The sequence below is a fragment of the Cervus elaphus genome, chromosome X (assembly GCF_910594005.1).
Source record: "Cervus elaphus chromosome X, mCerEla1.1, whole genome shotgun sequence".
Lineage (NCBI taxonomy): Eukaryota > Metazoa > Chordata > Mammalia > Artiodactyla > Cervidae > Cervus > Cervus elaphus.
Genome location: NC_057848.1, coordinates 1524838 through 1596768, shown reverse-complemented (window position 1 = coordinate 1596768; position 71931 = coordinate 1524838).

Here is a 71931-nt window from a genome sequence, read left to right as displayed (position 1 = left end):
CACGTGTGTGGAATGGCCATCCCCGTCGTAACTCGAGAATATACCGCAGGTTCCCGCCGCAACTCGAGAAAAACCATGAGACTTCCCCCTCGCCGCGAGATGAGGCCCGATTCCCCTGCACTGCGTGCAGAGTAATTCCGTGTTGCACATCACACATGAAAGGAGCCTTGATTTCCTTGATGGCACTCCAGAGAAACCCCAAGAACACTGTTTCAAGGCTAGAGGGATCCTGAGGTCACTGTAGCAACACGAAAGAGCTCCGTGGGCCAAAAATCAACTCGAGATGAGAGGTTAGTCCCTGGCTTCGACTCCAGAGGAATACCACCTTACCACAAGCACCTCAAGAGGAGACTTCTCTCAGCTCTAGGTATGTGAGAGGGACCCTGAGTTTGCGGCCTCAAGTGGAATGGACACCGCGATGCCCTGACGCGAAATAAGGCTGGATATCCCTGCAGTGACTTGAATGCAGGCTCGTCTTGCATCTCCCAAGATGAAAGGATGTCTGAATCCCCTGTGGAGACCACAGAGAAAGACCTAGTTCCCCACCTCATCGCGACCGGAGGCCTCACATCCTTTGAAAACTCCAGAGGTACGCAGAGATCAGTGCCTCCAAAGGAGACGATGCCTGACTCCTCGTGAAACTTGATAGGAGTCCCAGGATTCCTGTGGCACGTGGAAAGGGACACTTGGTCTCCCGCCTCATCTGGAGAGGCGTCCCAATTGCCTTGCCAAGCCTCGAGGAGAATCCCGAGTTGTGTCTCGCAACTAGGCAAGAGTCCTGACGTGGCTGAACAAACACGTGTGTGGAAGGGCCATCCCCGTCGTAACTCGAGAATATACCCCAGGTTCCCGCCGCAACTCGAGAAAAACCATGAGACTTCCCCCTCGCCGCGAGATGAGGCCCGATTCCCCTGCACTGCGTGCAGAGCAATTCTGTGTTGCACATCACACATGAAAGGAGCCTTGATTTCCTTCATGGCACTCCAGAGAAACCCCAAGAACACTGTTTCAAGGCTAGTGGGATCCTGAGGTCACTGTAGCAACAAGAAAGAGCTCCGTGGACCAAGAATCAACACGAGATGAGAGGTTAGTCCCTGGCTTCGACTCCAGAGGAATACCACCTTACCACAAGCACCTCAAGAGGAGGCTTCTCTCAGCTCTAGGTATGTGAGAGGGACCCTGAGTTTGCGGCCTCAAGTGGAATGGACACCGCGATGCCCTGACGCGAAATAAGGCTGGATATCCCTGCAGTGACTTGAATGCAGGCTCGTCTTGCATCTCCCAAGAAGAAAGGATGTCTGAATCCCCTGTGGAGACCACAGAGAAAGACCTAGTTCCCCACCTCATCGCGACCGCAGGCCTCACATCCTTTGAAAACTCCAGAGGTACGCGGAGATCAGTGCCTCCAAAGGAGATGATGCCTGACTCCTCGTGAAACTTGATAGGAGTCCCAGGATTCTTGTGGCACGTGGAAAGGGACCCTTGGTCTCCCGCCTCAGCTGGAGAGGCGTCCCAATTGCCCTGCCAAGCCTCGAGGAGAATCCCGAGTTGTCCCTCGCAACTAGGCAGGAGTCCTGACGTGGCTGAACAAACACGTGGGTGGAAGGGCCATCCCCGTCGTAACTCGAGAATATACCCCAGGTTCCCGCCGCAACTCGAGAAAAACCATGAGACTTCCCCCTCGATGCGAGATGAGGCCCGATTCCCCTGTACTGCGTGCAGAGCAATTCCGTGTTGCACATCACACATGAAAGGAGCCTTGATTTCCTTGATGGCACTCCAGAGAAACCCCAAGAACACTGTTTCAAGGATAGAGGGATCCTGAGGTCACTGTAGCAACACGAAAGAACTCTGTGGACCAAAAATCAACTCGAAAAGAGAGGTTAGTCCCTGGATTCGTCTCCAGAGGAATACCACCTTACCACAAGCACCTCAAGAGGAGGCTTCTCTCAGCTCTAGGTATGTGAGAGGGACCCTGAGTTTGCGGCCTCAAGTGGAATGGACACCGCGATGCCCTGACTCGAAATAAGGCCGGATATCCCTGCAGTGATTTCAATGCAGGCTCGTCCTGCATCTCCCAGGACGAAAGGATGTCTGAATCCCCTGTGGAAAGCACAGAGAAAGACTTAGTTCCCCACCTCATCGCGACCGATAGCCTCACATCCTTTGAAAACTCCATTGGTACGTGGAGATCAGTGCCTCCAAAGGAGACGATGCCTGACTCCTCGTGAAACTTGATAGGAGTCCCAGGATACCTGTGGCACTTGGAAAGGGACACTTGCTCTCCCGCCTCAGCTGGAGAGGCGTCCCAATTGCCCTGCCAAGCCTCGAGGAGAATCCAGAGTTGTCCCTCGCAACTAGGCAGGAGTCCTGACGTCGCTGAAGAAACACGTGTATGGAAGGGCCATCCCCGTCGTAACTCGAGAATATACCCCAGGTTACCGCCGCAACTCGAGAAAAACCATGAGACTTCCCCCTCGCCGCGAGATGAGGCCCGATTCCCCTGCACTGCGTGCAGAGCAATTCCGTGTTGCACATCACAAATGAAAGGAGCCTCGATTTCCTTGATGGCACTCCAGAGAAACCCCAAGAACACTGTTTCAAGGCTAGAGGGATCCTGAGGTCACTGTAGCAACACGAAAGAGCTCCGTGGGCCAAAAATCATCTCGAGATGAGAGGTTAGTCCCTGGCTTCGACTCCAGAGGAATACCACCTTACCACAAGCACCTCAAGAGGAGGCTTCTCTCAGCTCTAGGTATGTGAGAGGGACACTGAGTTTGCGGCCTCAAGTGGAATGGACACCGCGATGCCCTGACGCGAAATAAGGCTGGATATCCCTGCAGTGACTTGAATGCAGGCTCGTCTTGCATCTCCCAAGAAGAAAGGATGTCTGAATCCCCTGTGGAGACCACAGAGAAAGACCTAGTTCCCCACCTCATCGTGACCGGAGGCCTCACATCCTTTGAAAACTCCAGAGGTACGCGGAGATCAGTGCCTCCAAAGGAGACGATGCCTGACTCCTCGTGAAACTTGATAGGAGTCCCCGGATTCCTGTGGCACGTGGAAAGGGACCCTTGGTCTCCCGCCTCAGCTGGAGAGGCGTCCCAATTGCCTTGCCAAGCCTCGAGGAGAATCCCGAGTTGTGTCTCGCAACTAGGCAAGAGTCCTGAACTGGCTGAACAAACACGTGTGTGGAAGGGCCATCCCCGTCGTAACTCGAGAATATACCCCAGGTTCCCGCCGCAACTCGAGAAAAACCATGAGACTTCCCCCTCGCCGCGAGATGAGGCCCGATTCCCCTGCACTGCGTGCAGAGCAATTCTGTGTTGCACATCACACATGAAACGAGCCTTGATTTCCTTCATGGCACTCCAGAGAAACCCCAAGAACACTGTTTCAAGGCTAGAGGGATCCTGAGGTCACTGTAGCAACACGAAAGAGCTCCGTGGACCAAAAATCAACTCGAGATGAGAGGTTAGTCCCTGGCTTCGACTCCAGAGGAATACCACCTTACCACAAGCACCTCAAGAGGAGGCTTCTCTCAGCTCTAGGTATGTGAGAGGGACCCTGAGTTTGCGGCCTCAAGTGGAATGGACACCGCGATGCCCTGACTCGAAATAAGGCCGGATATCCCTGCAGTGACTGGAATGCAGGCTCGTCTTGCATCTCCCAAGACGAAAGGGTGTCTGAATCCCCTGTGGAGACCACAGAGAAAGACCTAGTTCCCCACCTCATCGCGACAGGAGGCCTCAAATCCTTTGAAAATGCCAGAGGTATGCGGAGATCAGTGCCTCCAAAGGAGACGATGCCTGACTCCTCGTGAAACTTGATAGGAGACCCAGGATTCCTGTGGCACGTGGAAAGGGACCCTTGGTCTCCCGTCTCAGCTGGAGAGGCGTCCCAATTGCCCTGCAAAGCCTCGAGGAGAACACCGAGTTGTCCCTCGCAACTAGGCAGGAGTCCTGACATGGCTGAACACACACGTGTGTGGAAGGGCCATCCCCGTCGTAACTTGAGAATATACCCCAGGTTCCCGCCGCAACTCGAGAAAAACCATGAGACTTCCCCCTCGCCGCGAGATGAGGCCCGATTCCCCTGCACTGCGTGCAGAGCAATTCCGTGTTGCACATCACACATGAAAGGAGCCTTGATTTCCTTGATGGCACTCCAGAGAAACCCCAAGAACACTGTTTCAAGGCTAGAGGGATCCTGAGGTCACTGTAGCAACACGAAAGAGCTCCGTGGACCAAGAATCAACACGAGATGAGAGGTTAGTCCCTGGCTTCGACTCCTGAGGAATACCACCTTACCACAAGCACCTCAAGAGGAGGCTTCTCTCAGCTCTAGGTATGTGAGAGGGATCCTGAGTTTGCGGCCTCAAGTGGAATGGACACCGCGATGCCCTGACTCGAAATAAGGCCGGATATCCCTGCAGTGACTTGAATGCAGGCTCGTCTTGCATCTCCCAAGAAGAAAGGATGTCTGAATCCCCTGTGGAGACCACAGAGAAAGACCTAGTTCCCCACCTCATCGCGACCGGAGGCCTCACATCCTTTGAAAACTCCAGAGGTACGCGGAGATCAGTGCCTCCAAAGGAGACGATGCCTGACTCCTCGTGAAACTTGATAGGAGTCCCAGGATTCTTGTGGCACGTGGAAAGGGACCCTTGGTCTCCCGCCTCAGCTGGAGAGGCGTTCCAATTGCCCTGCCAAGCCTCGAGGAGAATCCCAAGTTGTCCCTCGCAACTAGGCAGGAGTCCTGACGTGGCTGAACAAACACGTGGGTGGAAGGGCCATCCCCGTCGTAACTCGAGAATATACCCCAGGTTCCCGCCGCAACTCGAGAAAAACCATGAGACTTGCCCCTCGATGCGAGATGAGGCCCGATTCCCCTGTACTGCGTGCAGAGCAATTCCGTCTTTCACATCACACATGAAAGGAGCCTTGATTTCCTTGATGGCACTCCAGAGAAACCCCAAGAACACTGTTTCAAGGCTAGAGGGATCCTGAGGTCACTGTAGCAACACGAAAGAACTCTTTGGACCAAAAATCAACTCGAAAAGAGAGGTTAGTCCCTGGATTCGTCTCCAGAGGAATACCACCTTACCACAAGCACCTCAAGAGGAGGCTTCTCTCAGCTCTAGGTATGTGAGAGGGACCCTGAGTTTGCGGCCTCAAGTGGAATGGACACCGCAATGCCCTGACTCGAAATAAGGCCGGATATCCCTGCAGTGACTTCAATGCAGGCTCGTCTTGCATCTCCCAGGACGAAAGGATGTCTGAATCCCCTGTGGAAAGCACAGAGAAAGACTTAGTTCCCCACCTCATCGCGACCGATAGCCTCACATCCTTTGAAAACTCCAGAGGTACGCGGAGATCAGTGCCTCCAAAGGAGATGATGCCTGACTCCTCGTGAAACTTGATAGGAGTCCCAGGATTCCTGTGGCACTTGGAAAGGGACACTTGGTCTCCCGCCTCAGCTGGAGAGGCGTCCCAATTGCCCTGCCAAGCCTCGAGGAGCATCCAGAGTTGTCCCTCGCATCTAGGCAGGAGTCCTGACGTCGCTGAAGAAACACGTGGGTGGAAGGGCCATCCCCGTCGTAACTCGAGAATATACCGCAGGTTCCCGCCGCAACTCGAGAAAAACCATGAGACTTCCCCCTCGCCGCGAGATGAGGCCCGATTCCCCTGCACTGCGTGCAGAGTAATTCCGTGTTGCACATCACACATGATAGGAGCCTTGATTTCCTTGATGGCACTCCAGAGAAACCCCAAGAACACTGTTTCAAGGCTAGAGGGATCCTGAGGTCACTGTAGCAACACGAAAGAGCTCCGTGGGCCAAAAATCAACTCGAGATGAGAGGTTAGTCCCTGGCTTCGACTCCAGAGGAATACCACCTTACCACAAGCACCTCAAGAGGAGACTTCTCTCAGCTCTAGGTATGTGAGAGGGACCCTGAGTTTGCGGCCTCAAGTGGAATGGACACCGCGATGCCCTGACGCGAAATAAGGCTGGATATCCCTGCAGTGACTTGAATGCAGGCTCGTCTTGCATCTCCCAAGATGAAAGGATGTCTGAATCCCCTGTGGAGACCACAGAGAAAGACCTAGTTCCCCACCTCATCGCGACCGGAGGCCTCACATCCTTTGAAAACTCCAGAGGTACGCAGAGATCAGTGCCTCCAAAGGAGACGATGCCTGACTCCTCGTGAAACTTGATAGGAGTCCCAGGATTCCTGTGGCACGTGGAAAGGGACCCTTGGTCTCCCGCCTCATCTGGAGAGGCGTCCCAATTGCCTTGCCAAGCCTCGAGGAGAATCCCGAGTTGTCCCTCGCAACTAGGCAAGAGTCCTGAACTGGCTGAACAAACACGTGTGTGGAAGGGCCATCCCCGTCGTAACTCGAGAATATACCCCAGGTTCCCGCCGCAACTCGAGAAAAACCATGAGACTTCCCCCTCGCCGCGAGATGAGGCCCGATTCCCCTGTACTGCGTGCAGAGCAATTCCGTCTTGCACATCACACATGAATGGAGCCTTGATTTCCTTGATGGCACTCCAGAGAAACCCCAAGAACACTGTTTCAAGGATAGAGGGATCCTGAGGTCACTGTAGCAACACGAAAGAACTCTGTGGACCAAAAATCAACTCGAAAAGAGAGGTTAGTCCCTGGATTCGTCTCCAGAGGAATACCACCTTACCACAAGCACCTCAAGAGGAGGCTTCTCTCAGCTCTAGGTATGTGAGAGGGACCCTGAGTTTGCGGCCTCAAGTGGAATGGACACCGCGATGCCCTGACTCGAAATAAGGCCGGATATCCCTGCAGTGATTTCAATGCAGGCTCGTCCTGCATCTCCCAGGACGAAAGGATGTCTGAATCCCCTGTGGAAAGCACAGAGAAAGACTTAGTTCCCCACCTCATCGCGACCGATAGCCTCACATCCTTTGAAAACTCCATTGGTACGTGGAGATCAGTGCCTCCAAAGGAGACGATGCCTGACTCCTCGTGAAACTTGATAGGAGTCCCAGGATACCTGTGGCACTTGGAAAGGGACCCTTGCTCTCCCGCCTCAGCTGGAGAGGCGTCCCAATTGCCCTGCCAAGGCTCGAGGAGAATCCAGAGTTGTCCCTCGCAACTAGGCAGGAGTCCTGACGTCGCTGAAGAAACACGTGTATGGAAGGGCCATCCCCGTCGTAACTCGAGAATATACCCCAGGTTACCGCCGCAACTCGAGAAAAACCATGAGACTTCCCCCTCGCCGCGAGATGAGGCCCGATTCCCCTGCACTGCGTTCAGAGCAATTCCGTGTTGCACATCACAAATGAAAGGAGCCTCGATTTCCTTGATGGCACTCCAGAGAAACCCCAAGAACACTGTTTCAAGGCTAGAGGGATCCTGAGGTCACTGTAGCAACACGAAAGAGCTCCGTGGGCCAAAAATCATCTCGAGATGAGAGGTTAGTCCCTGGCTTCGACTCCAGAGGAATACCACCTTACCACAAGCACCTCAAGAGGAGGCTTCTCTCAGCTCTAGGTATGTGAGAGGGACACTGAGTTTGCGGCCTCAAGTGGAATGGACACCGCGATGCCCTGACGCGAAATAAGGCTGGATATCCCTGCAGTGACTTGAATGCAGGCTCGTCTTGCATCTCCCAAGAAGAAAGGATGTCTGAATCCCCTGTGGAGACCACAGAGAAAGACCTAGTTCCCCACCTCATCGCGACCGGAGGCCTCACATCCTTTGAAAACTCCAGAGGTACGCGGAGATCAGTGCCTCCAAAGGAGACGATGCCTGACTCCTCGTGAAACTTGATAGGAGTCCCCGGATTCCTGTGGCACGTGGAAAGGGACCCTTGGTCTCCCGCCTCAGCTGGAGAGGCGTCCCAATTGCCTTGCCAAGCCTCGAGGAGAATCCCGAGTTGTGTCTCGCAACTAGGCAAGAGTCCTGAACTGGCTGAACAAACACGTGTGTGGAAGGGCCATCCCCGTCGTAACTCGAGAATATACCCCAGGTTCCCGCCGCAACTCGAGAAAAACCATGAGACTTCCCCCTCGCCGCGAGATGAGGCCCGATTCCCCTGCACTGCGTGCAGAGCAATTCTGTGTTGCACATCACACATGAAACGAGCCTTGATTTCCTTCATGGCACTCCAGAGAAACCCCAAGAACACTGTTTCAAGGATAGAGGGATCCTGAGGTCACTGTAGCAACACGAAAGAGCTCCGTGGACCAAAAATCAACTCGAGATGAGAGGTTAGTCCCTGGCTTCGACTCCAGAGGAATACCACCTTACCACAAGCACCTCAAGAGGAGGCTTCTCTCAGCTCTAGGTATGTGAGAGGGACCCTGAGTTTGCGGCCTCAAGTGGAATGGACACCGCGATGCCCTGACTCGAAATAAGGCCGGATATCCCTGCAGTGACTGGAATGCAGGCTCGTCTTGCATCTCCCAAGACGAAAGGGTGTCTGAATCCACTGTGGAGACCACAGAGAAAGACCAAGTTCCCCACCTCATCGCGACAGGAGGCCTCAAATCCTTTGAAAACTCCAGAGGTATGCGGAGATCAGTGCCTCCAAAGGAGACGATGCCTGACTCCTCGTGAAACTTGATAGGAGACCCAGGATCCGTGTGGCACGTGGAAAGGGACCCTTGGTCTCCCGTCTCAGCTGGAGAGGCGTCCCAATTGCCCTGCCAAGCCTCGAGGAGAATCCCGAGTTGTCACTCGCAACTAGGCAGGAGTCCTGACGTGGCTGAAGAAACACGTGGGTGGAAGGGCCATCCCCGTCGTAACTCGAGAATATACCCCAGGTTCCCGCCGCAACTCGAGAAAAACCATGAGACTTCCCCCTCGCCGCGAGATGAGGCCCGATTCCCCTGCACTGCGTGCAGAGCAATTCCGTGTTGCACATCACACATGAAAGGAGCCTTGATTTCCTTGATGGCACTCCAGAGAAACCCCAAGAACACTGTTTCAAGGCTAGAGGGATCCTGAGGTCACTGTAGCAACACGAAAGAGCTCCGTGGACCAAGAATCAACACGAGATGAGAGGTTAGTCCCTGGCTTCGACTCCTGAGGAATACGACCTTACCACAGGCACCTCAAGAGGAGGCTTCTCTCAACTCTAGGTATGTGAGAGGGATCCTGAGTTTGCGGCCTCAAGTGGAATGGACACCGCGATGCCCTGACTCGAAATAAGGCCGGATATCCCTGCAGTGACTTCAATGCAGGCTCGTCTTGCATCTCCCAGGACGAAAGGATGTCTGAATCCCCTGTGGAAAGCACAGAGAAAGACTTAGTTCCCCACCTCATCGCGACCGATAGCCTCACATCCTTTGAAAACTCCAGAGGTACGCGGAGATCAGTGCCTCCAAAGGAGACGATGCCTGACTCCTCGTGAAACTTGATAGGAGTCCCAGGATTCCTGTGGCACTTGGAAAGGGACACTTGGTCTCCCGCCTCAGCTGGAGAGGCGTCCCAATTGCCCTGCCAAGCCTCGAGGAGAATCCCGAGGTGTGTCTCGCAACTAGGCAGGAGTCCTGACGTGGCTGAACAAACACGTGTGTGGAAGGGCCATCCCCGTCGTAACTCGAGAATATACCCCAGGTTCCCGCCGCAACTCGAGAAAAACCATGAGACTTCCCCCTCGCCGCGAGATGAGGCCCGATTCCCCTGCACTGCGTGCAGAGCAATTCTGTGTTGCACATCACACATGAAAGGAGCCTTGATTTCCTTCATGGCACTCCAGAGAAACCCCAAGAACACTGTTTCAAGGCTAGAGGGATCCTGAGGTCACTGTAGCAACACGAAAGAGCTCCGTGGGCCAAAAATCAACTCGAGATGAGAGGTTAGTCCCTGGCTTCGACTCCAGAGGAATACCACCTTACCACAAGCACCTCAAGAGGAGGCTTCTCTCAGCTCTAGGTATGTGAGAGGGACCCTGAGTTTGCGGCCTCAAGTGGAATGGACACCGTGATGCCCTGACTCGAAATAAGGCCGGATATCCCTGCAGTGACTGGAATGCAGGCTCGTCTTGCATCTCCCAAGACGAAACGGTGTCTGAATCCCCTGTGGAGACCACAGAGAAAGACGTAGTTCCCCACCTCATCGCGACAGGAGGCCTCAAATCCTTTGAAAACTCCAGAGGTATGCGGAGATCAGTGCCTCCAAAGGAGACGATGCCTGACTCCTCGTGAATCTTGATAGGAGACCCAGGATTCCTGTGGCACGTGGAAAGGGACCCTTGGTCTTCCGTCTCAGCTGGAGAGGCGTCCCAATTGCCCTGCAAAGCCTCGAGGAGAATCCCGAGTTGTTCCTCGCAACTAGGCAGGAGTCCTGACATGGCTGAACGCACACGTGTGTGGAAGGGCCATCCCCGTCGTAACTCGAGAATATACCCCAGGTTCCCGCCGCAACTCGAGAAAAACCATGAGACTTCCCCCTCGCCGCGAGATGAGGCCCGATTCCCCTGCACTGCGTGCAGAGCAATTCCGTGTTGCACATCACACATGAAAGGAGCCTTGATTTCCTTGATGGCACTCCAGAGAAACCCCAAGAACACTGTTTCAAGGCTAGAGGGATCCTGAGGTCACTGTAGCAACACGAAAGAGCTCCGTGGACCAAGAATCAACACGAGATGAGAGGTTAGTCCCTGGCTTCGACTCCTGAGGAATACCACCTTACCACAAGCACCTCAAGAGGAGGCTTCTCTCAGCTCTAGGTATGTGAGAGGGATCCTGAGTTTGCGGCCTCAAGTGGAATGGACACCGCGATGCCCTGACTCGAAATAAGGCCGGATATCCCTGCAGTGACTTCAATGCAGGCTCGTCTTGCATCTCCCAGGATGAAAGGATGTCTGAATCCCCTGTGGAAAGCACAGAGAAAGACTTAGTTCCCCACCTCATCGCGACCGATTGCCTCACATCCTTTGAAAACTCCAGAGGTACGCGGAGATCAGTGCCTCCAAAGGAGACGATGCCTGACTCCTCGTGAAACTTGATAGGAGTCCCAGGATTCCTGTGGCACTTGGAAAGGGACACTTGGTCTCCCGCCTCAGCTGGAGAGGCGTCCCAATTGCCCTGCCAAGCCTCGAGGAGAATCCAGAGTTGTCCCTCGCAACTAGGCAGGAGTCCTGACGTGGCTGAACAAACACGTGGGTGGAAGGGCCATCCCCGTCGTAACTCGAGAATATACCCCAGGTTCCCGCCGCAACTCGAGAAAAACCATGAGACTTCCCCCTCGCCGCGAGATGAGGCCCGATTCCCCTGCACTGCGTGCAGAGCAATTCCGTGTTGCACATCACACATGAAAGGAGCCTTGATTTCCTTGATGGCACTCCAGAGAAACCCCAAGAACACTGTTTCAAGGCTAGAGGGATCCTGAGGTCACTGTAGCAACACGAAAGAGCTCCGTGGGCCAAAAATCAACTCGAGATGAGAGGTTAGTCCCTGGCTTCGACTCCAGAGGAATACCACCTTACCACAAGCACCTCAAGAGGAGGCTTCTCTCAACTCTAGGTATGTGAGAGGGACCCTGAGTTTGCGGCCTCAAGTGGAATGGACACCGCGATGCCCTGACGCGAAATAAGGCTGGATATCCCTGCAGTGACTTGAATGCAGGCTCGTCTTGCATCTCCCAAGATGAAAGGATGTCTGAATCCCCTGTGGAGACCACAGAGAAAGACCTAGTTCCCCACCTCATCGCGACCGGAGGCCTCACATCCTTTGAAAACTCCAGAGGTACGCGGAGATCAGTGCCTCCAAAGGAGACGATGCCTGACTCCTCGTGAAACTTGATAGGAGACCCAGGATTCCTGTGGCACTTGGAAAGGGACCTTTGGTCTCCCGCCTCAGCTGGAGAGGCGTCCCAATTGCCTTGCCAAGCCTCGAGGAGAATCCCGAGTTGTGTCTCGCAACTAGGCAGGAGTCCTGACGGGGCTGAACAAACACGTGGGTGGAAGGGCCATCCCCGTCGTAACTCGAGAATATACCCCAGGTTCCCGCCGCAACTTGAGAAAAACCATGAGACTTCCCCCTCGATGCGAGATGAGGCCCGATTCCCCTGTACTGCGTGCAGAGCAATTCCGTCTTGCACTCACACATGAAAGGAGCCTTGATTTCCTTGATGGCACTCCAGAGAAACCCCAAGAACACTGTTTCAAGGATAGAGGGATCCTGAGGTCACTGTAGCAACACGAAAGAACTCTGTGGACCAAAAATCAACTCGAAAAGAGAGGTTAGTCCCTGGATTCGTCTCCAGAGGAATACCACCTTACCACAAGCACCTCAAGAGGAGGCTTCTCTCAGCTCTAGGTATGTGAGAGGGACCCTGAGTTTGCGGCCTCAAGTGGAATGGACACCGCGATGCCCTGACTCGAAATAAGGCCGGATATCCCTGCAGTGACTTCAATGCAGGCTCGTCTTGCATCTCCCAGGACGAAAGGATGTCTGAATCCCCTGTGGAAAGCACAGAGAAAGACCTAGTTCCCCACCTCATCGCGACCGATAGCCTCACATCCTTTGAAAACTCCAGAGGTACGCGGAGATCAGTGCCTCCAAAGGAGACGATGCCTGACTCCTCCTGAAACTTGATAGGAGTCCCAGGATTCCTGTGGCACGTGGAAAGGGACACTTGGTCTCCCGCCTCAGCTGGAGAGGCGTCCCAATTGCCCTGCCAAGCCTCGAGGAGAATCCCGAGTTGTCCCTCGCAACTAGGCAGGAGTCCTGACGTCGCTGAAGAAACACGTGGGTGGAAGGGCCATCCCCGTCGTAACTCGAGAATATACCCCAGGTTCCCGCCGCAACTCGAGAAAAACCATGAGACTTCCCCCTCGCCGCGAGATGAGGCCCGATTCCCCTGCACTGCGTGCAGAGCAATTCCGTGTTGCACATCACACATGAAAGGAGCCTTGATTTCCTTGATGGCACTCCAGAGAAACCCCAAGAACACTGTTTCAAGGCTAGAGGGATCCTGAGGTCACTGTAGCAACACGAAAGAGCTCCGTGGGCCAAAAATCAACTCGAGATGAGAGGTTAGTCCCTGGCTTCGACTCCAGAGGAATACCACCTTACCACAAGCACCTCAAGAGGAGGCTTCTCTCAGCTCTAGGTATGTGAGAGGGACCCTGAGTTTGCGGCCTCAAGTGGAATGGACACCGCGATGCCCTGACGCGAAATAAGGCTGGATATCCCTGCAGTGACTTGAATGCAGGCTCGTCTTGCATCTCCCAAGATGAAAGGATGTCTGAATCCCCTGTGGAGACCACAGAGAAAGACCTAGTTCCCCACCTCATCGCGACCGGAGGCCTCACATCCTTTGAAAACTCCAGAGGTACGCGGAGATCAGTGCCTCCAAAGGAGACGATGCCTGACTCCTCGTGAAACTTGATAGGAGACCCAGGATTCCTGTGGCACGTGGAAAGGGACCCTTGGTCTCCCGTCTCAGCTGGAGAGGCGTCCCAATTGCCCTGCAAAGCCTCGAGGAGAATCCCGAGTTGTCCCTCGCAACTAGGCAGGAGTCCTGACGTCGCTGAAGAAACACGTGGGTGGAAGGGCCATCCCCGTCGTAACTCGAGAATATACCCCAGGTTCCCGCCGCAACTCGAGAAAAACCATGAGACTTCCCCTTCACCGCGAGATGAGGCCCGATTCCCCTGTACTGCGTGCAGAGCAATTCCGTGTTGCACATCACACTTGAAAGGAGCCTTGATTTCATTGATGGCATTCCAGAGAAACCCCAAGAACACTGTTTCAAGGCTAGAGGGATCCTGAGGTCACTGTAGCAACACGAAAGAGCTCCGTGGGCCAAAAATCAACTCGAGATGAGAGGTTAGTCCCTGGCTTCGACTCCAGAGGAATACCACCTTACCACAAGCACCTCAAGAGGAGGCTTCTCTCAGCTCTAGGTATGTGAAAGGGACCCTGAGTTTGCGGCCTCAAGTGGAATGGACACCGCGATGCCCTGACTCGAAATAAGGCCGGATATCCCTGCAGTGACTGGAATGCAGGCTCGTCTTGCATCTCCAAAGACGAAAGGGTGTCTGAATCCCCAGTGGAGACCACAGAGAAAAACCTAGTTCCCCACCTCATCGCGACAGGAGGCCTCAAATCCTTTGAAAACTCCAGAGGTATGCGGAGATCAGTGCCTCCAAAGGAGACGATGCCTGACTCCTCGTGAAACTTGATAGGAGACCCAGGATTCCTGTGGCACGTGGAAAGGGACCCTTGGTCTCCCGTCTCAGCTGGAGAGGCGTCCCAATTGCCCTGCAAAGCCTCGAGGAGAATCCCGAGTTGTCACTCGCAACTAGGCAGGAGTCCTGACATGGCTGAAAACACACGTGTGTGGAGGGGCCATCCCTGTCGTAACTCGAGAATATACCCCAGGTTCCCGCCGCAACTCGAGAAAAACCATGAGACTTCCCCCTCGCCGCGAGATGAGGCCCGATTCCCCTGCACTGCGTGCAGAGCAATTCCGTGTTGCACATCACCCATGAAAGGAGCCTTGATTTCCTTGATGGCACTCCAGATAAAACCCAAGAACACTGTTTCAAGGCTAGAGGGATCCTGAGGTCACTGTAGCAAGACGAAAGAGCTCCGTGGGCCAAAAATCAACTCGAGATGAGAGGTTAGTCCCTGGCTTCGACTCCAGAGGAATACCACCTTACCACAAGTACCTCAAGAGGAGGCTTCTCTCAGCTCTAGGTATGTGAGAGGGACCCTGAGTTTGCGGCCTCAGGTGGAATGGACACCGCGATGCCCTGACGCGAAATAAGGCTGGACATCCCTGCAGTGACTTGAATGCAGGCTCGTCTTGCATCTCCCAAGAAGAAAGGATGTCTGAATCCCCTGTGGAGACGACAGAGAAACACCTAGTTCCCCACCTCATCGCGACCGGAGGCCTCACATCCTTTGAAAACTCCAGAGGTACGCGGAGATCAGTGCCTCCAAAGGAGACGATGCCTGACTCCTCGTGAAACTTGATAGGAGTCCCAGGATTCTTGTGGCACGTGGAAAGGGACCCTTGGTCTCCCGCCTCAGCTGGAGAGGCGTCCCAATTGCCTTGCCAAGCCTCGAGGAGAATCCCGAGTTGAGTCTCGCAACTAGGCAAGAGTCCTGACGTGGTTGAACAAACACGTGTGTGGAAGGGCCATCCCCGTCGTAACTCGAGAATATACCCCAGGTTCCCGCCGCAACTCGAGAAAAACCATGAGACTTCCCCCTCGCCGCGAGATGAGGCCCGATTCCCCTGCACTGCGTGCAGAGCAATTCTGTGTTGCACATCACACATGAAAGGAGCCTTGATTTCCTTCATGGCACTCCAGAGAAACCCCAAGAACACTGTTTCAAGGCTAGAGGGATCCTGAGGTCACTGTAGCAACACGAAAGAGCTCCGTGGACCAAAAATCAACTCGAGATGAGAGGTTAGTCCCTGGCTTCGACTCCAGAGGAATACCACCTTACCACAAGCACCTCAAGAGGAGGCTTCTCTCAGCTCTAGGTATGTGAGAGGGACCCTGAGTTTGCGGCCTCAAGTGGAATGGACACCGCGATGCCCTGACTCGAAATAAGGCCGGATATCCCTGCAGTGACTGGAATGCAGGCTCGTCTTGCATCTCCCAAGACGAAAGGGTGTCTGAATCCCCTGTGGAGACCACAGAGAAAGACCAAGTTCCCCACCTCATCGCGACAGGAGGCCTCAAATCCTTTGAAAACTCCAGAGGTATGCGGAGATCAGTGCCTCCAAAGGAGACGATGCCTGACTCCTCGTGAAACTTGATAGGAGACCCAGGATCCGTGTGGCACGTGGAAAGGGACCCTTGGTCTCCCGTCTCAGCTGGAGAGGCGTCCCAATTGCCCTGCCAAGCCTCGAGGAGAATCCCGAGTTGTCACTCGCAACTAGGCAGGAGTCCTGACGTCGCTGAAGAAACACGTGGGTGGAAGGGTCATCCCCGACGTAACTCGAGATTATACCCCAGGTTCCCGCCGCAACTCAAGAAAAACCATGAGACTTCCCCCTCGCCGCGAGATGAGGCCCGATTCCCCTGCACTGCGTGCAGAGCAATTCCGTGTTGCACATCACACATGAAAGGAGCCTTGATTTCCTTGATGGCACTCCAGAGAAACCCCAAGAACACTGTTTCAAGGCTAGAGGGATCCTGAGGTCACTGTAGCAACACGAAAGAGCTCCGTGGACCAAGAATCAACACGAGATGAGAGGTTAGTCCCTGGCTTCGACTCCTGAGGAATACCACCTTACCACAAGCACCTCAAGAGGAGGCTTCTCTCAGCTCTAGGTATGTGAGAGGGATCCTGAGTTTGCGGCCTCAAGTGGAATGGACAACGCGATGCCCTGACTCGAAATAAGGCCGGATATCCCTGCAGTGACTGGAATGCAGGCTCGTCTTGAATCTCCCAAGAAGAAAGGATGTCTGAATCCCCTGTGGAGACCACAGAGAAACACCTAGCTTCCCACCTCATCGCGACCGGAGGCCTCACATCCTTTGAAAACTCCAGAGGTACGCGGAGATCAGTGCCTCCAAAGGAGACGATGCCTGACTCCTCGTGAAACTTGATAGGAGTCCCAGGATTCCTGTGGCACGTGGAAAGGGACCCTTGGTCTCCCGCCTCAGCTGGAGAGGCGTTCCAATTGCCCTGCCAAGCCTCGAGGAGAATCCCGAGTTGTCCCTCGCAACTAGGCAGGAGTCCTGACGTGGCTGAACAAACACGTGGGTGGAAGGGCCATCCCCGTCGTAACTCGAGAATACACCCCAGGTTCCCGCCGCAACTCGAGAAAAACCATGAGACTTCCCCCTCGCCGCGAGATGAGGCCCGATTCCCCTGCACTGCATGCAGAGCAATTCTGTGTTGCACATCACACATGAAAGGAGCCTTGATTTCCTTCATGGTACTCCAGAGAAACCCCAAGAACACTGTTTCAAGGCTAGAGGGATCCTGAGGTCACTGTAGCAACAGGAAAGAGCTCCGTGGGCCAAAAATCAACTCGAGATGAGAGGTTAGTCCCTGGCTTCGACTCCAGAGGAATACCACCTTACCACAAGCACCTCAAGAGGAGGCTTCTCTCAGCTCTAGGTATGTGAGAGGGACCCTGAGTTTGCGGCCTCAAGTGGAATGGACACTGCGATGCCCTGACTCGAAATAAGGCCGGATATCCCTGCAGTGACTTGAATGCAGGCTCGTCTTGCATCTCCCAAGAAGAAAGGATGTCTGAATCCCCTGTGGAGACCACAGAGAAAGACCTAGTTCCCCACCTCATCACGACCGGAGGCCTCACATCCTTGGAAAACTCCAGAGGTACGCGGAGATCAGTGCCTCCAAAGGAGACGATGCCTGACTCCTCGTGAAACTTGATAGGAGTCCCAGGATTCCTGTGGCACGTGGAAAGGGACCCTTGGTCTCCCGCCTCAGCTGGAGAGGCGTCCCAATTGCCTTGTCAAGCCTCGAGGAGGATCCCGAGTTGTCCCTCGCAACTAGGCAAGAGTCCTGACGTGGCTGAACAAACACGTGTGTGGAAGGGCCATCCCCGTCGTAACTCGAGAATATACCCCAGGTTCCCGCCGCAACTCGAGAAAAACCATGAGACTTCCCCCTCGCCGCGAGATGAGGCCCGATTCCCCTGCACTGCGTGCAGAGCAATTCTGTGTTGCACATCACACATGAAAGGAGCCTTGATTTCCTTGATGGCACTCCAGAGAAACCCCAAGAACACTGTTTCAAGGCTAGAGGGATCCTGAGGTCACTGTAGCAACACGAAAAATTCCGTGGACCAAAAATCAACTCGAGATGAGAGGTTAGTCCCTGGCTTCGACTACAGAGGAATACCACCTTACCACAAGCACCTCAAGAGGAGGCTTCTCTCAGCTCTAGGTATGTGAGAGGGACCCTGAGTTTGCGGCCTCAAGTGGAATGGACACCGCGATGCCCTGACTCGAAATAAGGCCGGATATCCCTGCAGTGACTGGAATGCAGGCTCGTCTTGCATCTCCCAGGATGAAAGGGTGTCTGAATCCCCTGTGGAGACCACAGAGAAAGACCTAGTTCCCCACCTCATCGCGACAGGAGGCCTCAAATCCTTTGAATACTCCAGAGGTATGCGGAGATCAGTGCCTCCAAAGGAGACGATGCCTGACTCCTCGTGAAACTTGATAGGAGACCCAGGATTCCTGTGGCACGTGGAAAGGGACCCTTGGTCTCCCGTCTCAGCTGGAGAGGCGTCCCAATTGCCCTGCAAAGCCTCGAGGAGAATCCCGAGTTGTCCCTCGCAACTAGGCAGGAGTCCTGACGTTGCTGAAGAAACACGTGGGTGGAAGGGCCATCCCCGTCGTAACTCGAGAATATACCCCAGGTTCCCGCCGCAACTTGAGAAAAACCATGAGACTTCCCCCTCGCCGCGAGATGAGGCCCGATTCCCCTGCACTGCGTGCAGAGCAATTCCGTGTTGCACATCACACATGAAAGGAGCCTTGATTTCCTTGATGGCACTCCAGAGAAACCCCAAGAACACTGTTTCAAGGCTAGAGGGATCCTGAGGTCACTGTAGCAACACGAAAGAGCTCCGTGGACCAAGAATCAACACGAGATGAGAGGTTAGTCCCTGGCTTCGACTCCTGAGGAATACGACCTTACCACAGGCACCTCAAGAGGAGGCTTCTCTCAGCTCTAGGTATGTGAGAGGGATCCTGAGTTTGCGGCCTCAAGTGGAATGGACACCGCGATGCCCTGACTCGAAATAAGGCCGGATATCCCTGCAGTGACTTCAATGCAGGCTCGTCTTGCATCTCCCAGGACGAAAGGATGTCTGAATCCCCTGTGGAAAGCACAGAGAAAGACTTAGTTCCCCACCTCATCGCGACCGATAGCCTCACATCCTTTGAAAACTCCAGAGGTACGCGGAGATCAGTGCCTCCAAAGGAGACGATGCCTGACTCCTCGTGAAACTTGATAGGAGTCCCAGGATTCCTGTGGCACGTGGAAAGGGACACTTGGTCTCCCGCCTCAGCTGGAGAGGCGTCCCAATTGCCCTGCCAAGCCTCGAGGAGAATCCCGAGGTGTGTCTCGCAACTAGGCAAGAGTCCTGACGTGGCTGAACAAACACGTGTGTGGAAGGGCCATCCCCGTCGTAACTCGAGAATATACCCCAGGTTCCCGCCGCAACTCGAGAAAAACCATGAGACTTCCCCCTCGCCGCGAGATGAGGCCCGATTCCCCTGCACTGCGTGCAGAGCAATTCTGTGTTGCACATCACACATGAAAGGAGCCTTGATTTCCTTCATGGCACTCCAGAGAAACCCCAAGAACACTGTTTCAAGGCTAGAGGGATCCTGAGGTCACTGTAGCAACACGAAAGAGCTCCGTGGGCCAAAAATCAACTCGAGATGAGAGGTTAGTCCCTGGCTTCGACTCCAGAGGAATACCACCTTACCACAAGCACCTCAAGAGGAGGCTTCTCTCAGCTCTAGGTATGTGAAAGGGACCCTGAGTTTGCGGCCTCAAGTGGAATGGACACCGCGATGCCCTGACGTGAAATAAGGCTGCATATCCCTGCAGTGACTTGAAGGCAGGCTCGTCTTGCATCTCCCAAGATGAAAGGATGTCTGAATCCACTGTGGAGACCACAGAGAAAGACCTAGTTCCCCACCTCATCGCGACCGGAGGCCTCACATCCTTTGAAAACTCCAGAGGTACGCGGAGATCAGTGCCTCCAAAGGAGACGATGCCTGACTCCTCGTGAAACTTGATAGGAGTCCCAGGATTCCTGTGGCACTTGGAAAGGGACCTTTGGTCTCCCGCCTCAGCTGGAGAGGCGTCCCAATTGCCTTGCCAAGCCTCGAGGAGAATCCCGAGTTGTGTCTCGCAACTAGGCAGGAGTCCTGACGGGGCTGAACAAACACGTGGGTGGAAGGGCCATCCCCGTCGTAACTCGAGAATATACCCCAGGTTCCCGCCGCAACTCGAGAAAAACCATGAGACTTCCCCCTCGATGCGAGATGAGGCCCGATTCCCCTGTACTGCGTGCAGAGCAATTCCGTCTTGCACTCACACATGAAAGGAGCCTTGATTTCCTTGATGGCACTCCAGAGAAACCCCAAGAACACTGTTTCAAGGCTAGAGGGATCCTGAGGTCACTGTAGCAACACGAAAGAGCTCCGTGGACCAAGAATCAACACGAGATGAGAGGTTAGTCCCTGGATTCGTCTCCAGAGGAATACCACCTTACCACAAGCACCTCAAGAGGAGGCTTCTCTCAGCTCTAGGTATGTGAGAGGGACCCTGAGTTTGCGGCCTCAAGTGGAATGGACACCGCGATGCCCTGACTCGAAATAAGGCCGGATATCCCTGCAGTGACTTCAATGCAGGCTCGTCTTGCATCTCCCAGGACGAAAGGATGTCTGAATCCCCTGTGGAAAGCACAGAGAAAGACCTAGTTCCCCACCTCATCGCGACCGATAGCCTCACATCCTTTGAAAACTCCAGAGGTACGCGGAGATCAGTGCCTCCAAAGGAGACGATGCCTGACTCCTCCTGAAACTTGATAGGAGTCCCAGGATTCCTGTGGCACGTGGAAAGGGACACTTGGTCTCCCGCCTCAGCTGGAGAGGCGTCCCAATTGCCCTGCCAAGCCTCGAGGAGAATCCAGAGTTGTCCCTCGCAACTAGGCAGGAGTCCTGACGTCGCTGAAGAAACACGTGGGTGGAAGGGCCATCCCCGTCGTAACTCGAGAATATACCCCAGTTTCCCGCCGCAACTCGAGAAAAACCATGAGACTTCCCCCTCGCCGCGAGATGAGGCCCAATTCCCCTGCACTGCGTGCAGAGCAATTCTGTGTTGCACATCACACATGAAAGGAGCCTTGATTTCCTTGATGGCACTCCAGAGAAACCCCAAGAACACTGTTTCAAGGCTAGAGGGATCCTGAGGTCACTGTAGCAACACGAAAGAGCTCCGTGGGCCAAAAATCAACTCGAGATGAGAGGTTAGTCCCTGGCTTCGACTCCAGAGGAATACCACCTTACCACAAGCACCTCAAGAGGAGGCTTCTCTCAGCTCTAGGTATGTGAGAGGGACCCTGAGTTTGCGGCCTCAAGTGGAATGGACACCGCGATGCCCTGACGCGAAATAAGGCTGGATATCCCTGCAGTGACTTGAATGCAGGCTCGTCTTGCATCTCCCAAGATGAAAGGATGTCTGAATCCCCTGTGGAGACCACAGAGAAAGACCTAGTTCCCCACCTCATCGCGACCGGAGGCCTCACATCCTTTGAAAACTCCAGAGGTACGCGGAGATCAGTGCCTCCAAAGGAGACGATGCCTGACTCCTCGTGAAACTTGATAGGAGACCCAGGATTCCTGTGGCACGTGGAAAGGGACCCTTGGTCTCCCGTCTCAGCTGGAGAGGCGTCCCAATTGCCCTGCAAAGCCTCGAGGAGAATCCCGAGTTGTCCCTCGCAACTAGGCAGGAGTCCTGACGTCGCTGAAGAAACACGTGGGTGGAAGGGCCATCCCCGTCGTAACTCGAGAATATACCCCAGGTTCCCGCCGCAACTCGAGAAAAACCATGAGACTTCCCCTTCACCGCGAGATGAGGCCCGATTCCCCTGTACTGCGTGCAGAGCAATTCCGTGTTGCACATCACACTTGAAAGGAGCCTTGATTTCATTGATGGCACTCCAGAGAAACCCCAAGAACACTGTTTCAAGGCTAGAGGGATCCTGAGGTCACTGTAGCAACACGAAAGAGCTCCGTGGGCCAAAAATCAACTCGAGATGAGAGGTTAGTCCCTGGCTTCGACTCCTGAGGAATACGACCTTACCACAGGCACCTCAAGAGGAGGCTTCTCTCAGCTCTAGGTATGTGAGAGGGATCCTGAGTTTGCGGCCTCAAGTGGAATGGACACCGCGATGCCCTGACTCGAAATAAGGCCGGATATCCCTGCAGTGACTTGAATGCAGGCTCGTCTTGCATCTCCCAGGACGAAAGGATGTCTGAATCCCCTGTGGAAAGCACAGAGAAAGACTTAGTTCCCCACCTCATCGCGACCGATAGCCTCACATCCTTTGAAAACTCCAGAGGTACGCGGAGATCAGTGCCTATAAAGGAGACGATGCCTGACTCCTCGTGAAACTTGATAGGAGTCCCAGGATTCCTGTGGCACTTGGAAAGGGACACTTGGTCTCCCGCCTCAGCTGGAGAGGCGTCCCAATTGCCCTGCCAAGCCTCGAGGAGAATCCCGAGGTGTGTCTCGCAACTAGGCAAGAGTCCTGACGTGGCTGAACAAACACGTGTGTGGAAGGGCCATCCCCGTCGTAACTCGAGAATATACCCCAGGTTCCCGCCGCAACTCGAGAAAAACCATGAGACTTCCCCCTCGCCGCGAGATGAGGCCCGATTCCCCTGCACTGCGTGCAGAGCAATTCTGTGTTGCACATCACACATGAAAGGAGCCTTGATTTCCTTCATGGCACTCCAGAGAAACCCCAAGAACACTGTTTCAAGGCTAGAGGGATCCTGAGGTCACTGTAGCAACACGAAAGAGCTCCGTGGGCCAAAAATCAACTCGAGATGAGAGGTTAGTCCCTGGCTTCGACTCCAGAGGAATACCACCTTACCACAAGCACCTCAAGAGGAGGCTTCTCTCAGCTCTAGGTATGTGAGAGGGACCCTGAGTTTGCGGCCTCAAGTGGAATGGACACCGTGATGCCCTGACTCGAAATAAGGCCGGATATCCCTGCAGTGACTGGAATGCAGGCTCGTCTTGCATCTCCCAAGACGAAACGGTGTCTGAATCCCCTGTGGAGACCACAGAGAAAGACGTAGTTCCCCACCTCATCGCGACAGGAGGCCTCAAATCCTTTGAAAACTCCAGAGGTATGCGGAGATCAGTGCCTCCAAAGGAGACGATGCCTGACTCCTCGTGAAACTTGATAGGAGACCCAGGATTCCTGTGGCACGTGGAAAGGGACCCTTGGTCTTCCGTCTCAGCTGGAGAGGCGTCCCAATTGCCCTGCAAAGCCTCGAGGAGAATCCCGAGTTGTTCCTCGCAACTAGGCAGGAGTCCTGACATGGCTGAACACACACGTGTGTGGAAGGGCCATCCCCGTCGTAACTCGAGAATATACCCCAGGTTCCCGCCGCAATTCGAGAAAAACCATGAGACTTCCCCCTCGCCGCGAGATGAGGCCCGATTCCCCTGCACTGCGTGCAGAGCAATTCCGTGTTGCACATCACACATGAAAGGAGCCTTGATTTCCTTGATGGCACTCCAGAGAAACCCCAAGAACACTGTTTCAAGGCTAGAGGGATCCTGAGGTCACTGTAGCAACACGAAAGAGCTCCGTGGACCAAGAATCAACACGAGATGAGAGGTTAGTCCCTGGCTTCGACTCCTGAGGAATACCACCTTACCACAAGCACCTCAAGAGGAGGCTTCTCTCAGCTCTAGGTATGTGAGAGGGATCCTGAGTTTGCGGCCTCAAGTGGAATGGACACCGCGATGCCCTGACTCGAAATAAGGCCGGATATCCCTGCAGTGACTTCAATGCAGGCTCGTCTTGCATCTCCCAGGACGAAAGGATGTCTGAATCCCCTGTGGAAAGCACAGAGAAAGACTTAGTTCCCCACCTCATCGCGACCGATTGCCTCACATCCTTTGAAAACTCCAGAGGTACGCGGAGATCAGTGCCTCCAAAGGAGACGATGCCTGACTCCTCGTGAAACTTGATAGGAGTCCCAGGATTCCTGTGGCACTTGGAAAGGGACACTTGGTCTCCCGCCTCAGCTGGAGAGGCGTCCCAATTGCCCTGCCAAGCCTCGAGGAGAATCCAGAGTTGTCCCTCGCAACTAGGCAGGAGTCCTGACGTCGCTGAAGAAACACGTGGGTGGAAGGGCCATCCCCGTCGTAACTCGAGAATATACCCCAGGTTCCCGCCGCAACTCGAGAAAAACCATGAGACTTCCCCCTCGCCGCGAGATGAGGCCCGATTCCCCTGCACTGCGTGCAGAGCAATTCCGTGTTGCACATCACACATGAAAGGAGCCTTGATTTCCTTGATGGCACTCCAGAGAAACCCCAAGAACACTGTTTCAAGGCTAGAGGGATCCTGAGGTCACTGTAGCAACACGAAAGAGCTCCGTGGGCCAAAAATCAACTCGAGATGAGAGGTTAGTCCCTGGCTTCGACTCCAGAGGAATACCACCTTACCACAAGCACCTCAAGAGGAGGCTTCTCTCAACTCTAGGTATGTGAGAGGGACCCTGAGTTTGCGGCCTCAAGTGGAATGGACACCGCGATGCCCTGACGCGAAATAAGGCTGGATATCCCTGCAGTGACTTGAATGCAGGCTCGTCTTGCATCTCCCAAGAAGAAAGGATGTCTGAATCCCCTGTGGAGACCACAGAGAAAGACCTAGTTCCCCACCTCATCGCGACCGGAGGCCTCACATCCTTGGAAAACTCCAGAGGTACGCGGAGATCAGTGCCTCCAAAGGAGACGATGCCTGACTCCTCGTGAAACTTGATAGGAGTCCCAGGATTCCTGTGGCAGGTGGAAAGGGACCCTTGGTCTCCCGCCTCAGCTGGAGAGGCGTCCCAATTGCCTTGTCAAGCCTCGAGGAGGATCCCGAGTTGTGTCTCGCAACTAGGCAAGAGTCCTGACGTGGCTGAACAAACACGTGTGTGGAAGGGCCATCCCCATCGTAACTCGAGAATATACCCCAGGTTCCCGCCGCAACTCGAGAAAAACCATGAGACTTCCCCCTCGCCGCGAGATGAGGCCCGATTCCCCTGCACTGCGTGCAGAGCAATTCCGTGTTGCACATCACACATGAAAGGAGCCTTGATTTCCTTGATGGCACTCCAGAGAAACCCCAAGAACACTGTTTCAAGGCTAGAGGGATCCTGAGGTCACTGTAGCAACACGAAAAATTCCGTGGACCAAAAATCAACTCGAGATGAGAGGTTAGTCCCTGGCTTCGACTACAGAGGAATACCACCTTACCACAAGCACCTCAAGAGGAGGCTTCTCTCAGCTCTAGGTATGTGAGAGGGACCCTGAGTTTGCGGCCTCAAGTGGAATGGACACCGCGATGCCCTGACTCGAAATAAGGCCGGATATCCCTGCAGTGACTGGAATGCAGGCTCGTCTTGCATCTCCCAGGATGAAAGGGTGTCTGAATCCCCTGTGGAGACCACAGAGAAAGACCTAGTTCCCCACCTCATCGCGACAGGAGGCCTCAAATCCTTTGAATACTCCAGAGGTATGCGGAGATCAGTGCCTCCAAAGGAGACGATGCCTGACTCCTCGTGAAACTTGATAGGAGACCCAGGATTCCTGTGGCACGTGGAAAGGGACCCTTGGTCTCCCGTCTCAGCTGGAGAGGCGTCCCAATTGCCCTGCAAAGCCTCGAGGAGAATCCCGAGTTGTCCCTCGCAACTAGGCAGGAGTCCTGACGTTGCTGAAGAAACACGTGGGTGGAAGGGCCATCCCCGTCGTAACTCGAGAATATACCCCAGGTTCCCGCCGCAACTCGAGAAAAACCATGAGACTTCCCCCTCGCCGCGAGATGAGGCCCGATTCCCCTGCACTGCGTGCAGAGCAATTCCGTGTTGCACATCACACATGAAAGGAGCCTTGATTTCCTTGATGGCACTCCAGAGAAACCCCAAGAACACTGTTTCAAGGCTAGAGGGATCCTGAGGTCACTGTAGCAACACGAAAGAGCTCCGTGGACCAAGAATCAACACGAGATGAGAGGTTAGTCCCTGGCTTCGACTCCTGAGGAATACGACCTTACCACAGGCACCTCAAGAGGAGGCTTCTCTCAGCTCTAGGTATGTGAGAGGGATCCTGAGTTTGCGGCCTCAAGTGGAATGGACACCGCGATGCCCTGACTCGAAATAAGGCCGGATATCCCTGCAGTGACTTCAATGCAGGCTCGTCTTGCATCTCCCAGGACGAAAGGATGTCTGAATCCCCTGTGGAAAGCACAGAGAAAGACTTAGTTCCCCACCTCATCGCGACCGATAGCCTCACATCCTTTGAAAACTCCAGAGGTACGCGGAGATCAGTGCCTCCAAAGGAGACGATGCCTGACTCCTCGTGAAACTTGATAGGAGTCCCAGGATTCCTGTGGCACTTGGAAAGGGACACTTGGTCTCCCGCCTCAGCTGGAGAGGCGTCCCAATTGCCCTGCCAAGCCTCGAGGAGAATCCCGAGGTGTGTCTCGCAACTAGGCAAGAGTCCTGACGTGGCTGAACAAACACGTGTGTGGAAGGGCCATCCCCGTCGTAACTCGAGAATATACCCCAGGTTCCCGCCGCAACTCGAGAAAAACCATGAGACTTCCCCCTCGCCGCGAGATGAGGCCCGATTCCCCTGCACTGCGTGCAGAGCAATTCTGTGTTGCACATCACACATGAAAGGAGCCTTGATTTCCTTCATGGCACTCCAGAGAAACCCCAAGAACACTGTTTCAAGGCTAGAGGGATACTGAGGTCACTGTAGCAACACGAAAGAGCTCCGTGGGCCAAAAATCAACTCGAGATGAGAGGTTAGTCCCTGGCTTCGACTCCAGAGGAATACCACCTTACCACAAGCACCTCAAGAGGAGGCTTCTCTCAGCTCAAGGTATGTGAGAGGGACCCTGAGTTTGCGGCCTCAAGTGGAATGGACACCGTGATGCCCTGACTCGAAATAAGGCCGGATATCCCTGCAGTGACTGGAATGCAGGCTCGTCTTGCATCTCCCAAGACGAAACGGTGTCTGAATCCCCTGTGGAGACCACAGAGAAAGACGTAGTTCCCCACCTCATCGCGACAGGAGGCCTCAAATCCTTTGAAAACTCCAGAGGTATGCGGAGATCAGTGCCTCCAAAGGAGACGATGCCTGACTCCTCGTGAAACTTGATAGGAGACCCAGGATTCCTGTGGCACGTGGAAAGGGACACTTGGTCTCCCGTCTCAGCTGGAGAGGCGTCCCAATTGCCCTGCAAAGCCTCGAGGAGAATCCCGAGTTGTCCCTCGCAACTAGGCAGGAGTCCTGACGTCGCTGAAGAAACACGTGGGTGGAAGGGCCATCCCCGTCGTAACTCGAGAATATACCCCAGGTTCCCGCCGCAACTCGAGAAAAACCATGAGACTTCCCCCTCGCCCCGAGATGAGGCCCGATTCCCCTGCACTGCGTGCAGAGCAATTCCGTGTTGCACATCACACATGAAAGGAGCCTTGATTTCCTTGATGGCACTCCAGAGAAACCCCAAGAACACTGTTTCAAGGCTAGAGGGATCCTGAGGTCACTGTAGCAACACGAAAGAGCTCCGTGGACCAAGAATCAACACGAGATGAGAGGTTAGTCCCTGGCGTCGACTCCTGAGGAATACCACCTTACCACAAGCACCTCAAGAGGAGGCTTCTCTCAGCTCTAGGTATGTGAGAGGGATCCTGAGTTTGCGGCCTCAAGTGGAATGGACACCGCGATGCCCTGACGCGAAATAAGGCTGGATATCCCTGCAGTGACTTGAATGCAGGCTCGTCTTGCATCTCCCAAGATGAAAGGATGTCTGAATCCCCTGTGGAGACCACAGAGAAAGACCTAGTTCCCCACCTCATCGCGACCGGAGGCCTCACATCCTTTGAAAACTCCAGAGGTACGCGGAGATCAGTGCCTCCAAAGGAGACGATGCCTGACTCCTCGTGAAACTTGATAGGAGTCCCAGGATTCTTGTGGCACGTGGAATGGGACCCTTGGTCTCCCGCCTCAGCTGGAGAGGCGTTCCAATTGCCCTGCCAAGCCTCGAGGAGAATCCCGAGTTGTCCCTCGCAACTAGGCAGGAGTCCTGACGTGGCTGAACAAACACGTGGGTGGAAGGGACATCCCCTTCGTAACTCGAAAATATACCCCAGGTTCCCACCGCAACTCGAGAAAAATCATGAGACTTCCCCCTCGATGCGAGATGAGGCCCGATTCCCCTGCACTGCGTGCAGAGCAATTCCGTGTTGCACATCACACATGAAAGGAGCCTTGATTTCCTTGATGGCACTCCAGAGAAACCCCAAGAACACTGTTTCAAGGCTAGAGGGATCCTGAGGTCACTGTAGCAACACGAAAGAACTCTGTGGACCAGAAATCAACTCGAAAAGAGAGGTTAGTCCCTGGATTCGTCTCCAGAGGAATACCACCTTACCACAAGCACCTCAAGAGGAGGCTTCTCTCAGCTCTAGGTATGTGAGAGGGACCCTGAGTTTGCGGCCTCAAGTGGAATGGACACCGCGATGCCCTGACTCGAAATAAGGCCGGATATCCCTGCAGTGACTTCAATGCAGGCTCGTCTTGCATCTCCCAGGACGAAAGGATGTCTGAATCCCCTGTGGAAAGCACAGAGAAAGACTTAGTTCCCAACCTGATCGCGACCGATAGCCTCACATCCTTTGAAAACTCCAGAGGTACGCGGAGATCAGTGCCTCCAAAGGAGACGATGCCTGACTCCTCGTGAAACTTGATAGGAGTCCCAGGATTCTTGTGGCACGTGGAAAGGGACCCTTGGTCTCCCGCCTCAGCTGGAGAGGCGTTCCAATTGCCCTGCCAAGCCTCGAGGAGAATCCCGAGTTGTCCCTCGCAACTAGGCAGGAGTCCTGACGTGGCTGAACAAACACGTGGGTGGAAGGGCCATCCCCGTCGTAACTCGAGAATATACCCCAGGTTCCCGCCGCAACTCGAGAAAAACCATGAGACTTCCCCCTCGATGCGAGATGAGGCCCGATTCCCCTGTACTGCGTGCAGAGCAATTCCGTCTTGCACATCACACATGAAAGGAGCCTTGATTTCCTTGATGGCACTCCAGAGAAACCCCAAGAACACTCTTTCAAGGATAGAGGGATCCTGAGGTCACTGTAGCAACACGAAAGAACTCTGTGGACCAAAAATCAACTCGAAAAGAGAGGTTAGTCCCTGGATTCGTCTCCAGAGGAATACCACCTTACCACAAGCACCTCAAGAGGAGGCTTCTCTCAGCTCTAGGTATGTGAGAGGGATCCTGAGTTTGCGGCCTCAAGTGGAATGGACACCGCGATGCCCTGACTCGAAATAAGGCCGGATATCCCAGCAGTGACTTGAATGCAGGCTCGTCTTGCATCTCCCAGGACGAAAGGATGTCTGAATCCCCTGTGGAAAGCACAGAGAAAGACTTAGTTCCCCACCTCATCGCGACCGATAGCCTCACATCCTTTGAAAACCCCAGAGGTACGCGGAGATCAGTGCCTCCAAAGGAGACGATGCCTGACTCCTCGTGAAACTTGATAGGAGACCCAGGATTCCTGTGGCACGTGGAATGGGACCCTTGGTCTCCCGTCTCAGCTGGAGAGGCGTCCCAATTGCCCTGCAAAGCCTCGAGGAGAATCCCGAGTTGTCCCTCGCAACTAGGCAGGAGTCCTGATGTCGCTGAAGAAACACGTGTGTGGAAGGGCCATCCCCGTCGTAACTCGAGAATATACCCCAGGTTCCCGCCGCAACTCCAGAAAAACCATGAGACTTCCCCCTCGCCGCGAGATGAGGCCCGATTCCCCTGCACTGCGTGCAGAGCAATTCCGTGTTGCACATCACACATGAAAGGAGCCTTGATTTCCTTGATGGCACTCCAGAGAAACCCCAAGAACACTGTTTCAAGGCTAGAGGGATCCTGAGGTCACTGTAGCAACACGAAAGAGCTCCGTGCGCCAAAAATCAACTCGAGATGAGAGGTTAGTCCCTGGCTTCGACTCCAGAGGAATACCACCTTACCACAAGCACCTCAAGAGGAGGCTTCTCTCAGCTCTAGGTATGTGAGAGGGACCCTGAGTTTGCGGCCTCAAGTGGAATGGACACCGCGATGCCCTGACTCGAAATAAGGCCGGATATCCCTGCAGTGACTGGAATGCAGGCTCGTCTTGCATCTCCCAAGACGAAAGGGTGTCTGAATCCCCTGTGGAGACCACAGAGAAAGACCTAGTTCCCCACCTCATCGCGACAGGAGGCCTCAAATCCTTTGAAAACTCCAGAGGTATGCGGAGATCAGTGCCTCCAAAGGAGACGATGCCTGACTCCTCGTGAAACTTGATAGGAGACCCAGGATTCCTGTGGCACGTGGAAAGGGACACTTGGTCTCCCGTCTCAGCTGGAGAGGCGTCCCAATTGCCCTGCAAAGCCTCGAGGAGAATCCCGAGTTGTGTCTCGCAACTAGGCAGGAGTCCTGACGTCGCTGAAGAAACACGTGGGTGGAAGGGCCATCCCCATCGGAACTCGAGAATATACCCCAGGTTCCCGCCGCAACTCGAGAAAAACCATGAGACTTCCCCCTCGCCGCGAGATGAGGCCCGATTCCCCTGCACTGCGTGCAGAGCAATTCCGTGTTGCACATCACACATGAAAGGAGCCTTGATTTCCTTGATGGCACTCCAGAGAAACCCCAAGAACACTGTTTCAAGGCTAGAGGGATCCTGAGGTCACTGTAGCAACACGAAAGAGCTCCGTGGACCAAGAATCAACACGAGATGAGAGGTTAGTCCCTGGCGTCGACTCCTGAGGAATACCACCTTACCACAAGCACCTCAAGAGGAGGCTTCTCTCAGCTCTAGGTATGTGAGAGGGATCCTGAGTTTGCGGCCTCAAGTGGAATGGACACCGCGATGCCCTGATTCGAAATAAGGCCGGATATGCCTGCAGTGACTTGAATGCAGGCTCGTCTTGCATCTCCCAAGAAGAAACGATGTCTGAATCCCCTGTGGAGACCACAGAGAAACACCTAGTTCCCCACCTCATCGCGACCGCATGCCTCACATCCATTGAAAACTACAGAGGTACGCGGAGATCAGTGCCTCCAAAGGAGACGATGCCTGACTCCTCGTGAAACTTGATAGGAGTCCCAGGACTCTTGTGGCACGTGGAAAGGGACCCTTGGTCTCCCGCCTCAGCTGGAGAGGCGTTCCAATTGCCCTGCCAAGCCTCGAGGAGAATCCCGAGTTGTCCCTCGCAACTAGGCAGGAGTCCTGACGTGGCTGAACAAACACGTGGGTGGAAGGGCCATCCCCGTCGTAACTCGAGAATATACCCCAGGTTCCCGCCGCAACTCGAGAAAAACCATGAGACTTCCCCCTCGATGCGAGATGAGGCCCGATTCCCCTGTACTGCGTGCAGAGCAATTCCGTCTTGCACATCACACATGAAAGGAGCCTTGATTTCCTTGATGGCACTCCAGAGAAACCCCAAGAAAACTGTTTCAAGGCTAGAGGGATCCTGAGGTCACTGTAGCAACTCGAAAGAACTCTGTGGACCAAAAATCAACTCGAAAAGAGAGGTTAGTCCCTGGATTCGTCTCCAGAGGAATACCACCTTACCACAAGCACCTCAAGAGGAGGCTTCTCTCAGCTCTAGGTATGTGAGAGGGACCCTGAGTTTGCGGCCTCAAGTGGAATGGACACCGCGATGCCCTGACTCGAAATAAGGCCGGATATCCCTGCAGTGACTTCAATGCAGGCTCGTCTTGCATCTCCCAGGACGAAAGGATGTCTGAATCCCCTGTGGAAAGCACAGAGAAAGACTTAGTTCCCCACCTCATCGCGACCGATAGCCTCACATCCTTTGAAAACTCCAGAGGTACGCGGAGATCAGTGCCTCCAAAGGAGACGATGCCTGACTCCTCGTGAAACTTGATAGGAGTCCCAGGATTCCTGTGGCATTTGGAAAGGGACACTTGGTCTCCCGCCTCAGCTGGAGAGGCGTCCCAATTGCCCTGTCAAGCCTCGAGGAGAATCCAGAGTTGTCCCTCGCAACTAGGCAGGAGTCCTGACGTCGCTGAAGAAACACGTGGGTGGAAGGGCCATCCCCGTCGTAACTCGAGAATATACCCCAGGTTCCCGCCGCAACTCGAGAAAAACCATGAGACTTCCCCCTCGCCGCGAGATGAGGCCCGATTCCCCTGCACTGCGTGCAGAGCAATTCCGTGTTGCACATCACACATGAAAGGAGCCTTGATTTCCTTGATGGCACTCCAGAGAAACCCCAAGAACACTGTTTCAAGGCTAGAGGGATCCTGAGGTCACTGTAGCAACACGAAAGAGCTCCGTGGGCCAAAAATCAACTCGAGATGAGAGGTTAGTCCCTGGCTTCGACTCCAGAGGAATACCACCTTACCACAAGCACCTCAAGAGGAGGCTTCTCTCAGCTCTAGGTATGTGAGAGGGACCCTGAGTTTGCGGCCTCAAGTGGAATGGACACCGCGATGCCCTGACGCGAAATAAGGCTGGATATCCCTGCAGTGACTTGAATGCAGGCTCGTCTTGCATCTGCCAAGATGAAAGGATGTCTGAATCCCCTGTGGAGACCACAGAGAAAGACCTAGTTCCCCACCTCATCGCGACCGGAGGCCTCACATCCTTTGAAAACTCCAGAGGTACGCGGAGATCAGTGCCTCCAAAGGAGACGATGCCTGACTCCTCGTGACACTTGATAGGAGTCCCAGGATTCCTGTGGCACGTGGAAAGGGACACTTGGTCTCCCGTCTCAGCTGGAGAGGCGTCCCAATTGCCTTGCCAAGCCTCGAGGAGAATCCCGATTGTGTCTCGCAACTAGGCAAGAGTCCTGACGGGGCTGAACAAACACGTGTGTGGAAGGGCCATCCCCGTCGTAACTCGAGAATATACCCCAGGTTACCGCCGCAACTCGAGAAAAACCATGAGACTTCCCCCTCGCCGCGAGATGAGGCCCGATTCCCCTGCACTGCCTGCAGAGCAATTCTGTGTTGCACATCACACATGAAAGGAGCCTTGATTTCCTTCATGGCACTCCAGAGAAACCCCAAGAACACTGTTTCAAGGCTAGAGGGATCCTGAGGTCACTGTAGCAACACGAAAGAGCTCCGTGGACCAAAAATCAACTCGAGATGAGAGGTTAGTCCCTGGCTTCGACTCCAGAGGAATACCACCTTACCACAAGCACCTCAAAAGGAAGCTTCTCTCAGCTCTAGGTATGTGAGAGGGACCCTGAGTTTGCGGCCTCAAGTGGAATGGACACCGCGATGCCCTGACTCGAAATAAGGCCGGATATCCCTGCAGTGACTGGAATGCAGGCTCGTCTTGCATCTCCCAAGACGAAAGGGTGTCTGAATCCCCTGTGGAGACCACAGAGAAAGACCTAGTTCCCCACCTCATCGCGACAGGAGGCCTCAAATCCTTTGAAAACTCCAGAGGTATGCGGAGATCAGTGCCTCCAAAGGAGACGATGCCTGACTCCTCGTGAAACTTGATAGGAGACCCAGGATTCCTGTGGCATGTGGAAAGGGACCCTTGGTCTCCCGTCTCAGCTGGAGAGGCGTCCCAATTGCCCTGCAAAGCCTCGAAGAGAATCCAGAATTGTCCCTCGCAACTAGGCAGGAATCCTGACGTCGCTGAAGAAACACGTGGGTGGAAGGGCCATCCCCGTCTTAACTCGAGAATATACCCCAGGTTCCCGCCGCAACTCGAGAAAAACCATGAGACTTCCCCCTCGCCGCGAGATGTGGCCCGATTCCCATGCACTGCGTGCAGAGCAATTCCGTGTTGCACATCACACATGAAAGGAGCCTTGATTTCCTTGATGGCACTCCAGAGAAACCCCAAGAACACTGTTTCAAGGATAGAGGGATCCTGAGGTCACTGTAGCAACACGAAAGAGCTCCGTGGACCAAGAATCAACACGAGATGAGAGGTTAGTCCCTGGCTTCGACTCCTGAGGAATACCACCTTACCACAAGCACCTCAAGAGGAGGCTTCTCTCAGCTCTAGGTATGTGAGAGGGACCCTGAGTTTGCGGCCTCAAGTGGAATGGACACCGCGATGCCATGACTCGAAATAAGGCCGGATATGCCTGCAGTGACTTGAATGCAGGCTCGTCTTGCATCTCCCAAGAAGAAAGGATGTCTGAATCCCCTGTGGAGACCACAGAGAAACACCTAGTTCCCCACCTCATCGCGACAGGAGGCCTCACATCCTTTGAAAACTCCAGAGGTACGCGGAGATCAGTGCCTCCAAAGGAGACGATGCCTGACTCCTCGTGAAACTTGATAGGAGTCCCAGGATTCCTGTGGCACGTGGAAAGGGACCCTTGGTCTCCCGCCTCAGCTGGAGAGGCGTCCCAATTGCCTTGCCAAGCCTCGAGGAGAATCCCGAGTTGTGTCTCGCAACTAGCCAAGAGTCCTGACGTGGCTGAACACACACGTGGGTGGAAGGGCCATCCCCGTCGTAACTCGAGAATATACCCCAGGTTCCCGCCGCAACTCGAGAAAAACCATGAGACTTCCCCCTCGCCGCGAGATGAGGCCCGATTCCCCTGCACTGCGTGCAGAGCAATTCCGTCTTGCACATCACACATGAAAGGAGCCTTGATTTCCTTGATGGCACTCCAGAGAAACCCCAAGAACACTGTTTCAAGGCTAGAGGGATCCTGAGGTCACTGTAGCAACACGAAAGAGCTCCGTGGGCCAAAAATCAACTCGAGATGAGAGGTTAGTCCCTGGCTTCAACTCCAGAGGAATACCACCTTACCACAAGCACCTCAAGAGGAGGCTTCTCTCAGCTCTAGGTATGTGAGAGGGACCCTGAGTTTGCGGCCTCAAGTGGAATGGACACCGCGATGCCCTGACTCGAAATAAGGCCGGATATCCCTGCAGTGACTTGAATGCAGGCTCGTCTTGCATCTCCCAAGAAGAAAGGATGTCTGAATCCCCTGTGGAGACCACAGAGAAACACCTAGTTCCCCACCTCATCGCGACCGGAGGCCTCACATCCTTTAAAAACTCCAGAGTTACGCGGAGATCAGTGCCTCCAAAGGAGACGATGCCTGACTCCTCGTGAAACTTGGTAGGAGTCCCAGGATTCTTGTGGCACGTGGAAAGGGACCCTTGGTCTCCCGCCTCAGCTGGAGAGGCGTTCCAATTGCCGTGGCAAGCCTCGAGGAGAATCCCGAGTTGTCCCTCGCAACTAGGCAGGAGTCCTGACGTGGCTGAACAAACACGTGGGTGGAAGGGCCATCCCCGTCGTAACTCGAGAATATACCCCAGGTTCCCGCCGCAACTCGAGAAAAACCATGAGACTTCCCCCTCGATGCGAGATGAGGCCCGATTCCCCTGTACTGCGTGCAGAGCAATTCCGTCTTGCACATCACACATGAAAGGAGCCTTGATTTCCTTGATGGCACTCCAGAGAAACCCCAAGAACACTGTTTCAAGGATAGAGGGATCCTGAGGTCACTGTAGCAACGCAAAAGAACTCTGTGGACCAAAAATCAACTCGAAAAGAGAGGTTAGTCCCTGGATTCGTCTCCAGAGGAATACCACCTTACCACAAGCACCTCAAGAGGAGGCTTCTCTCAGCTCTAGGTATGTGAGAGGGACCCTGAGTTTGCGGCCTCAAGTGGAATGGACACCGCGATGCCCTGACTCGAAATAAGGCCGGATATCCCTGCAGTGACTTCAATGCAGGCTCGTCTTGCATCTCCCAGGACGAAAGGATGTCTGAATCCCCTGTGGAAAGCACAGAGAAAGACTTAGTTTCCCACCTCATCGCGACCGATAGCCTCACATCCTTTGAAAACTCCAGAGGTACGCGGAGATCAGTGCCTCCAAAGGAGACGATGCCTGACTCCTCGTGAAACTTGATAGGAGTCCCAGGATTCCTGTGGCACTTGGAAAGGGACACTTGGTCTCCCGCCTCAGCTGGAGAGGCGTCCCAATTGCCCTGCCAAGCCTCGAGGAGAATCCAGAGCTGTCCCTCGCAACTAGGCAGGAGTCCTGACGGGGCTGAACAAACACGTGGGTGGAAGGGCCATCCCCGTCGTAACTCGAGAATATACCCCAGGTTCCCGCCGCAACTCGAGAAAAACCATGAGACTTCCCCCTCGCCGCGAGATGAGGCCCGATTCCCCTGCACTGCGTGCAGAGCAATTCCGTGTTGCACATCACACATGAAAGGAGCCTTGATTTCCTTGATGGCACTCCAGAGAAACCCCAAGAACACTGTTTCAAGGCTAGAGGGATCCTGAGGTCACTGTAGCAACACGAAAGAGCTCCGTGCGCCAAAAATCAACTCGAGATGAGAGGTTAGTCCCTGGCTTCGACTCCAGAGGAATACCACCTTACCACAAGCACCTCAAGAGGAGGCTTCTCTCAGCTCTAGGTATGTGAGAGGGACCCTGAGTTTGCGGCCTCAAGTGGATTTGACACCGCGATGCCCTGACTCAAAATAAGGCCGGATATCCCTGCAGTGACTTGAATGCTGGCTCGTCTTGCATCTCCCAAGAAGAAAGGATGTCTGAATCCCCTGTGGAGACCACAGAGAAACACCTAGTTCCCCACCTCATCGCGACCGGAGGCCTCACATTCTTTGAAAACTCCAGAGGTACGCGGAGATCAGTGCCTCCAAAGGAGACGATGCCTGACTCGTCGTGAAACTTTATAGGAGTCCCAGGATTCTTGTGGCACGTGGAAAGGGACCCTTGGTCTCCCGCCTCAGCTGGAGAGGCGTTCCAATTGCCGTGCCAAGCCGCGAGGAGAATCCCGAGTTGTCCCTCGCAACTAGGCAGGAGTCCTGACGTGGCTGAACAAACACGTGGGTGGAAGGGCCATCCCCGTCGTAACTCGAGAATATACCCCAGGTTCCCGCCGCAACTCGAGAAAAACCATGAGACTTCCCCCTCGCCGCGAGATGAGGCCCGATTCCCCTGCACTGCGTGCAGAGCAATTCCGTCTTGCACATCACACATGAAAGGAGCCTTGATTTCCTTGATGGCACTCCAGAGAAACCCCAAGAACACTGTTTCAAGGCTAGAGGGATCCTGAGGTCACTGTAGCAACACGAAAGACCTCCGTGGTCCAAAAATCAACTCGAGATGATAGGTTAGTCCCTGGCTTCGACTCCAGAGGAATACCACCTTACCACAAGCACCTCAAGAGGAGGCTTCTCTCAGCTCTAGGTATGTGAGAGGGACCCTGAGTTTGCGGCCTCAAGTGGAATGGACACCGCGATGCCCTGACTCGAAATAAGGCCGGATATCCCTGCAGTGACTGGAATGCAGGCTCGTCTTGCATCTCCCAAGACGAAAGGGTGTCTGAATCCCCTGTGGAGACCACAGAGAAAGACCTAGTTCCCCACCTCATCGCGACAGGAGGCCTCACAACCTTTGAAAACTCCAGAGGTATGCGGAGATCAGTGCCTCCAAAGGAGACGATGCCTGACTCCTCGTGAAACTTGATAGGAGACCCAGGATTCCTGTGGCACGTGGAAAGGGACACTTGGTCTCCCGTCTCAGCTGGAGAGGCGTCCCAATTGCCCTGCAAAGCCTCGAGGAGAATCCCGAGTTGTCCCTCGCAACTAGGCAGGAGTCCTGACGTCGCTGAAGAAACACGTGGGTGGAAGGGCAATCCCCGTCGTAACTCGAGAATATACCCCAGGTTCCCGCCGCAACTCGAGAAAAACCATGAGACTTCCCCCTCGATGCGAGATGAGGCCCGATTCCCCTGTACTGCGTGCAGAGCAATTCCGTCTTGCACATCACACATGAAAGGAGCCTTGATTTCCTTGATGGCACTCCAGAGAAACCCCAAGAACACTGTTTCAAGGCTAGAGGGATCCTGAGGTCACTGTAGCAACACGAAAGAACTCTGTGGACCAAAAATCAACTCGAAAAGAGAGGTTAGTCCCTGGATTCGTCTCCAGAGGAATACCACCTTACCACAAGCACCTCAAGAGGAGGCTTCTCTCAGTTCTAGGTATGTGAGAGGGACCCTGAGTTTGCGGCCTCAAGTGGAATGGACACCGCGATGCCCTGACTCGAAATAAGGCCGGATATCCCTGCAGTGACTTCAATGCAGGCTCGTCTTGCATCTCCCAGGACGAAAGGATGTCTGAATCCCCTGTGGAAAGCACAGAGAAAGACTTAGTTCCCCACCTCATCGCGACCGATAGCCTCACATCCTTTGAAAACTCCAGAGGTACGCGGAGATCAGTGCCTCCAAAGGAGACGATGCCTGACTCCTCGTGAAAGTTGATAGGAGTCCCAGGATTCCTGTGGCACGTGGAAAGGGACCCTTGGTCTCCCGCCTCAGCTGGAGAGGCGTCCCAATTGCCTTGCGAAGCCTCGAGGAGAATCCCGAGTTGTGTCTCGCAACTAGGCAAGAGTCCTGACGTGGCTGAACACACACGTGTGTGGAAGGGCCATCCCCGTCGTAACTCGAGAATATACCCCAGGTTCCCGCCGCAACTCGAGAAAAACCATGAGACTTCCCCCTCGCCGCGAGATGAGGCCCGATTCCCCTGCACTGCGTGCAGAGCAATTCTGTGTTGCACATCACACATGAAAGGAGCCTTGATTTCCTTCATGGCACTCCAGAGAAACCCCAAGAACACTGTTTCAAGGCTAGAGGGATCCTGAGGTCACTGTAGCAACACGAAAGAGCTCCGTGGACCAAAAATCAACTCGAGATGAGAGGTTAGTCCCTGGCTTCGACTCCAGAGGAATACCACCTTACCACAAGCACCTCAAAAGCAGGCTTCTCTCAGCTCTAGGTATGTGAGAGGGACCCTGAGTTTGCGGCCTCGAGTGGAATGTACACCGTGATTCCCTGACTCGAAATAAGGCCGGATATCCCTGCAGTGACTGGAATGTAGGCTCGTCTTGCATCTCCCAAGACGAAAGGGTGTCTGAATCCCCTGTGGAGACCACAGAGAAAGACCTAGTTCCCCACCTCATCGCGACCGATAGCCTCACATCCTTTGAAAACTCCAGAGGTACGCGGAGATCAGTGCCTCCAATGGAGACGATGCCTGACTCCTCGTGAAACTTGATAGGAGTCCCAGGATTCCTGTGGCACGTGGAAAGGGACCCTTGGTCTCCCGCCTCAGCTGGAGAGGCGTCCCAATTGCCTTGCCAAGCCTCGAGGAGAATCCCGAGTTGTGTCTCGCAACTAGGCAAGAGTCCTGACGTGGCTGAACACACACGTGGGTGGAAGGGCCATCCCCGTCGTAACTCGAGAATATACCCCAGGTTCCCGCCGCAACTCGAGAAAAACCATGAGACTTCCCCCTCGCCGCGAGATGAGGCCCGATTCCCCTGCACTGCGTGCAGAGCAATTCCGTCTTGCACATCACACATGAAAGGAGCCTTGATTTCCTTGATGGCATTCCAGAGAAACCCCAAGAACACTGTTTCAAGGCTAGAGGGATCCTGAGGTCACTGTAGCAACACGAAAGAGCTCCGTGGGCCAAAAATCAACTCGAGATGAGAGGTTAGTCCCTGGCTTCAACTCCAGAGGAATACCACCTTACCACAAGCACCTCAAGAGGAGGCTTCTCTCAGCTCTAGGTATGTGAGAGGGACCCTGAGTTTGCGGCCTCAAGTGGAATGGACACCGCGATGCCCTGACTCGAAATAAGGCCGGATATCCCTGCAGTGACTTGAATGCAGGCTCGTCTTGCATCTCCCAAGAAGTAAGGATGTCTGAATCCCCTGTGGAGACCACAGAGAAACACCTAGTTCCCCACCTCATCGCGACCGGAGGCCTCACATCCTTTGAAAACTCCAGAGTTACGCGGAGATCAGTACTTCCAAAGGAGACGATGCCTGACTCCTCGTGAAACTTAGTAGGAGTCCCAGGATTCTTGTGGCACGTGGAAAGGGACCCTTGGTCTCCCGCCTCAGCTGGAGAGGCGTTCCAATTGCCGTGGCAAGCCTCGAGGAGAATCCCGAGTTGTCCCTCGCAACTAGGAAGGAGTCCTGACGTGGCTGAACAAACACGTGGGTGGAAGGGCCATCCCCGTCGTAACTCGAGAATATACCCCAGGTTCCCGCCGCAACTCGAGAAAAACCATGAGACTTCCCCCTCGATGCGAGATGAGGCCCGATTCCCCTGTACTGCGTGCAGAGCAATTCCGTCTTGCACATCACACATGAAAGGAGCCTTGATTTCCTTGATGGCACTCCAGAGAAACCCCAAGAACACTGTTTCAAGGATAGAGGGATCCTGAGGTCACTGTAGCAACACGAAAGAACTCTGTGGACCAAAAATCAACTCGAAAAGAGAGGTTAGTCCCTGGATTCGTCTCCAGAGGAATACCACCTTACCACAAGCACCTCAAGAGGAGGCTTCTCTCATCTCTAGGTATGTGAGAGGGACCCTGAGTTTGCGGCCTCAAGTGGAATGGACACCGCGATGCCCTGACTCGAAATAAGGCCGGATATCCCTGCAGTGACTTGAATGCAGGCTCGTCTTGCATCTCCCAGGACGAAAGGATGTCTGAATCCCCTGTGGAAAGCACAGAGAAAGACTTAGTTCCCCACCTCATCGCGACCGATAGCCTCACATCCTTTGAAAACTCCAGAGGTACGCGGAGATCAGTGCCTCCAAAGGAGACAATGCCTGACTCCTCGTGAAACTTGATAGGAGTCCCAGGATTCCTGTGGCACTTGGAAAGGGACACTTGGTCTCCCGCCTCAGCTGGAGAGGCGTCCCAATTGCCCTGTCAAGCCTCGAGGAGAATCCAGAGTTGTCCCTCACAACTAGGCAGGAGTCCTGACGTCGCTGAAGAAACACGTGGGTGGAAGGGCCATCTCCGTCGTAACTCGAGAATATACCCCAGGTTCCCGCCGCAACTCGAGAAAAACCATGAGACTTCCCCCTCGCCGCGAGATGAGGCCCGATTCCCCTGCACTGCGTGCAGAGCAATTCCGTGTTGCACATCACACATGAAAGGAGCCTTGATTTCCTTGATGGCACTCCAGAGAAACCCCAAGAACACTGTTTCAAGGCTAGAGGGATCCTGAGGTAACTGTAGCAACACGAAAGAGCTCCGTGCGCCAAAAATCAACTCGAGATGAGAGGTTAGTCCCTGGCTTCGACTCCAGAGGAATACCACCTTACCACAAGCACCTCAAGAGGAGGCTTCTCTCAGCTCTAGGTATGTGAGAGGGACCCTGAGTTTGCGGCCTCAAGTGGATTTGACACCGCGATGCCCTGACTCAAAATAAGGCCGGATATCCCTGCAGTGACTTGAATGCAGGCTCGTCTTGCATCTCCCAAGAAGAAAGGATGTCTGAATCCCCTGTGGAGACCACAGAGAAACACCTAGTTCCCCACCTCATCGCGACCGGAGGCCTCACATCCTTTGAAAACTCCAGAGGTACGCGGAGATCAGTGCCTCCAAAGGAGACGATGCCTGACTCCTCGTGAAACTTGATAGGAGTCCCAGGATTCTTGTGGCACGTGGAAAGGGACCCTTGGTCTCCCGCCTCAGCTGGAGAGGCGTTCCAATTGCCGTGCCAAGCCTCGAGGAGAATCCCGAGTTGTCCCTCGCAACTAGGCAGGAGTCCTGACGTGGCTGAACAAACACGTGTGTGGAAGGGCCATCCCCGTCGTAACTCGAGAATATACCCCAGGTTCCCGCCGCAACTCGAGAAAAACCATGAGACTTCCCCCTCGCCGCGAGATGAGGCCCGATTCCCCTGCACCTCGTGCAGAGCAATTCTGTGTTGCACATCACACATGAAAGGAGCCTTGATTTCCTTGATGGCACTCCAGAGAAACCCCAAGAACACTGTTTCAAGGCTAGAGGGATCCTGAGGTCACTGTAGCAACACGAAAGAGCTCCGTGGACCAAAAATCAACTCGAGATGAGAGGTTAGTCCCTGGCTTCGACTCCAGAGGAATACCACCTTACCACAAGCACCTCAAGAGGAGGCTTCTCTCAGCTCTAGGTATGTGAGAGGGACCCTGAGTTTGCGGCCTCAAGTGGAATGGACACCGCGATGCCCTGACTCGAAATAAGGCCGGATATCCCTGCAGTCACTGGAATGCAGGCTCGTCTTGCATCTCCCAAGACGAAAGGGTGTCTGAATCCCCTGTGGAGACCACAGAGAAAGACCTAGTTTCCCACCTCATCGCGACAGGAGGCCTCAAATCCTTTGAAAACTCCAGAGGTATGCGGAGATCAGTGCCTCCAAAGGAGACGATGCCTGACTCCTCGTGATACTTGATAGGAGACCCAGGATTCCTGTGGCACGTGGAAAGGGACACTTGGTCTCCCGTCTCAGCTGGAGAGGCGTCCCAATTGCCCTGCAAAGCCTCGAGGAGAATCCCGAGTTGTCCCCTCCAACTAGGCAGGAGTCCTGACGTCGCTGAAGAAACACGTGGGTGGAAGGGCCATCCCCGTCGTAACTCGAGAATATACCCCAGGTTCCCGCCGCAACTCGAGAAAAACCATGAGACTTCACCCTCGATGCGAGATGAGGCCCGATTCCCCTGTACTGCGTGCAGAGCAATTCCGTCTTGCACATCACACATGAAAGGAGCCTTGATTTCCTTGATGGCACTCCAGAGAAACCCCAAGAACACTGTTTCAAGGCTAGAGGGATCCTGAGGTCACTGTAGCAACATGAAAGAGCTCCGTGGACCAAAAATCAACTCGAGATGAGAGGTTAGTCCCTGGCTTCGACTCCAGAGGAATACCACCTTACCACAAGCACCTCAAGAGGAGGCTTCTCTCAGCTCTAGGTATGTGAGAGGGACCCTGAGTTTGCGGCCTCAAGTGGAATGGACACCGCGATGCCCTGACTCGAAATAAGGCCGGATATCCCTGCAGTGACTTGAATGCAGGCTCGTCTTGCATCTCCCAAGACGAAAGGGTGTCTGAATCCCCTGTGGAGACCACAGAGAAAGACCTAGTTCCCCACCTCATCGCGACAGGAGGCCTCAAATCCTTTGAAAACTCCAGAGGTATGCGGAGATCAGTGCCTCCAAAGGAGACGATGCCTGACTCCTCGTGAAACTTGATAGGAGACCCAGGATTCCTGTGGCACGTGGAAAGGGACACTTGGTCTCCCGTCTCAGCTGGAGAGGCGTCCCAATTGCCCTGCAAAGCCTCGAGGAGAATCCTGAGTTGTCCCTCGCAACTAGGCAGGAGTCCTGACGTCGCTGAAGAAACACGTGGGTGGAAGGGCCATCCCCGTCGTAACTCGAGAATATACCCCAGGTTCCCGCCGCAACTCGAGAAAAACCATGAGACTTCCCCCTCGCCGCGAGATGAGGCCCGATTCCCATGCACTGCGTGCAGAGCAATTCCGTGTTGCACATCACACATGAAAGGAGCCTTGATTTCCTTCATGGCACTCCAGAGAAACCCCAAGAACACTGTTTCAAGGATAGAGGGATCCTGAGGTCACTGTAGCAACACGAAAGAGCTCCGTGGACCAAGATTCAACACGAGATGAGAGGTTAGTCCCTAGCTTCGACTCCTGAGGAATACCACCTTACCACAAGCACCTCAAGAGGAGGATTCTCTCAGCTCTAGGTATGTGAGAGGGACCCTGAGTTTGCGGCCTCAAGTGGAATGGACACCGCGATGCCCTGACGCGAAATAAGGCTGGATATCCCTGCAGTGACTTGAATGCAGGCTCGTCTTGCATCTCCCAAGATGAAAGGATGTCTGAATCCCCTGTGGAGACCACAGAGAAAGACCTAGTTCCCCACCTCATCGCGACCGGAGGCCTCACATCCTTTGAAAACTCCAGAGGTATGCGGAGATCAGTGCCTCCAAAGGAGACGATGCCTGACTCCTCGTGAAACTTGATAGGAGTCCCAGGATTCCTGTGGCACGTGGAAAGGGACCCTTGGTCTCCCGCCTCAGCTGGAGAGGCGTCCCAATTGCCTTGCCAAGCCTCGAGGAGAATCCCGAGTTGTGTCTCGCAACTAGGCAAGAGTCCTGACGTGGCTGAACACACACGTGGGTGGAAGGGCCATCCCCGTCGTAACTCGAGAATATACCCCAGGTTCCCGCCGCAACTCGAGAAAAACCATGAGACTTCCCCCTCGCCGCGAGATGAGGCCCGATTCCCCTGCACTGCGTGCAGAGCAATTCTGTGTTGCACATCACACATGAAAGGAGCCTTGATTTCCTTGATGGCATTCCAGAGAAACCCCAAGAACACTGTTTCAAGGCTAGAGGGATCCTGAGGTCACTGTAGCAACACGAAAGAGCTCCGTGGGCCAAAAATCAACTCGAGATGAGAGGTTAGTCCCTGGCTTCAACTCCAGAGGAATACCACCTTACCACAAGCACCTCAAGAGGAGGCTTCTCTCAGCTCTAGGTATGTGAGAGGGACCCTGAGTTTGCGGCCTCAAGTGGAATGGACACCGCGATGCCCTGACTCGAAATAAGGCCGGATATCCCTGCAGTGACTTGAATGCAGGCTCGTCTTGCATCTCCCAAGAAGAAAGGATGTCTGAATCCCCTGTGGAGACCACAGAGAAACACCTAGTTCCCCACCTCATCGCGACCGGAGGCCTCACATCCTTTGAAAACTCCAGAGTTACGCGGAGATCAGTGCCTCCAAAGGAGACGATGCCTGACTCCTCGTGAAACTTGGTAGGAGTCCCAGGATTCTTGTGGCACGTGGAAAGGGACCCTTGGTCTCCCGCCTCAGCTGGAGAGGCGTTCCAATTGCCGTGGCAAGCCTCGAGGAGAATCCCGAGTTGTCCCTCGCAACTAGGCAGGAGTCCTGACGTGGCTGAACAAACACGTGGGTGGAAGGGCCATCCCCGTCGTAACTCGAGAATATACCCCAGGTTCCCGCCGCAACTCGAGAAAAACCATGAGACTTCCCCCTCGATGCGAGATGAGGCCCGATTCCCCTGTACTGCGTGCAGAGCAATTCCGTCTTGCACATCACACATGAAAGGAGCCTTGATTTCCTTGATGGCACTCCAGAGAAACCCCAAGAACACTGTTTCAAGGATAGAGGGATCCTGAGGTCACTGTAGCAACACGAAAGAACTCTGTGGACCAAAAATCAACTCGAAAAGAGAGGTTAGTCCCTGAATTCGTCTCCAGAGGAATACCACCTTACCACAAGCACCTCAAGAGGAGGCTTCTCTCAGCTCTAGGTATGTGAGAGGGACCCTGAGTTTGCGGCCTCAAGTGGAATGGACACCGCGATGCCCTGACTCGAAATAAGGCCGGATATCCCTGCAGTGACTTGAATGCAGGCTCGTCTTGCATCTCCCAGGACGAAAGGATGTCTGAATCCCCTGTGGAAAGCACAGAGAAAGACTTAGTTCCCCACCTCATCGCGACCGATAGCCTCACATCCTTAGAAAACTCCAGAGGTACGCGGAGATCAGTGCCTCCAAAGGAGACGATGCCTGACTCCTCGTGAAACTTGATAGGAGTCCCAGGATTCCTGTGGCACTTGGAAAGGGACACTTGGTCTCCCGCCTCAGCTGGAGAGGCGTCCCAATTGCCCTGTCAAGCCTCGAGGAGAATCCAGAGTTGTCCCTCACAACTAGGCAGGAGTCCTGACGTCGCTGAAGAAACACGTGGGTGGAAGGGCCATCTCCGTCGTAACTCGAGAATATACCCCAGGTTCCCGCCGCAACTCGAGAAAAACCATGAGACTTCCCCCTCGCCGCGAGATGAGGCCCGATTCCCCTGCACTGCGTGCAGAGCAATTCCGTGTTGCACATCACACATGAAAGGAGCCTTGATTTCCTTGATGGCACTCCAGAGAAACCCCAAGAACACTGTTTCAAGGCTAGAGGGATCCTGAGGTAACTGTAGCAACACGAAAGAGCTCCGTGCGCCAAAAATCAACTCGAGATGAGAGGTTAGTCCCTGGCTTCGACTCCAGAGGAATACCACCTTACCACAAGCACCTCAAGAGGAGGCTTCTCTCAGCTCTAGGTATGTGAGAGGGACCCTGAGTTTGCGGCCTCAAGTGGATTTGACACCGCGATGCCCTGACTCAAAATAAGGCCGGATATCCCTGCAGTGACTTGAATGCAGGCTCGTCTTGCATCTCCCAAGAAGAAAGGATGTCTGAATCCCCTGTGGAGACCACAGAGAAACACCTAGTTCCCCACCTCATCGCGACCGGAGGCCTCACATCCTTTGAAAACTCCAGAGGTACGCGGAGATCAGTGCCTCCAAAGGAGACGATGCCTGACTCCTCGTGAAACTTGATAGGAGTCCCAGGATTCTTGTGGCACGTGGAAAGGGACCCTTGGTCTCCCGCCTCAGCTGGAGAGGCGTTCCAATTGCCGTGCCAAGCCTCGAGGAGAATCCCGAGTTGTCCCTCGCAACTAGGCAGGAGTCCTGACGTGGCTGAACAAACACGTGTGTGGAAGGGCCATCCCCGTCGTAACTCGAGAATATACCCCAGGTTCCCGCCGCAACTCGAGAAAAACCATGAGACTTCCCCCTCGCCGCGAGATGAGGCCCGATTCCCCTGCACCTCGTGCAGAGCAATTCTGTGTTGCACATCACACATGAAAGGAGCCTTGATTTCCTTGATGGCACTCCAGAGAAACCCCAAGAACACTGTTTCAAGGCTAGAGGGATCCTGAGGTCACTGTAGCAACACGAAAGAGCTCCGTGGACCAAAAATCAACTCGAGATGAGAGGTTAGTCCCTGGCTTCGACTCCAGAGGAATACCACCTTACCACAAGCACCTCAAGAGGAGGCTTCTCTCAGCTCTAGGTATGTGAGAGGGACCCTGAGTTTGCGGCCTCAAGTGGAATGGACACCGCGATGCCCTGACTCGAAATAAGGCCGGATATCCCTGCAGTCACTGGAATGCAGGCTCGTCTTGCATCTCCCAAGACGAAAGGGTGTCTGAATCCCCTGTGGAGACCACAGAGAAAGACCTAGTTTCCCACCTCATCGCGACAGGAGGCCTCAAATCCTTTGAAAACTCCAGAGGTATGCGGAGATCAGTGCCTCCAAAGGAGACGATGCCTGACTCCTCGTGATACTTGATAGGAGACCCAGGATTCCTGTGGCACGTGGAAAGGGACACTTGGTCTCCCGTCTCAGCTGGAGAGGCGTCCCAATTGCCCTGCAAAGCCTCGAGGAGAATCCCGAGTTGTCCCCTCCAACTAGGCAGGAGTCCTGACGTCGCTGAAGAAACACGTGGGTGGAAGGGCCATCCCCGTCGTAACTCGAGAATATAACCCAGGTTCCCGCCGCAACTCGAGAAAAACCATGAGACTTCACCCTCGATGCGAGATGAGGCCCGATTCCCCTGTCCTGCGTGCAGAGCAATTCCGTCTTGCACATCACACATGAAAGGAGCCTTGATTTCCTTGATGGCACTCCAGAGAAACCCCAAGAACACTGTTTCAAGGCTAGAGGGATCCTGAGGTCACTGTAGCAACACGAAAGAGCTCCGTGGACCAAAAATCAACTCGAGATGAGAGGTTAGTCCCTGGCTTCGACTCCAGAGGAATACCACCTTACCACAAGCACCTCAAGAGGAGGCTTCTCTCAGCTCTAGGTATGTGAGAGGGACCCTGAGTTTGCGGCCTCAAGTGGAATGGACACCGCGATGCCCTGACTCGAAATAAGGCCGGATATCCCTGCAGTGACTGGAATGCAGGCTCGTCTTGCATCTCCCAAGACGAAAGGGTGTCTGAATCCCCTGTGGAGACCACAGAGAAAGACCTAGTTCCCCACCTCATCGCGACAGGAGGCCTCAAATCCTTTGAAAACTCCAGAGGTATGCGGAGATCAGTGCCTCCAAAGGAGACGATGCCTGACTCCTCGTGAAACTTGATAGGAGACCCAGGATTCCTGTGGCACGTGGAAAGGGACACTTGGTCTCCCGTCTCAGCTGGAGAGGCGTCCCAATTGCCCTGCAAAGCCTCGAGGAGAATCCTGAGTTGTCCCTCGCAACTAGGCAGGAGTCCTGACGTCGCTGAAGAAACACGTGGTTGGAAGGGCCATCCCCGTCGTAACTCGAGAATATACCCCAGGTTCCCGCCGCAACTCGAGAAAAACCATGAGACTTCCCCCTCGCCGCGAGATGAGGCCCGATTCCCATGCACTGCGTGCAGAGCAATTCCGTGTTGCACATCACACATGAAAGGAGCCTTGATTTCCTTCATGGCACTCCAGAGAAACCCCAAGAACACTGTTTCAAGGATAGAGGGATCCTGAGGTCACTGTAGCAACACGAAAGAGCTCCGTGGACCAAGATTCAACACGAGATGAGAGGTTAGTCCCTAGCTTCGACTCCTGAGGAATACCACCTTACCACAAGCACCTCAAGAGGAGGATTCTCTCAGCTCTAGGTATGTGAGAGGGACCCTGAGTTTGCGGCCTCAAGTGGAATGGACACCGCGATGCCCTGACGCGAAATAAGGCTGGATATCCCTGCAGTGACTTGAATGCAGGCTCGTCTTGCATCTCCCAAGATGAAAGGATGTCTGAATCCCCTGTGGAGACCACAGAGAAAGACCTAGTTCCCCACCTCATCGCGTCCGGAGGCCTCACATCCTTTGAAAACTCCAGAGGTACGCGGAGATCAGTGCCTCCAAAGGAGACGATGCCTGACTCCTCGTGAAACTTGATAGGAGTCCCAGGATTCCTGTGGCACGTGGAAAGGGACCCTTGGTCTCCCGCCTCAGCTGGAGAGGCGTCCCAATTGCCTTGCCAAGCCTCGAGGAGAATCCCGAGTTGTGTCTCGCAACTAGGCAAGAGTCCTGACGTGGCTGAACACACACGTGGGTGGAAGGGCCATCCCCGTCGTAACTCGAGAATATACCCCAGGTTCCCGCCGCAACTCGAGAAAAACCATGAGACTTCCCCCTCGCCGCGAGATGAGGCCCGATTCCCCTGCACTGCGTGCAGAGCAATTCTGTGTTGCACATCACACATGAAAGGAGCCTTGATTTCCTTGATGGCATTCCAGAGAAACCCCAAGAACACTGTTTCAAGGCTAGAGGGATCCTGAGGTCACTGTAGCAACACGAAAGAGCTCCGTGGGCCAAAAATCAACTCGAGATGAGAGGTTAGTCCCTGGCTTCAACTCCAGAGGAATACCACCTTACCACAAGCACCTCAAGAGGAGGCTTCTCTCAGCTCTAGGTATGTGAGAGGGACCCTGAGTTTGCGGCTTCAAGTGGAATGGACACCGCGATGCCCTGACTCGAAATAAGGCCGGATATCCCTGCAGTGACTTGAATGCAGGCTCGTCTTGCATCTCCCAAGAAGAAAGGATGTCTGAATCCCCTGTGGAGACCACAGAGAAAGACCTAGTTCCCCACCTCATCGCGACCGGAGGCCTCACATCCTTTGAAAACTCCAGAGTTACGCGGAGATCAGTGCCTCCAAAGGAGACGATGCCTGACTCCTCGTGAAACTTGATAGGAGTCCCAGGATTCTTGTGGCACGTGGAAAGGGACCCTTGGTCTCCCGCCTCAGCTGGAGAGGCGTTCCAATTGCCGTGGCAAGCCTCGAGGAGAATCCCGAGTTGTCCCTCGCAACTAGGCAGGAGTCCTGACGTGGCTGAACAAACACGTGGGTGGAAGGGCCATCCCCGTCGTAACTCGAGAATATACCCCAGGTTCCCGCCGCAACTCGAGAAAAACCATGAGACTTCCCCCTCGATGCGAGATGAGGCCCGATTCCCCTGTACTGCGTGCAGAGCAATTCCGTCTTGCACATCACACATGAAAGGAGCCTTGATTTCCTTGATGGCACTCCAGAGAAACCCCAAGAACACTGTTTCAAGGATAGAGGGATCCTGAGGTCACTGTAGCAACACGAAAGAACTCTGTGGACCAAAAATCAACTCGAAAAGAGAGGTTAGTCCCTGAATTCGTCTCCAGAGGAATACCACCTTACCACAAGCACCTCAAGAGGAGGCTTCTCTCAGCTCTAGGTATGTGAGAGGGACCCTGAGTTTGCGGCCTCAAGTGGAATGGACACCGCGATGCCCTGACTCGAAATAAGGCCGGATATCCCTGCAGTGACTTGAATGCAGGCTCGTCTTGCATCTCCCAGGACGAAAGGATGTCTGAATCCCCTGTGGAAAGCACAGAGAAAGACTTAGTTCCCCACCTCATCGCGACCGATAGCCTCACATCCTTTGAAAACTCCAGAGGTACGCGGAGATCAGTGCCTCCAAAGGAGACGATGCCTGACTCCTCGTGAAACTTGATAGGAGTCCCAGGATTCCTGTGGCACTTGGAGAGGGACACTTGGTCTCCCGCCTCAGCTGGAGAGGCGTCCCAATTGCCCTGCCAAGCCTCGAGGAGAATCCAGAGTTGTCCCTCGCAACTAGGCAGGAGTCCTGACGTGGCTGGACAAACACGTGTGTGGAAGGGCCATCCCCGTCGTAACTCGAGAATATACCCCAGGTTCCCGCCGCAACTCGAGAAAAACCATGAGACTTCCCCCTCGCCGCGAGATGAGGCCCGATTCCCCTGTACTGCGTGCAGAGCAATTCTGTGTTGCACATCACACATGAAAGGAGCCTTGATTTCCTTGATGGCACTCCAAAGAAACCCCAAGAACACTGTTTCAAGGCTAGAGGGATCCTGAGGTCATTGTAGCAACACGAAAGAACTCCGTGGACCAAAAATCAACTCGAGATGAGAGGTTAGTCCCTGGCTTCGACTCCAGAGGAATACCACCTTACCACAAGCACCTCAAGAGGAGGCTTCTCTCAGCTCTAGGTATGTGAGAGGGACCCTGAGTTTGCGGCCTCAAGTGGAATGGACACCGCGATGCCCTGACTCGAAATAAGGCCGGATATCCCTGCAGTGACTGGAATGCAGGCTCGTCTTGCATCTCCCAAGACGAAAGGGTGTCTGAATCCCCTGTGGAGACCACAGAGAAAGACCTAGTTCCCCACCTCATCGCGACAGGAGGCCTCAAATCCTTTGAAAACTCCAGAGGTATGCGGAGATCAGTGCCTCCAAAGGAGACGATGCCTGACTCCTCGTGATACTTGATAGGAGACCCAGGATTCCTGTGGCACGTGGAAAGGGACACTTGGTCTCCCGTCTCAGCTGGAGAGGCGTCCCAATTGCCCTGCAAAGCCTCGAGGAGAATCCCGAGTTGTCCCTCGCAACTAGGCAGGAGTCCTGACGTCGCTGAAGAAACACGTGGGTGGAAGGGCCATCCCCGTCGTAACTCGAGAATATACCCCAGGTTCCCGCCGCAACTCGAGAAAAACCATGAGACTTCACCCTCGATGCGAGATGAGGCCCGATTCCCCTGTACTGCGTGCAGAGCAATTCCGTCTTGCACATCACACATGAAAGGAGCCTTGATTTCCTTGATGGCACTCCAGAGAAACCCCAAGAACACTGTTTCAAGGCTAGAGGGATCCTGAGGTCACTGTAGCAACACGAAAGAACTCTGTGGACCAAAAATCAACTCGAAAAGAGAGGTTAGTCCCTGGATTCGTCTCCAGAGGAATACCACCTTACCACAAGCACCTCAAGAGGAGGCTTCTCTCAGCTCTAGGTATGTGAGAGGGACCCTGAGTTTGCGGCCTCAAGTGGAATGGACACCGCGATGCCCTGACTCGAAATAAGGCCGGATATCCCTGCAGTGACTTCAATGCATTCTCGTCTTGCATCTCCCAGGACGAAAGGATGTCTGAATCCCCTGTGGAAAGCACAGAGAAAGACTTAGTTCCCCACCTCATCGCGACCGATAGCCTCACATCCTTTGAAAACTCCAGAGGTACGCGGAGATCAGTGCCTCCAAAGGAGACGATGCCTGACTCCTCGTGAAACTTGATAGGAGTCCCAGGATTCCTGTGGCACGTGGAAAGGGACACTTGGTCTCCCGCCTCAGCTGGAGAGGCGTCCCAATTGCCTTGCCAAGCCTCGAGGAGAATCCCGAGTTGTGTCTCGCAACTAGGCAAGAGTCCTGACGTGGCTGAACACACACGTGTGTGGAAGGGCCATCCCCGTCTTAACTCGAGAATATACCCCAGGTTCCCGCCGCAACTCGAGAAAAACCATGAGACTTCCCCCTCGCCGCGAGATGAGGCCCGATTTCCCTGCACTGCGTGCAGAGCAATTCTGTGTTGCACATCACACATGAAAGGAGCCTTGATTTCCTTGATGGCACTCCAGAGAAACCCCAAGAACACTGTTTCAAGGCTAGAGGGATCCTGAGGTCACTGTAGCAACACGAAAGAGCTCCGTGGACCAAGAATCAACACGAGATGAGAGGTTAGTCCCTGGCTTCGACTCCTGAGGAATACCACCTTACCACAAGCACCTCAAGAGGAGGCTTCTCTCAGCTCTAGGTATGTGAGAGGGACCCTGAGTTTGCGGCCTCAAGTGGAATGGACACCGCGATGCCCTGACTCGAAATAAGGCCGGATATCCCTGCAGTGACTTGAATGCAGGCTCGTCTTGCATCTCCCAAGAAGAAAGGATGTCTGAATCCCCTGTGGAGACCACAGAGAAACACCTAGTTCCCCACCTCATCGCGACCGGAGGCCTCACATCCTTTGAAAACTCCAGAGGTACGCGGAGATCAGTGCCTCCAAAGGAGACGATGCCTGACTCCTCGTGAAACTTGATAGGAGTCCCAGGATTCTTGTGGCACGTGGAAAGGGACACTTGGTCTCCCGCCTCAGCTGGAGAGGCGTTCCAATTGCCCTGCCAAGCCTCGAGGAGAATCCCGAGTTGTCCCTCGCAACTAGGCAGGAGTCCTGACGTGGCTGAACAAACACGTGGGTGGAAGGGCCATCCCCGTCGTAACTCGAGAATATACCCCAGGTTCCCGCCGCAACTCGAGAAAAACCATGAGACTTCCCCCTCGATGCGAGATGAGGCCCGATTCCCCTGTACTGCGAGCAGAGCAATTCCGTCTTGCACATCACACATGAAAGGAGCCTTGATTTCCTTGATGGCACTCCAGAGAAACCCCAAGAACACTGTTTCAAGGATAGAGGGGTCCTGAGGTCACTGTAGCAACACGAAAGAACTCTGTGGACCAAAAATCAACTTGAAAAGAGAGGTTAGTCCCTGGATTCGTCTCCAGAGGAATACCACCTTACCACAAGCACCTCAAGAGGAGGCTTCTCTCAGCTCTAGGTATGTGAGAGGGACCCTGAGTTTGCGGCCTCAAGTGGAATGGACACCGCGATGCCCTGACTCCAAATAAGGCCGGATATCCCTGCAGTGACTTCAATGCAGGCTCGTCTTGCATCTCCCAGGACGAAAGGATGTCTGAATCCCCTGTGGAAAGCACAGAAAGACTTAGTTCCCCACCTCATCGCGACCGATAGCCTCACATCCTTTGAAAACTCCAGAGGTACGCGGAGATCAGTGCCTCCAAAGGAGACGATGCCTGACTCCTCGTGAAACTTGATAGGAGTCCCAGGATTCCTGTGGCACTTGGAAAGGGACACTTGGTCTCCCGCCTCAGCTGGAGAGGCGTCCCAATTACCCTGCCAAGCCTCGAGGAGAATCCAGAGTTGTCCCTCGCAATAGGCAGGAGTCCTGACGTCGCTGAAGAAACACGTGGGTGGAAGGGCCATCCCCGTCGTAACTCGAGAATATACCCCAGGTTCCCGCCGCAACTCGAGAAAAACCATGAGACTTCCCCCTCGCCGCGAGATGAGGCCCGATTCCCCTGCACTGCGTGCAGAGCAATTCCGTGTTGCACATCACACATGAAAGGAGCCTTGATTTCCTTGATGGCATTCCAGAGAAACCCCAAGAACACTGTTTCAAGGCTAGAGGGATCCTGAGGTCACTGTAGCAACACGAAAGAGCTCCGTGGGCCAAAAATCAACTCGAGATGAGAGGTTAGTCCCTGGCTTCAACTCCAGAGGAATACCACCTTACCACAAGCACCTCAAGAGGAGGCTTCTCTCAGCTCTAGGTATGTGAGAGGGACCCTGAGTTTGCGGCCTCAAGTGGAATGGACACCGCGATGCCCTGACTCGAAATAAGGCCGGATATCCCTGCAGTGACTTGAATGCAGGCTCGTCTTGCATCTCCCAAGAAGAAAGGATGTCTGAATCCCCTGTGGAGACCACAGAGAAACACCTAGTTCCCCACCTCATCGCGACCGGAGGCCTCACATCCTTTGAAAACTCCAGAGTTACGCGGAGATCAGTGCCTCCAAAGGAGACGATGCCTTACTCCTCGTGAAACTTGGTTGGAGTCCCAGGATTCTTGTGGCACGTGGAAAGGGACCCTTGGTCTCCCGCCTCAGCTGGAGAGGCGTTCCAATTGCCGTGGCAAGCCTCGAGGAGAATTCCGAGTTGTCCCTCGCAACTAGGCAGGAGTCCTGACGTGGCTGAACAAACACGTGGGTGGAAGGGCCATCCCCGTCGTAACTCGAGAATATACCCCAGGTTCCCGCCGCAACTCGAGAAAAACCATGAGACTTCCCCCTCGCCGCGAGATGAGGCCTGATTCCCCTGCACTGCGTGCAGAGCAATTCCGTGTTGCACATCACACATGAAAGGAGCCTTGATTTCCTTGATGGCACTCCAGAGAAACCCCAAGAACACTGTTTCAAGGCTAGAGGGATCCTGAGGTAACTGTAGCAACACGAAAGAGCTCCGTGCGCCAAAAATCAACTCGAGATGAGAGGTTAGTCCCTGGCTTCGACTCCAGAGGAATACCACCTTACCACAAGCACCTCAAGAGGAGGCTTCTCTCAGCTCTAGGTATGTGAGAGGGACCCTGAGTTTGCGGCCTCAAGTGGATTTGACACCGCGATGCCCTGACTCAAAATAAGGCCGGATATCCCTGCAGTGACTTGAATGCAGGCTCGTCTTGCATCTCCCAAGAAGAAAGGATGTCTGAATCCCCTGTGGAGACCACAGAGAAACACCTAGTTCCCCACCTCATTGCGACCGGGGGCCTCAAATCCTTTGAAAACTCCAGAGGTATGCGGAGATCAGTGCCTCCAAAGGAGACGATGCCTGACTCCTCGTGATACTTGATAGGAGACCCAGGATTCCTGTGGCACGTGGAAAGGGACACTTGGTCTCCCGTCTCAGTTGGAGAGGCGTCCCAATTGCCCTGCAAAGCCTCGAGGAGAATCCCGAGTTGTCCCTCGCAACTAGGCAGGAGTCCTGACGTCGCTGAAGAAACACGTGGGTGGAAGGGCCATCCCCGTCGTAACTCGAGAATATACCCCAGGTTCCCGCCGCAACTCGAGAAAAACCATGAGACTTCACCCTCGATGCGAGATGAGGCCCGATTCCCCTGCACTGCGTGCAGAGCAATTCCGTCTTGCACATCACACATGAAAGGAGCCTTGATTTCCTTGATGGCACTCCAGAGAAACCCCAAGAACACTGTTTCAAGGCTAGAGGGATCCTGAGGTCACTGTAGCAACACGAAAGAGCTCCGTGGACCAAAAATCAACTCGAGATGAGAGGTTAGTCCCTGGCTTCGACTCCAGAGGAATACCACCTTACCACAAGCACCTCAAGAGGAGGCTTCTCTCAGCTCTAGGTATGTGAGAGGGACCCTGAGTTTGCGGCCTCAAGTGGAATGGACACCGCGATGCCCTGACTCGAAATAAGGCCGGATATCCCTGCAGTGACTGGAATGCAGGCTCGTCTTGCATCTCCCAAGACGAAAGGGTGTCTGAATCCCCTGTGGAGACCACAGAGAAAGACCTAGTTCCCCACCTCATCGCGACAGGAGGCCTCAAATCCTTTGAAAACTCCAGAGGTACGCGGAGATCAGTGCCTCCAAAGGAGACGATGCCTGACTCCTCGTGAAACTTGATAGGAGACCCAGGATTCCTGTGGCACGTGGAAAGGGACACTTGGTCTCCCGTCTCAGCTGGAGAGGCGTCCCAATTGCCCTGCAAAGCCTCGAGGAGAATCCCGAGTTGTCCCTCGCAACTAGGCAGGAGTCCTGACGTCGCTGAAGAAACACGTGGGTGGAAGGGCCATCCCCGTCGTAACTCGAGAATATACCCCAGGTTCCCGCCGCAACTCGAGAAAAACCATGAGACTTCCCCCTCGCCGCGAGATGAGGCCCGATTCCCCTGCACTGCGTGCAGAGCAATTCCGTGTTGCACATCACACATGAAAGGAGCCTTGATTTCCTTGATGGCACTCCAGAGAAACCCCAAGAACACTGTTTCAAGGATAGAGGGATCCTGAGTTCACTGTAGAAACACGAAAGAGCTCCGTGGACCAAGAATCAACACGAGATGAGAGGTTAGTCCCTAGCTTCGACTCCTGAGGAATACCACCTTACCACAAGCACCTCAAGAGGAGGCTTCTCTCAGCTCTAGGTATGTGAGAGGGACTCTGAGTTTGCGGCCTCAAGTGGAATGGACACCGCGATGCCCTGACGCGAAATAAGGCTGGATATCCCTGCAGTGACTTGAATGCAGGCTCGTCTTGCATCTCCCAAGATGAAAGGATGTCTGAATCCCCTGTGGAGACCACAGAGAAAGACCTAGTTCCCCACTTCATCGCGTCCGGAGGCCTCACATCCTTTGAAAACTCCAGAGGTACGCGGAGATCAGTGCCTCCAAAGGAGACGATGCCTGACTCCTCGTGAAACTTGATAGGAGTCCCAGGATTCCTGTGGCACGTGGAAAGGGACCCTTGGTCTCCCGCCTCAGCTGGAGAGGCGTCCCAATTGCCTTGCCAAGCCTCGAGGAGAATCCCGAGTTGTGTCTCGTAACTAGGCAAGAGTCCTGACGTTGCTGAACACACACGTGGGTGGAAGGGCCATCCCCGTCGTAACTCGAGAATATACCCCAGGTTCCCGCCGCAACTCGAGAAAAACCGTGAGACTTCCCCCTCGCCGCGAGATGAGGCCCGATTCCCCTGCACTACGTGCAGAGCAATTCCGTCTTGCACATCACACATGAAAGGAGCCTTGATTTCCTTGATGGCATTCCAGAGAAACCCCAAGAACACTGTTTCAAGGATAGAGGGATCCTGAGGTCACTGTAGCAACACGAAAGAGCTCCGTGGGCCAAAAATCAACTCGAGATGAGAGGTTAGTCCCTGGCTTCAACTCCAGAGGAATACCACCTTACCACAAGCACCTCAAGAGGAGGCTTCTCTCAGCTCTAGGTATGTGAGAGGGACCCTGAGTTTGCGGCCTCAAGTGGAATGGACACCGCGATGCCCTGACTCGAAATAAGGCCGGATATCCCTGCAGTGACTTGAATGCAGGCTCGTCTTGCATCTCCCAAGAAGAAAGGATGTCTGAATCCCCTGTGGAGACCACAGAGAAACACCTAGTTCCCCACCTCATCGCGACCGGAGGCCTCACATCCTTTGAAAACTCCAGAGGTACGCGGAGATCAGTGCCTCCAAAGGAGACGATGCCTGACTCCTCGTGAAACTTGGTAGGAGTCCCAGGATTCTTGTGGCACGTGGAAAGGGACCCTTGGTCTCCCGCCTCAGCTGGAGAGGCGTTCCAATTGCCCTGCCAAGCCTCGAGGAGAATCCCGAGTTGTCCCTCGCAACTAGGCAGGAGTCCTGACGTGGCTGAACAAACACGTGGGTGGAAAAGCCATCCCCGTCGTAACTCGAGAATATACCCCAGGTTCCCGCCGCAACTCGAGAAAAACCATGAGACTTCCCCCTCGATGCGAGATGAGGCCCGATTCCCCTGTACTGCGTGCAGAGCAATTCCGTCTTGCACATCACACATGAAAGGAGCCTTGATTTCCTTGATGGCACTCCAGAGAAACCCCAAGAACACTGTTTCAAGGATAGAGGGATCCTGAGGTCACTGTAGCAACACGAAAGAACTCTGTGGACCAAAAATCAACTCGAAAAGAGAGGTTAGTCCCTGGATTCATCTCCAGAGGAATACCACCTTACCACAAGCACCTCAAGAGGAGGCTTCTCTCAGCTCTAGGTATGTGAGAGGGACCCTGAGTTTGCGGCCTCAAGTGGAATGGACACCGCGATGCCCTGACTCGAAATAAGGCCGGATATCCCTGCAGTGACTTGAATGCAGGCTCGTCTTGCATCTCCCAGGACGAAAGGATGTCTGAATCCCCTGTGGAAAGCACAGAGAAAGACTTAGTTCCCCACCTCATCGCGACCGATAGCCTCACATCCTTTGAAAACTCCAGAGGTACGCGGAGATCAGTGCCTCCAAAGGAGACGATGCCTGACTCCTCGTGAAACTTGATAGAAGTCCCAGGATTCCTGTGGCACTTGGAAAGGGACACTTGGTCTCCCGCCTCAGCTGGAGAGGCGTCCCAATTGCCCTGCCAAGCCTCGAGGAGAATCCAGAGTTGTCCCTCGCAACTAGGCAAGAGTCCTGACGTGGCTGAAGAAACACGTGGGTGGAAGGGCCATCCCCGTCGTAACTCGAGAATATACCCCAGGTTCCCGCCGCAACTCGAGAAAAACCATGAGACTTCCCCCTCGCCGCGAGATGAGGCCCGATTCCCCTGCACTGCGTGCAGAGCAATTCCGTGTTGCACATCATACATGAAAGGAGCCTTGATTTCCTTGATGGCACTCCAGAGAAACCCCAAGAACACTGTTTCAAGGCTAGAGGGATCCTGAGGTCACTGTAGCAACACGAAAGAGCTCCGTGCGCCAAAAATCAACTCGAGATGAGAGGTTAGTCCCTGGCTTCGACTCCAGAGGAATACCTCCTTACCACAAGCACCTCAAGAGGAGGCTTCTCTCAGCTCTAGGTATGTGAGAGGGACCCTGAGTTTGCGGCCTCAAGTGGAATGGACACCGCGATGCCCTGACTCGAAATAAGGCCGGATATCCCTGCAGTGACTTGAATGCAGGCTCGTCTTGCATCTCCCAAGAAGAAAGGATGTCTGAATCCCCTGTGGAGACCACAGAGAAACACCTAGTTCCCCACCTCATCGCGACCGGAGGCCTCACATCCTTTGAAAACTCCAGAGGTACGCGGAGATCAGTGCCTCCAAAGGAGACGATGCCTGACTCCTCGTGAAACTTGGTAGGAGTCCCAGGATTCTTGTGGCACGTGGAAAGGGACCCTTGGTCTCCCGCCTCAGCTGGAGAGGCGTTCCAATTGCCCTGCCAAGCCTCGAGGAGAATCCCGAGTTGTCCCTCGCAACTAGGCAGGAGTCCTGACGTGGCTGAACAAACACGTGGGTGGAAAAGCCATCCCCGTCGTAACTCGAGAATATACCCCAGGTTCCCGCCGCAACTCGAGAAAAACCATGAGACTTCCCCCTCGATGCGAGATGAGGCCCGATTCCCCTGTACTGCGTGCAGAGCAATTCCGTCTTGCACATCACACATGAAAGGAGCCTTGATTTCCTTGATGGCACTCCAGAGAAACCCCAAGAACACTGTTTCAAGGATAGAGGGATCCTGAGGTCACTGTAGCAACACGAAAGAACTCTGTGGACCAAAAATCAACTCGAAAAGAGAGGTTAGTGCCTGGATTCATCTCCAGAGGAATACCACCTTACCACAAGCACCTCAAGAGGAGGCTTCTCTCAGCTCTAGGTATGTGAGAGGGACCCTGAGTTTGCGGCCTCAAGTGGAATGGACACCGCGATGCCCTGACTCGAAATAAGGCCGGATATCCCTGCAGTGACTTGAATGCAGGCTCGTCTTGCATCTCCCAGGACGAAAGGATGTCTGAATCCCCTGTGGAAAGCACAGAGAAAGACTTAGTTCCCCACCTCATCGCGACCGATAGCCTCACATCCTTTGAAAACTCCAGAGGTACGCGGAGATCAGTGCCTCCAAAGGAGACGATGCCTGACTCCTCGTGAAACTTGATAGAAGTCCCAGGATTCCTGTGGCACTTGGAAAGGGACACTTGGTCTCCCGCCTCAGCTGGAGAGGCGTCCCAATTGCCCTGCCAAGCCTCGAGGAGAATCCAGAGTTGTCCCTCGCAACTAGGCAAGAGTCCTGACGTCGCTGAAGAAACACGTGGGTGGAAGGGCCATCCCCGTCGTAACTCGAGAATATACCCCAGGTTCCCGCCGCAACTCGAGAAAAACCATGAGACTTCCCCCTCGCCGCGAGATGAGGCCCGATTCCCCTGCACTGCGTGCAGAGCAATTCCGTGTTGCACATCATACATGAAAGGAGCCTTGATTTCCTTGATGGCACTCCAGAGAAACCCCAAGAACACTGTTTCAAGGCTAGAGGGATCCTGAGGTCACTGTAGCAACACGAAAGAGCTCCGTGCGCCAAAAATCAACTCGAGATGAGAGGTTAGTCCCTGGCTTCGACTCCAGAGGAATACCACCTTACCACAAGCACCTCAAGAGGAGGCTTCTCTCAGCTCTAGGTATGTGAGAGGGACCCTGAGTTTGCGGCCTCAAGTGGATTTGACACCGCAATGCCCTGACTCAAAATAAGGCCGGATATCCCTGCAGTGACTTGAATGCAGGCTCGTCTTGCATCTCCCAAGAAGAAAGGATGTCTGAATCCCCTGTGGAGACCACAGAGAAACACCTAGTTCCCCACCTCATCGCGACCGGAGGCCTCACATCCTTTGAAAACTCCAGAGGTACGCGGAGATCAGTGCCTCCAAAGGAGACGATGCCTGACTCCTCGTGAAACTTGATAGGAGTCCCAGGATTCTTGTGGCACGTGGAAAGGGACCCTTGGTCTTCCGCCTCAGCTGGAGAGGCGTTCCAATTGCCGTCCCAAGCCTCGAGGAAAATCCCGAGTTGTCCCTCGCAACTAGGCAGGAGTCCTGACGTGGCTGAACAAACACGTGTGTGGAAGGGCCATCCCCGTCGTAACTCGAGAATATACCCCAGGTTCCCGCCGCAACTCGAGAAAAACCATGAGACTTCCCCCTCGCCGCGAGATGAGGCCCGATTCCCATGCACTGCGTGCAGAGCAATTCCGTGTTGCACATCACACATGAAAAGAGCCTTGATTTCCTTGATGGCACTCCAGAGAAACCCCAAGAACACTGTTTCAAGGATAGAGGGATCCTGAGGTCACTGTAGCAACACGAAAGAGCTCCGTGGACCAAGAATCAACACGAGATGAGAGGTTAGTCCCTAGCTTCGACTCCTGAGGAATACCACCTTACCACAAGCACCTCAAGAGGAGGCTTCTCTCAGCTCTAGGTATGTGAGAGGGACCCTGAGTTTGCGGCCTCAAGTGGAATGGACACCGCGATGCCCTGACGCGAAATAAGGCTGGATATCCCTGCAGTGACTTGAATGCAGGCTCGTCTTGCATCTGCCAAGATGAAAGGATGTCTGAATCCCCTGTGGAGACCACATAGAAAGACCTAGTTCCCCACCTCATCGCGTCCGGAGGCCTCACATCCTTTGAAAACTCCAGAGGTACGCGGAGATCAGTGCCTCCAAAGGAGACGATGCCTGACTCCTCGTGAAACTTGATAGGAGTCCCAGGATTCCTGTGGCACTTGGAAAGGGACACTTGGTCTCCCGCCTCAGCTGGAGAGGCGTCCCAATTGCCCTGCCAAGCCTCGACGAGAATCCCGAGTTGTGTTTCGCAACTAGGCAAGAGTCCTGACGTGGCTGAACACACACGTGGGTGGAAGGGCCATCCCCGTCGTAACTCGAGAATATACCCCAGGTTCCCGCCGCAACTCGAGAAAAACCATGAGACTTCCCCCTCGCCGCGAGATGAGGCCCGATTCCCCTGCACTGCGTGCAGAGCAATTCCGTCTTGCACATCACACATGAAAGGAGCCTTGATTTCCTTGATGACATTCCAGAGAAACCCCAAGAACACTGTTTCAAGGATAGAGGGATCCTGAGGTCACTGTAGCAACACGAAAGAGCTCCGTGGACCAAAAATCAACTCGAGATGAGAGGTTAGTCCCTGGCTTCGACTCCAGAGGAATACCACCTTACCACAAGCACCTCAAAAGCAGGCTTCTCTCAGCTCTAGGTATGTGAGAGGGACCCTGAGTTTGCGGCCTCGAGTGGAATGGACACCGCGATGCCCTGACTCGAAATAAGGCCGGATATCCCTGCAGTGACTGGAATGCAGGCTCGTCTTGCATCTCCCAAGAGGAAAGGGTGTCTGAATCCCCTGTGGAGACCACAGAGAAAGACCTAGTTCCCCACCTCATCGCGACAGGAGGCCTCAAATCCTTTGAAAACTCCAGAGGTATGCGGAGATCAGTGCCTCCAAAGGAGACGATGCCTGACTCCTCGTGAAACTTGGTAGGAGACCCAGGATTCCTGTGGCACGTGGAAAGGGACCCTTGGTCTCCCGTCTCAGCTGGAGAGGCGTCCCAATTGCCCTGCAAAGCCTCGAGGAGAATCCCGAGTTGTCCCTCGCAACTAGGCAGGAGTCCTGACGTCGCTGAAGAAACACGTGGGTGGAAGGGCCATCCCCGTCGTAACTCGAGAATATACCCCAGGTTCCCGCCGCAACTCGAGAAAAACCATGAGACTTCCCCCTCGCCGCAAGATGAGGCCCGATTCCCATGCACTGCGTGCAGAGTAATTCCGTGTTGCACATCACACATGAAAGGAGCCTTGATTTCCTTGATGGCACTCCAGAGAAACCCCAAGAACACTGTTTCAAGGCTAGAGGGATCCTGAGGTCACTGTAGCAACACGAAAGAGCTCCGTGGACCAAGAATCAACACGAGATGAGAGGTTAGTCCCTGGCTTCGACTCCTGAGGAATACCACCTTACCACAAGCACCTCAAGAGGAGGCTTCTCTCAGCTCTAGGTATGTGAGAGGGACCCTGAGTTTGCGGCCTCAAGTGGAATGGACACCGCGATGCCCTGACTCGAAATAAGGCCGGATATCCCTGCAGTGACTTGAATGCAGGCTCGTCTTGCATCTCCCAAGAAGAAAGGATGTCTGAATCCCCTGTGGAGACCACAGAGAAACACCTAGTTCCCCACCTCATCGCGACCGGAGGCCTCACATCCTTTGAAAACTCCAGAGGTACGCGGAGATCAGTGCCTCCAAAGGAGACGATGCCTGACTCCTCGTGAAACTTGATAGGAGTCCCAGGATTCTTGTGGCACGTGGAAAGGGACACTTGGTCTCCCGCCTCAGCTGGAGAGGCGTTCCAATTGCCCTGCCAAGCCTCGAGGAGAATCCCGAGTTGTCCCTCGCAACTAGGCAGGAGTCCTGACGTGGCTGAACAAACACGTGGGTGGAAGGGCCATCCCCGTCGTAACTCGAGAATATACCCCAGGTTCCCGCCGCAACTCGAGAAAAACCATGAGACTTCCCCCTCGATGCGAGATGAGGCCCGATTCCCCTGTACTGCGAGCAGAGCAATTCCGTCTTGCACATCACACATGAAAGGAGCCTTGATTTCCTTGATGGCACTCCAGAGAAACCCCAAGAACACTGTTTCAAGGATAGAGGGGTCCTGAGGTCACTGTAGCAACACGAAAGAGCTCCGTGGACCAAGAATCAACTCGAGATGAGAGGTTAGTCCCTGGCTTCGACTCCAGAGGAATACCACCTTACCACAAGCACCTCAAGAGGAGGCTTCTCTCAGCTCTAGGTATGTGAGAGGGACCCTGAGTTTGCGGCCTCAAGTGGAATGGACACCGCGATGCCCTGACTCGAAGTAAGGCCGGATATCCCTGCAGTGACTGGAATGCAGGCTCGTCTTGCATCTCCCAAGACGAAAGGGTGTCTGAATCCCCTGTGGAGACCACAGAGAAAGACCTAGTTCCCCACCTCATCGCGACAGGAGGCCTCAAATCCTTTGAAAACTCCAGAGGTATGCGGAGATCAGTGCCTCCAAAGGAGACGATGCCTGACTCCTCGTGAAACTTGATAGGAGACCCAGGATTCCTGTGGCACGTGGAAAGGGACCCTTGGTCTCCCGTCCCAGCTGGAGAGGCGTCCCAATTGCCCTGTAAAGCCTCGAGGAGAATCCCGAGTTGTCCCTCGCAACTAGGCAGGAGTCCTGACATGGCTGAACACACATGTGTGTGGAAAGGCCATCCCCGTCGTAACTCGAGAATATACCCCAGGTTCCCGCCGCAACTCGAGAAAAACCATGAGACTTCCCCCTCGCCGCGAGATGAGGCCCGATTCCCTGGCACTGCGTGCAGAGGAATTCCGTGTTGCACATCACACATGAAAGGAGCCTTGATTTCCTTCATGGCACTCCAGAGAAAGCCCAAGAACACTGTTTCAAGGCTAGAGGGATCCTGAGGTCACTGTAGCAACACGAAAGAGCTCCGTGGACCAAGAATCAACACGAGATGAGAGGTTAGTCCCTGGCTTCGACTCGTGAGGAATACCACCTTACCACAAGCACCTCAAGAGGAGGCTTCTCTCAGCTCTAGGTATGTGAGAGGGATCCTGAGTTTGCGGCCTCAAGTGGAATGGACACCGCGATGCCCTGACTCGAAATAAGGCCGGATATCCCTGCAGTGACTTGAATGCAGGCTCGTCTTGCATCTCCCAGGACGAAAGGATGTCTGAATCCCCTGTGGAAAGCACAGAGAAAGACTTAGTTCCCCACCTCATCGCGACCGATAGCCTCACATCCTTTGAAAACTCCAGAGGTACGCGGAGATCAGTGCCTCCAAAGGAGACGATGCCTGACTCCTCGTGAAACTTGATAGGAGTCCCAGGATTCCTGAGGCACTTGGAAAGGGACACTTGGTCTCCCGCCTCAGCTGGAGAGGCGTCCCAATTGCCCTGCCAAGCCTCGAGGAGAATCCAGATTTGTCCCTCGCAACTAGGCAGGAGTCCTGACGTCGCTGAAGAAACACGTGGGTGGAAGGGCCATCCCCGTCGTAACTCGAGAATATACCCCAGGTTCCCGCCGCAACTCGAGAAAAACCATGAGACTTCCCCCTCGCCGCGAGATGAGGCCCGATTCCCCTGCACTGCGTGCAGAGCAATTCCGTGTTGCACATCACACATGAAAGGAGCCTTGATTTCCTTGATGGCACTCCAGAGAAACCCCAAGAACACTGTTTCAAGGCTAGAGGGATCCTGAGGTCACTGTAGCAACACGAAAGAGCTCCGTGGGCCAAAAATCAACTCGAGATGAGAGGTTAGTCCCTGGCTTCGACTCCAGAGGAATACCACCTAACCACAAGCACCTCAAGAGGAGGCTTCTCTCAGCTCTAGGTATGTGAGAGGGACCCTGAGTTTGCGGCCTCAAGTGGAATGGACACCGCGATACCCTGACGCGAAATAAGGCTGGATATCCCTGCAGTGACTTGAATGCAGGCTCGTCTTGCATTTCCCAAGATGAAAGGATGTCTGAATCCCCTGTGGAGACCACAGAGAAAGACCTAGTTCCCCACCTCATCGCGACCGGAGGCCTCACATTCTTTGAAAACTCCAGAGGTACGCGGAGATCAGTGCCTCCAAAGGAGACGATGCCTGACTCCTCGTGAAACTTGATAGGAGTCCCAGGATTCCTGTGGCACGTGGAAAGGGACCCTTGGTCTCCCGCCTCAGCTGGAGAGGCGTCCCAATTGCCTTGCCAAGCCTCGAGGAGAATCCCGAGTTGTGTCTCGCAACTAGGCAAGAGTCCTGACGTGGCTGAACAAACACGTGTCTGGAAGGGCCATCCCCGTCGTAACTCGAGAATATACCCCTGGTTCCCGCCGCAACTCGAGAAAAACCATGAGACTTCCCCCTCGCCGCGAGATGAGGCCCGATTCCCCTGCACTGCGTGCAGAGCAATTCTGTGTTGCACATCACACATGAAAGGATCCTTGATTTCCTTGATGGCACTCCAGAGAAACCCCAAGAACACTGTTTCAAGGCTAGAGGGATCCTGAGGTCACTGTAGCAACACAAAAGAGCTCCGTGGACCACAAATCAACTCGAGATGAGAGGTTAGTCCCTGGCTTCGACTCCAGAGGAATACCACCTTACCACAAGCACCTCAAGAGGAGGCTTCTCTCAGCTCTAGGTATGTGAGAGGGACCCTGAGTTTGCGGCCTCAAGTGGAATGGACACCGCGATGCCCTGACTCGAAATAAGGCTGGATATCCCTGCAGTGACTTCAATGCAGGCACGTCTTGCATCTCCCAGGACGAAAGGATGTCTGAATCCCCCGTGGAAAGCACAGAGAAAGACTTAGTTCCCCACCTCATGGCGAACAATAGCCTCACATCCTTTGAAAACTCCAGAGGTACGCGGAGATCAGTGCCTCCAAAGGAGACGATGCCTGACTCCTCGTGAAACTTGATAGGAGTCCCAGGATTCTTGTGGCACGTGGAAAGGGACCCTTGGTCTTCCGCCTCAGCTGGAGAGGCGTTCCAATTGCCCTGTCAAGCCTCGAGGAGAATCCCGAGTTGTCCCTCGCAACTAGGCAGGAGTCCTGACGTGGCTGAACAAACACGTGGGTGGAAGGGCCATCCCCGTCGTAACTCGAGAATATACCCCAGGTTCCCGCCGCAACTCGAGAAAAACCATGAGAATTACCCCTCGATGCGAAATGAGGCCCGATTCCCCTTTACTGCGTGCAGAGCAATTCCGTCTTGCACATCACACATGAAAGGAGCCTTGATTTCCTTGATGGCTCTCCACAGAAACCCCAGGAACACTGTTTCAAGGATAGAGGGATCCTGAGGTCACTGTAGCAACACGAAAGAACTCTGTGGACCACAAATCAACTCGAAAAGAGAGGTTAGTCCCTGGATTCGTCTCCAGAGGAATACCACCTTACCACAAGCACCTCAAGAGGAGTCTTCTCTCAGCTTTAGGTATGTGAGAGGGACCCTGAGTTTGCGGCCTCAAGTGGAATGGACACCGCGATGCCCTGACTCGAAATAAGGCCGGATATCCCTGCAGTGACTTCAATGCAGGCTCGTCTTGCATCTCCCAAGAAGAAAGGATGTCTGAATCCCCTGTGGAGACCACAGAGAAAGACCTAGTTCCCCACCTCATCGCGACCGGAGGCCTCACATCCTTTGAAAACTCCAGAGGTACACGGAGATCAGTGCCTCCAAAGGAGACGATGCCTGACTCCTCGTGGAACTTGATAGGAGTCCCAGGATTCTTGTGGCACGTGGAAAGGGACCCTTGGTCTCCCGCCTCAGCTGGAGAGGCGTTCCAATTGCCCTACGAAGCCTCGAGGAGAATCCCGAGTTGTCCCTCGCAACTAGGCAGGAGTCCTGACGTGGCTGAAGAAACACGTGGGTGGAAGGGCCATCCCCGTCGTAACTCGAGAATATACCCCAGGTTCCCGCCGCAACTCGAGAAAAACCATGAGACTTCCCCCTCGATGCGAGATGAGGCCCGATTCCCCTGTACTGCGTGCAGAGCAATTCCGTCTTGCACATCACACATGAAATGAGCCTTGATTTCCTTGATGGCACTCCAGAGAAACCCCAAGAACACTGTTTCAAGGCTAGAGGGATCCTGAGGTCACTGTAGCAACACGAAAGAACTCTGTGGACCAAAAATCAACTCGAAAAGAGAGGTTAGTCCCTGGATTCGTCTCCAGAGGAATACCACCGTACCACAAGCACCTCAAGAGGAGGCTTCTCTCAGCTCTAGGTATGTGAGAGGGACCCTGAGTTTGCGGCCTCAAGTGGAATGGACACCGCGATGCCCTGACTCGAAATAAGGCCGGATATCCCTGCAGTGACTTGAATGCAGGCTCGTCTTGCATCTCCCAGGACGAAAGGATGTCTGAATCCCCTGTGGAAAGCACAGAGAAAGACTTAGTTCCCCACCTCATCGCGACTGATAGCCTCACATCCTTTGAAAACTCCAGAGGTACGCGGAGATCAGTGCCTCCAAAGGAGACGACGCCTGACTCCTCGTGAAACTTGATAGGAGTCCCAGGATTCCTGTGGCACTTGGAAAGGGACACTTGGTCTCCCGCCTCAGCTGGAGAGGCGTCCCAATTGCCCTGCCAAGCCTCGAAGAGTATCCACAGTTGTCCCTCGCAACTAGGCAGGAGTCCTGAGGTCGCTGAAGAAACACGTGGGTGGAAGGGCCATCCCCGTCGTAACTCGAGAATATACCGCAGGTTCCCGCCGCAACTCGAGAAAAACCATGAGACTTCCCCCTCGCCGCGAGATGAGGCCCGATTCCCCTGCACTGCGTGCAGAGCAATTCCGTGTTGCACATCACACATGAAAGGAGCCTTGATTTCCTTAATGGCAATCCAGAGAAACCCCAAGAACACTGTTTCAAGGCTAGAGGGATCCTGAGGTCACTGTAGCAACACGAAAGTGCTCCGTGGGCCAAAAATCAACTCGAGATGAGAGGTTAGTCCCTGGCTTCGACTCCAGAGGAATACCACCTTACCACAAGCACCTCAAGAGGAGGCTTCTCTCAGCTCTAGGTATGTGAGAGGGACCCTGAGTTTGCGGCCTCAAGTGGAATGGACACCGCGATGCCCTGACTCGAAATAAAGCCAGATATCCCTGCAGTGACTTGAATGCAGGCTCGTCTTGCATCTCCCAAGAAGAAAGGATGTCTGAATCCCCTGTGGAGACCACAGAGAAACACCTAGTTCCCCACATCATCGCGACCGGAGGCCTCACATCCTTTGAAAACTCCAGAGGTACGCGGAGATCAGTGCCTCCAAAGGAGACGATGCCTGACTCCTCGTGAAACTTGATAGGAGTCCCAGGATTCTTGTGGCACGTGGAAAGGGACCCTTGGTCTCCCGCCTCAGCTGGAGAGGCGTTCCAATTGCCCTGCCAAGCCTCGAGGAGAATACCGAGTTGTCCCTCGCAACTAGGCAGGAGTCCTGACGTGGCTGAACAAACACGTGGGTGGAAGGGCCATCCCCGTCGTAACTCGAGAATATACCCCCGTTTCCCGCCGCAACTCGAGAAAAACCATGAGACTTCCCCCTCGATGCGAGATGAGGCCCGATTCCCCTGTACTGCGTGCAGAGCAATTCCGTCTTGCACATCACACATGAAAGGAGCCTTGATTTCCTTGATGGCACTACAGAGAAACCCCAAGAACACTGTTTCAAGGCTAGAGGGATCCTGAGGTCACTGTAGCAACACGAAAGAGCTCCGTGGACCAAAAATCAACTCGAGATGAGAGGTTAGTCCCTGGCTTCGACTCCAGAGGAATACCACCTTACCACAAGCACCTCAAGAGGAGGCTTCTCTCAGCTCTAGGTATGTGAGAGGGACCCTGAGTTTGCGCCCTCAAGTGGAATGGACACCGCGATGCCCTGACTCGAAATAAGGCCGGATATCCCTGCAGTGACTGGAATGCAGGCTCGTCTTGCATCTCCCAAGACGAAAGGGTGTCTGAATCCCCTGTGGAGACCACAGAGAAAGACCTAGTTCCCCACCTCATCGCCACAGGAGGCCTCAAATCCTTTGAAAACTCCAGAGGTATGCGGAGATCAGTGCCTCAAAAGGAGACGATGCCTGACTCCTCGTGAAACTTGATAGGAGACCCAGGATTCCTGTGGCACGTGGAAAGGGACCCTTGGTCTCCCGTCTCAGCTGGAGAGGCATCCCAATTGCCCTGCAAAGCCTCGAGGAGAATCCCGAGTTGTCCCTCGCAACTAGGCAGGAGTCCTGACATGGCTGAACACACAGGAGTGTGGAAGGGCCATCCCCGTCGGAACTCGAGAATATACCCCAGGTTCCCGCCGCAACTCGAGAAAAACCATGAGACTTCCCCCTCTCCGCAAAATGAGGCCCGATTCCCCTGCACTGCGTGCAGAGCAATTCTGTGTTGCACATCACACATGAAAGGAGCCTTGATTTCGTTGATGGCTCTCCACAGAAACCCCAGGAACACTGTTTCAAGGATAGAGGGATCCTGAGGTCACTGTAGCAACACGAAAGAGCTCCGTGGACCAAGAATCAACACGAGATGAGAGGTTAGTCCCTGGCTTCGACTCCTGAGGAATACCACCTTACCACAAGCACCTCAAGAGGAGGCTTCTCTCAGCTCTAGGTATGTGAGAGGGACCCTGAGTTTGCGGCCTCAAGTGGAATGGACACCGCGATGCCCTGACTCGAAATAAGGCCGGATATCTCTGCAGTGACTGGAATGCAGGCTCGTCTTGCATCTCCCAAGACGAAAGGATGTCTGAATCCCCTGTGGAGACCACAGAGAAAGACCTAGTTCCCCACCTCATCGCGACCGGAGGCCTCACATCCTTTGAAAACTCCAGAGGTACGCGGAGATCAGTGCCTCCAAAGGAGACGATGCCTGACTCCTCGTGAAACTTGATAGGAGTCCCAGGATTCTTGTGGCACGTGGAAAGGGACCCTTGGTCTCCCGCCTCAGCTGGAGAGGCGTTCCAATTGCCCTGCCAAGCCTCGAAGAGAATCCCGAGTTGTCCCTCGCAACTAGGAAGGAGTCCTGACGTGGCTGAACAAACACGTGGGTGGAAGGGCCATCCCCGTCGTAACTCGAGAATATACCCCAGGTTCCCGCCGCAACTCGAGAAAAACCATGAGACTTCCCCCTCGATGCGAGATGAGGCCCGATTCCCCTGTACTGCGTGCAGAGCAATTCCGTCTTGCACATCACACATGAAAGGAGCCTTGATTTCCTTGATGGCACTCCAGAGAAACCCCAAGAACACTGTTTCAAGGCGAGAGGGATCCTGAGGTCACTGTTGCAACACGAAAGAACTCTGTGGACCAAAAATCAACTCGAAAAGAGAGGTTAGTCCCTGAATTCGTCTCCAGAGGAATACCACCTTACCACAAGCACCTCAAGAGGAGGCTTCTCTCAGCTCTAGGTATGTGAGAGGGACCCTGAGTTTGCGGCCTCAAGTGGAATGGACACCGCGATGCCCTGACTCGAAATAAGGCCGGATATCCCTGCAGTGACTTGAATGCAGGCTCGTCTTGCATCTCCCAGGACGAAAGGATGTCTGAATCCCCTGTGGAAAGCACAGAGAAAGACTTAGTTCCCCACCTCATCGCGACCGATAGCCTCACATCCTTTGAAAACTCCAGAGGTACGCGGAGATCAGTGCCTCCAAAGGAGACGATGCCTGACTCCTCGTGAAACTTGATAGGAGTCCCAGGATTCCTGTGGCACTTGGAAAGGGACACTTGGTCTCCCGCCTCAGCTGGAGAGGTGTCCCAATTGCCCTGCCAAGACTCGAGGAGTATCCAGAGTTGTCCCTCGCAACTAGGCAGGAGTCCTGACGTCGCTGAAGAAACACGTGGGTGGAAGGGCCATCCCCGTCGTAACTCGAGAATATACCCCAGGTTCCCGCCACAACTCGAGAAAAACCATGAGACTTCCCCCTCGCCGCGAGATGAGGCCCGATTCCCCTGCACTGCGTGCAGAGCAATTCTGTGTTGCACATCACACATGAAAGGAGCCTTGATTTCCTTCATGTCACTCCAGAGAAACCCCAAGAACACTGTTTCAAAGCTAGAGGGATCCTGAGGTCACTGTAGCAACACGAAAGAGCTCCGTGGACCAAAAATCAACTCGAGATGAGAGGTTAGTCCCTGGTTTCGACTCCAGAGGAATACCACCTTACCACAAGCACCTCAAGAGGAGGCTTCTCTCAGCTCTAGGTATGTGAGAGGGACCCTGAGTTTGCGCCCTCAAGTGGAATGGATACCGCGATGCCCTGACTTGAAATAAGGCCGGATATCCCTGCAGTGACTGGAATGCAGGCTCGTCTTGCATCTCCCAAGAGGAAAGGGTGTCTGAATCCCCTATGGAGACCACAGAGAAAGACCTAGTTCCCCACCTCATCGCGACAGGAGGCCTCAAATCCTTTGAAAACTCCAGAGGTATGCGGAGATCAGTGCCTCCAAAGGAGACGATGCCTGACTCCTCGTGAAACTTGATAGGAGACCCAGGATTCCTGTGGCACGTGGAAAGGGACCCTTGGTCTCCCGTCTCAGCTGGAGAGGCATCCCAATTGCCCTGCAAAGCCTCGAGGAGAATCCCGAGTTGTCCCTCGCAACTAGGCAGGAGTCCTGACATGGCTGAACACACACGTGTGTGGAAGGGACATCCCCGTCGGGACTCGAGAATATACCCCAGGTTCCCGCCGCAACTCGAGAAAAACCATGAGACTTCCCCCTCTCCGCAAAATGAGGCCCGTTTCCCCTGCACTGCGTGCAGAGCAATTCCGTGTTGCACATCACACATGAAAGGAGCCTTGATTTCCTTGATGGCACTCCAGAGAAACCCCAAGAACACTGTTTCAAGGCTAGAGGGATCCTGAGGTCACTGTAGCAACACGAAAGAGCTCCGTGGACCAAGAATCAACACGAGATGAGAGGTTAGTCCC